Source organism: Pelobates fuscus, chromosome 7 (assembly GCF_036172605.1).
Source record: "Pelobates fuscus isolate aPelFus1 chromosome 7, aPelFus1.pri, whole genome shotgun sequence".
In the NCBI taxonomy this organism is placed as follows: Eukaryota; Metazoa; Chordata; class Amphibia; order Anura; family Pelobatidae; genus Pelobates; species Pelobates fuscus.
The window spans coordinates 11635318-11696265 of NC_086323.1; the positions used below are offsets into that span (position 1 = coordinate 11635318).

Genomic DNA, 60948 nt, shown 5'->3' on the forward strand with positions numbered 1-60948 from the left:
AAAAAATAATCTGTATATGCCTGGAAGATGGGAGGGCAATTCAGGATAACAAAACCCCACCCTGCCAGCCATTTATGATGTTTAAAAGACGAAGAGTTTAACCTAAAAGATGGGGTGAGAATCCAGCACTGCCTTCCACCCATGCATTGCATGGTCCGGTTACAGACGGATTGTATTCTTGCTAACAAATCATATGTGCGTTTGAGACATTTAAAAAAAAAAAAAAAAAAAAACTTACAGGGAGGCGCAGAACATTGAGGGAGGGGCATCTATGCTACTTCTTGCATGCACTGCCAGAGAAAATACTTGTTATGCAAAGAGGTCACGTGTACTTGGGGTGTAACCAAGCCATGACATAAATGCAGATTTTTCCTACCACCATGCCCACTTCAAGTCACTGGTGGTTAACTATTAAAGTGATTTTACTACACTTTACATCTAGTATACTAAATATAGTAGGGGGTGTATCAGCCAAGATAGGTACACATTCACTAGACCAAGGATTTTTATTTTTAATTAAACAAATGAGTAGGTTTATAATGCCTACATATTGAATCACAATTATAGGGCCTTCTCTGGGTAATCTTAAAAGTAACTACTTTCTGTTAAAGATCCTTTTCACCAAGTTTTGGAACTAGGCTCATTTGTGTGTTAATACTGGATATTTTAAGCGAGTTGTGCATTTAGTTTCAAACAAATTGGGATAAGTCTGAATTCTATAACTCAAAAGCACCATGGATACAAAAATGTAGTTATGAAATAAATTACAAAGTATCAGTTTCAATTTCCATGCTTTACCAGAGTTGCACACAGGGCTTTTGCTTATTGTATCAGTTATTAGTTGAGGGAACACCAATTCACCAGACCAACCTCAGCTTAATGAGGCAGTTTTTATGCATTGATCACTTGCACTTCCTGTAAAAAGATCCAATGTTTAGACTTCCTTTATAGTACACATTCTGTTTAACCCCTTAAGGACCCATGACATGAGGTGTGGCTAGAGCTGCATAAACAAATGTTTAACTTAATGGCAGAGAATTGAGCAGTGAGATTGCAGGGACGTGATCTATGCTCCAAAACAGCTTCGTTTGAGTTAAGTTTAATTACTTAGGACCCTTTTTCTCCTCATTCCATTTGAAGTCTTGGATGTCCATCAAACTGATTTAGCGATAATACATAGTTAGACTTTGTTTAGTATACTAGTTTCTAGTCAGCCTGAGGCACAAAATGATACAATTTTGTTATACATTTATAACTGAAGGCAATGATAATACGGCAAATGAATGGCAAAATAGTACAGAGGAAGAGTTTTGCACAACCTAAACCTCTATGTACACTTCAGATTTCGGATCGATTTCTTGCATTTAAGGACCACTATAGTGCCAGGAAAACAAACTAGTTTTCCTGCCACTATAAGGTTATGAACCCTAGTCACACCTCCCTGCATGTGACTTGCACAGCCTTCCATAAACACTTCCTGTAAAGAGAGCCCTATTTAGGCTTTTATTGCAAGTTCTGTTTAATTAAGATTTTCTTATCCCCTGCTATGTTAATAGCTTGCTAGACCCTGCAAGAGCCTCCTGTGTGTGATTAAAGTTCAATTTAGAGATTGAGATACAATTATTTAAGGTAAATTACATCTGTTTGAAAATGAAGCCAGTTTTTTTTTATGCAGGCTCTGTCAATCATAGCCAGGGGAGGTGTGGCTAGGGCTGCATAAACAGAAACAAAGTGATTTAACTCCTAAATGACAGTGAATTGAGCAGTGAAATAGCAGGGGAATGATCTATACACCAAAACTGCTTTATTTAGCTAAAGTAATTTAGGCGACTATAGTGCTCCATTAAGAGTGGTTTCTGGGTATGGCAAGGTTTTAATGGTAGCTTCCACATAGTTACAGGTATGCCCTCACAAAGGGACAATGTGTGACCAAGTTCAGCATTTGGATGAAACAAGGCGACTACAGTGGGTTCTACTGTGTTATGTAAACCATGTGGTTTGTTTGTTTTTAGCAGTCAAGGATTCACACTCATTCTGAAAGTGCCTGGTGGGTCAATGTTTATTAGAATTTCCAGCCATACAGCACTGGCAGACCAAGTACACCAACATGTCTAATATATTACAGATTAGAAGGAAGATTATAGAGCTTAGGTTTTATTAGTTAACTGCCCAAAGTTTCACTTTATTCCAGACATGCCAACATGCATGAACACGCCAAGAAAACTCAATGTTCGGTACTGACCCCCCCCCAGTCTGGCATACCACAGACCGACTCATGTACCAATAAGGAAAACACGATGTTAGTTTACCAACAGCCAGAGGAAAATCACAAATTAGGAGTTTACCCCCAGCATTTATTCTCACCGGGCCAGTTCAAGGAGACTAATTCCATACGAGAAGAAGGCATCAGCACATTCATCAGCTGTATCCCCATATTTCTTAGCTCTGAAAAAGATTGTTTATGGTGTCAACTTAACAGTAAGGCTCACTACTGAAATGCTAGAAAGTGAGACTGACAGATACTTACAATAGGCTGCTGGCTTCTTGAAAAGCAGCAACTGCTGACTTTATATCCTTCATCACCAAGTTTCTGTGACCTGCACCCATAAGCTTTTTGGCTTCACATTCCACATCCTCCCTAGGGTTATACAATATTAGCATCATGTAACATTTCACATTCAACACAGAACCTTACAAATTTGCTTTCAATCTGGAAGCCAGTTTCTTCCCCCAGGACAAAAATAAAGTTCTGGAACACTATATAGTTACCAGAACCACTACAGCTTAATGGAATGGCTCTGATGTATATAGTGTCCTAGCAGACTTCAGATAAAATGGCAGTTTTTACATTGCTTTCTAGTAACACCTTTAGTGGCTGTCTCAGATGGCCACTAAAGTGTCCCTATGTCAGTGCTGCACAATGTGCAGACCCTACATTCAGCATCACCACACTCTTTGGCATAGAGGCACTAAATGTTCCCCATAGCGATGCTTTTAATTGATTTAATTAATCTCAGCTATGGAGGCGGGCCAGCTCATGTGAGACTGGCATGGCACTGGAAAAAATTGTAAGTAACAGCATTCCTATGCGATCGGTCGTGGATGGTGACCTAAAGACATTAACTGACACCAGACAAACTCAAAGCATTACTTATTGATACACTCAAAACATACATAGAGACACAGAAAGAAAATTAAGAACAGCTTTATCCACCCTCCTGTTTCGTACCTTTTGGGCTCAGGAGGATGGCTTCCCTGGGGACTGGGCATCAGTAGGTGACATGTTAGTGGGACTGGCTGCCGCTGTTCAAGCAAGACTAACTTTGCCCCCAGCCTCTAGGGCCATGGAGCTCTGTGCACAAGGAGGAAGGGAGCTGTAACAACTTCCCACCTGACGCTGAAGTCATGCAGGGGTAAGGGCAACCAGGCGACTCTGCAGCATGGTCAGCTATGCGGCCTGGGGCAGAGCCATCTTTACCTGGTATCCTGACAGGTTAGCGTGCCATTACCCTGTGCAACATCTGCACCCGGCGGAAGTAATTACAGTTCCCTTCACTTCCTCCAGGCACACAGAGCTGCACGGGAATTGAGACAAGAGGAGGGAACAGGCTGACCAATCACTAGTGCCAGGGCAATATTTAGTCACCATTGCACCTAGGGTTGTCGAGCCCGAATTTAAACAATTTATAAAAATTATAAACTTACACAGCAACTTTGTCAGACGATGTTGAAGGAGCATCTACAGCTTCAGGCCTAAAATAAGAGTAAAAAAGTGTCAATACCGAGCAGCTACTGGCTCAGAATTGGAGGTAGTTATTGTACAAAGTATTTACATCTTTTGAAAGAGCAAATGGTAAAGAAGTCACTTCAAAGACTTCTCGTCACCCCCCCCCCCCCCCCCCCCACCAGACAAGGTGTGCATTGAGGGAGAAAATTACCCCCCACAAAACCCAGACACAGGGTGTGCATGGAGGGAGAAAATTACCCCCCCCCCCCACCAAAAACCCAGACACAAGGTGTGCATGGAGGGAGAAAATGACCCCCAAAAGACAGACACAAGGTGTGCATGGAGGGAGAAAATGACCCCCAAAAGACAGACACAAGGTGTGCGTGGAGGGAGAAAATTACCCCCCAAAAACACAAGGTGCAGGGAAGGATAAAATTAGAAAGACTGACACCCCCCCCCCAAATAAAGTGTGTGGGGGTTTGGGGGGGGGGGGGGTTATGGAATGCCACTAATATGGCAAGGCGGATGTACGAGGAGGCATTACCAAGAAGACCAGCGAGGTTTTGGGGTCTCTGCCGGGATAGGGGATTGCTATATCCCATACCCGGGGCTGCTGATGGGAAGGGTTATTAATAGAAGATAATTCTGATTGTTTACCCGGTGTGAGAGGACATTGCAAACTGGGGGCAAACGGCTGGGATATGGAGGGATAGTGCAGGGTACACACTGCCCCCCCCGGTCTCACTAACAGACATGCCGACGGGGGCCCAGTCTGAGGTAAAGCCGTTTTGGCGCCAAACCCGCTCTGTCACCGCTTGGCCGAGCACACAAAGCGCCACGCGCTGTCTCACGAAGCAGCCAATCAGAGCAAAGCTCGCGGGTCCTGTCCCCCGGCCAGCCAATCGGAGAGCAGAGCTCCCGGGTCCTGTCCCCCGGCCAGCCAATCGGAGAGCAGAGCTCCCGGGTCCTGTCCCCCGGCCAGCCAATCGGAGAACAAAGCTCGCGGGTCCTGTCTCCCAGCGCGCGCCGGTTGCTGCCAGTACCCCCCTCACAGGAGCCCCCAGGGGCCACACGACACGGGCCCCGTCCCCATGCAGCGCCTTACTTGGAGGACTCGGTAGGCACGGATACGGTCTCCTCGGCCATGGCACTCAGCTCGCTGACAGGATTCAGACAGGAAAGATGGCAGCAGCTCGTAAACCCCCGCGCTGGGAACCCCCTCTTATACCCGCCTACCGGCAACACGCCCCCTTCCTCGACAGACCACGCCCACCTGCTTCCTTTTACCCTCTGACCCCGCCCCGGCTTCCCGCGCTCGAGCTGCCATTGTCTGAGCGTGTACCACGTGACCAGACATTAACCCCTGCTGTGCCGGGGGCCACGACAGAGACTAAACCAGGGGCCACAGCAGGGACTGAACAAGGGGCCACAGCACAGTCTGAACAAGGGGCCACAGCAGGGAATGAACCAGGGGCCACAACAGAGACTAAACCAGTAGCCACAGCAGGGACTGACTGAGCATCCTGGACCTCCAAGCCCTGCGCTTTATAAACTTTTTACAAAAATAAACTACTGTGCTCTCTATAATATATTTATACGTTAAACTAGAAATAGGTTTTATTTTATGGATTTTTATATTTCCGTATTATATCGGTTTATATTACGCTCTCCCTATAGTTAGTGTTATATCGGTTTATATCCCGCTCTCCCTATAGTTAGTATTATATCGGTTTATATCCCGCTCTCCCTATAGTTAGTGTTATATCGGTTTATATCCCGCTCTCCCTATAATTAGTGTTATATCGGTTTATATTACGCTCTCCCTATAGTTAGTGTTATATCGGTTTATATCCCTCTCTCCCTATAGTTAGTATTATATCGGTTTATATTACGCTCTCCCTATAGTTAGTGTTATATCGGTTTATATTACGCTCTCCCTATAGTTAGTATTATATCGGTTTATATTACGCTCTCCCTATAGTTAGTATTATATCAGTTTATATTCAGCTCTCCCTATAGTTAGTATTATATCGGTTTATATTACGCTCTCCCTATAGTTAGTGTTATATCGGTTTATATTACGCTCTCCCTATAGTTAGTGTTATATCGGTTTATATTACGCTCTCCCTATAGTTAGTGTTATATCGGTTTATATCCCACTCTCCCTATAGTTAGTATTATATCAGTTTATATTACGCTCTCCCTATAGTTAGTGTTATATCGGTTTATATCCCACTCTCCCTATAGTTAGTATTATATCAGTTTATATTACGCTCTCCCTATAGTTAGTGTTATATCGGTTTATATCCCGCTCTCCCTATAGTTAGTATTATATTGGTTTATATTCGGCTCTCCCTATAGTTAGTGTTATATCGGTTTATATTACGCTCTCCCTATAGTTAGTGTTATATCGGTTTATATCCCGCTCTCCCTATAGTTAGTATTATATCGGTTTATATTACGCTCTCCCTATAGTTAGTATTATATCGGTTTATATCCCGCTCTCCCTATAGTTAGTGTTATATCGGTTTATATTACGCTCTCCCTATAGTTAGTATTATATCGGTTTATATTACGCTCTCCCTATAGTTAGTGTTATATCGGTTTATATCCCACTCTCCCTATAGTTAGTGTTATATCGGTTTATATTACGCTCTCCCTATAGTTAGTATTATATCGGTTTATATTACGCTCTCCCTATAGTTAGTGTTATATCTGTTTATATCCCGCTCTCCCTATAGTTAGTGTTATATCGGTTTATATCCCGCTCTCCCTATAGTTAGTGTTATATCGGTTTATATCCCGCTCTCCCTATAGTTAGTATTATATCGGTTTATATTACGCTCTCCCTATAGTTAGTGTTATATCGGTTTATATTACGCTCTCCCTATAGTTAGTGTTATATCGGTTTATATTACGCTCTCCCTATAGTTAGTATTATATCGGTTTATATTACGCTCTCCCTATAGTTAGTGTTATATCGGTTTATATCCCACTCTCCCTATAGTTAGTGTTATATCGGTTTATATTACGCTCTCCCTATAGTTAGTATTATATCGGTTTATATTACGCTCTCCCTATAGTTAGTGTTATATCGGTTTATATCCCGCTCTCCCTATAGTTAGTGTTATATCGGTTTATATCCCGCTCTCCCTATAGTTAGTGTTATATCGGTTTATATCCCGCTCTCCCTATAGTTAGTATTATATCGGTTTATATTACGCTCTCCCTATAGTTAGTGTTATATCGGTTTATATTACGCTCTCCCTATAGTTATTGTTATATCGGATTATATCCCGCTCTCCCTATAGTTAGTGTTATATCGGTTTATATTACGGTCTCCCTATAGTTATTGTTATATCGGATTATATCCCGCTCTCCCTATAGTTAGTATTATATCGGTTTATATTACGCTCTCCCTATAGTTAGTGTTATATCGGTTTATATCCCACTCTCCCTATAGTTAGTGTTATATCGGTTTATATTACGCTCTCCCTATAGTTAGTATTATATCGGTTTATATTACGCTCTCCCTATAGTTAGTGTTATATCGGTTTATATCCCGCTCTCCCTATAGTTAGTGTTATATCGGTTTATATCCCTCTCTCCCTATAGTTAGTATTATATCGGTTTATATTACGCTCTCCCTATAGTTAGTGTTATATCGGTTTATATTACGCTCTCCCTATAGTTAGTATTATATCGGTTTATATTACGCTCTCCCTATAGTTAGTATTATATCAGTTTATATTCAGCTCTCCCTATAGTTAGTATTATATCGGTTTATATTACGCTCTCCCTATAGTTAGTGTTATATCGGTTTATATTACGCTCTCCCTATAGTTAGTGTTATATCGGTTTATATTACGCTCTCCCTATAGTTAGTGTTATATCGGTTTATATCCCACTCTCCCTATAGTTAGTATTATATCAGTTTATATTACGCTCTCCCTATAGTTAGTGTTATATCGGTTTATATCCCACTCTCCCTATAGTTAGTATTATATCAGTTTATATTACGCTCTCCCTATAGTTAGTGTTATATCGGTTTATATCCCGCTCTCCCTATAGTTAGTATTATATTGGTTTATATTCGGCTCTCCCTATAGTTAGTGTTATATCGGTTTATATTACGCTCTCCCTATAGTTAGTGTTATATCGGTTTATATCCCGCTCTCCCTATAGTTAGTATTATATCGGTTTATATTACGCTCTCCCTATAGTTAGTGTTATATCGGTTTATATCCCACTCTCCCTATAGTTAGTATTATATCGGTTTATATCCCGCTCTCCCTATAGTTAGTGTTATATCGGTTTATATTACGCTCTCCCTATAGTTAGTATTATATCGGTTTATATTACGCTCTCCCTATAGTTAGTGTTATATCGGTTTATATCCCACTCTCCCTATAGTTAGTGTTATATCGGTTTATATTACGCTCTCCCTATAGTTAGTATTATATCGGTTTATATTACGCTCTCCCTATAGTTAGTGTTATATCTGTTTATATCCCGCTCTCCCTATAGTTAGTGTTATATCGGTTTATATCCCGCTCTCCCTATAGTTAGTGTTATATCGGTTTATATCCCGCTCTCCCTATAGTTAGTATTATATCGGTTTATATTACGCTCTCCCTATAGTTAGTGTTATATCGGTTTATATTACGCTCTCCCTATAGTTAGTGTTATATCGGTTTATATTACGCTCTCCCTATAGTTAGTATTATATCGGTTTATATTACGCTCTCCCTATAGTTAGTGTTATATCGGTTTATATCCCACTCTCCCTATAGTTAGTGTTATATCGGTTTATATTACGCTCTCCCTATAGTTAGTATTATATCGGTTTATATTACGCTCTCCCTATAGTTAGTGTTATATCGGTTTATATCCCGCTCTCCCTATAGTTAGTGTTATATCGGTTTATATCCCGCTCTCCCTATAGTTAGTGTTATATCGGTTTATATCCCGCTCTCCCTATAGTTAGTATTATATCGGTTTATATTACGCTCTCCCTATAGTTAGTGTTATATCGGTTTATATTACGCTCTCCCTATAGTTATTGTTATATCGGATTATATCCCGCTCTCCCTATAGTTAGTGTTATATCGGTTTATATTACGGTCTCCCTATAGTTATTGTTATATCGGATTATATCCCGCTCTCCCTATAGTTAGTATTATATCGGTTTATATTACGCTCTCCCTATAGTTAGTGTTATATCGGTTTATATCCCACTCTCCCTATAGTTAGTGTTATATCGGTTTATATTACGCTCTCCCTATAGTTAGTATTATATCGGTTTATATTACGCTCTCCCTATAGTTAGTGTTATATCGGTTTATATCCCGCTCTCCCTATAGTTAGTGTTATATCGGTTTATATCCCGCTCTCCCTATAGTTAGTGTTATATCGGTTTATATCCCGCTCTCCCTATAGTTAGTATTATATCGGTTTATATTACGCTCTCCCTATAGTTAGTGTTATATCGGTTTATATTACGCTCTCCCTATAGTTAGTGTTATATCGGTTTATATTACGCTCTCCCTATAGTTAGTATTATATCGGTTTATATTACGCTCTCCCTATAGTTAGTGTTATATCGGTTTATATCCCACTCTCCCTATAGTTAGTGTTATATCGGTTTATATTACGCTCTCCCTATAGTTAGTATTATATCGGTTTATATTACGCTCTCCCTATAGTTAGTGTTATATCGGTTTATATCCCGCTCTCCCTATAGTTAGTGTTATATCGGTTTATATCCCGCTCTCCCTATAGTTAGTGTTATATCGGTTTATATCCCGCTCTCCCTATAGTTAGTATTATATCGGTTTATATTACGCTCTCCCTATAGTTAGTGTTATATCGGTTTATATTACGCTCTCCCTATAGTTATTGTTATATCGGATTATATCCCGCTCTCCCTATAGTTAGTGTTATATCGGTTTATATTACGGTCTCCCTATAGTTATTGTTATATCGGATTATATCCCGCTCTCCCTATAGTTAGTATTATATCGGTTTATATTACACTCTCCCTATAGTTAGTATTATATCGGTCTATATTACACTCTCCCTATAGTTAGTATTATATCGGTTTATATTACGCTCTCCCTATAGTTAGTATTATCAGTTTATATTCCGCTCTCCCTATAGTTATTGTTATATCGGTTTATATCCCGCTCTCCCTATAGTTAGTGTTATATCGGTTTATATTCGGCTCTCCCTATAGTTAGTATTATATCGGTTTATATCCCGCTCTCCCTATAGTTAGTGTTATATCGGTTTATATTACGCTCTCCCTATAGTTAGTGTTATATCGGTTTATATCCCGCTCTCCCTATAGTTAGTATTATATCAGTTTATATTACGCTCTCCCTATAGTTAGTGTTATATCGGTTTATATCCCGCTCTCCCTATAGTTAGTATTATATTGGTTTATATTCGGCTCTCCCTATAGTTAGTGTTATATCGGTTTATATCCCGCTCTCCCTATAGTTAGTGTTATATCGGTTTATATTCGGCTCTCCCTATAGTTAGTATTATATCGGTTTATATCCCGCTCTCCCTATAGTTAGTGTTATATCGGTTTATATTACGCTCTCCCTATAGTTAGTGTTATATCGGTTTATATCCCGCTCTCCCTATAGTTAGTATTATATCAGTTTATATTACGCTCTCCCTATAGTTAGTGTTATATCGGTTTATATCCCGCTCTCCCTATAGTTAGTATTATATTGGTTTATATTCGGCTCTCCCTATAGTTAGTGTTATATCGGTTTATATTACGCTCTCCCTATAGTTAGTGTTATATCGGTTTATATCCCGCTCTCCCTATAGTTAGTATTATATCGGTCTATATTACGCTCTCCCTATAGTTAGTGTTATATCGGTTTATATCCCTCTCTCCCTATAGTTAGTATTATATCGGTTTATATTACGCTCTCCCTATAGTTAGTGTTATATCGGTTTATATTACGCTCTCCCTATAGTTAGTGTTATATCGGTTTATATTATGCTCTCCCTATAGTTAGTATTATATCGGTTTATATCCCACTCTCCCTATAGTTAGTATTATATCGGTTTATATTACACTCTCCCTATAGTTAGTGTTATATCGGTTTATATTACGCTCTCCCTATAGTTAGTGTTATATCGGTTTATATTACGCTCTCCCTATAGTTAGTGTTATATCGGTTTATATCCCGCTCTCCCTATAGTTAGTGTTATATCGGTTTATATTACGCTCTCCCTATAGTTAGTGTTATATCGGTTTATATTACGCTCTCCCTATAGTTAGTGTTATATCGGTTTATATCCCGCTCTCCCTATAGTTAGTATTATATCGGTCTATATTACGCTCTCCCTATAGTTAGTGTTATATCGGTTTATATCCCTCTCTCCCTATAGTTAGTATTATATCGGTTTATATTACGCTCTCCCTATAGTTAGTGTTATATCGGTTTATATCCCGCTCTCCCTATAGTTAGTGTTATATCGGTTTATATCTCGCTCTCCCTATAGTTAGTATTATATCGGTTTATATTACACTCTTCCTATAGTTAGTGTTATATCGGTTTATATCCCGCTCTCCCTATAGTTAGTGTTATATCGGTTTATATTACGCTCTCCCTATAGTTAGTGTTATATCGGTTTATATCCCGCTCTCCCTATAGTTAGTGTTATATCGGTTTATATTACGCTCTCCCTATAGTTAGTGTTATATCGGTTTATATTACGCTCTCCCTATAGTTAGTATTATATCGGTTTATCCCACTCTCCCTATAGTTAGTATTATATCGGTTTATATTACGCTCTCCCTATAGTTAGTGTTATATCGGTTTATATCCCGCTCTCCCTATAGTTAGTGTTATATCGGTTTATATCTCGCTCTCCCTATAGTTAGTATTATATCGGTTTATATCCCGCTCTCCCTATAGTTAGTGTTATATCGGTTTATATTACGCTCTCCCTATAGTTAGTGTTATATCGGTTTATATCCCACTCTCCCTATAGTTAGTATTATATCGGTTTATATCCCGCTCTCCCTATAGTTAGTGTTATATCGGTTTATATTACGCTCTCCCTATAGTTAGTATTATATCGGTTTATATTACGCTCTCCCTATAGTTAGTGTTATATCGGTTTATATCCCACTCTCCCTATAGTTAGTGTTATATCGGTTTATATTACGCTCTCCCTATAGTTAGTATTATATCGGTTTATATTACGCTCTCCCTATAGTTAGTGTTATATCTGTTTATATCCCGCTCTCCCTATAGTTAGTGTTATATCGGTTTATATCCCGCTCTCCCTATAGTTAGTGTTATATCGGTTTATATCCCGCTCTCCCTATAGTTAGTATTATATCGGTTTATATTACGCTCTCCCTATAGTTAGTGTTATATCGGTTTATATTACGCTCTCCCTATAGTTAGTGTTATATCGGTTTATATTACGCTCTCCCTATAGTTAGTATTATATCGGTTTATATTACGCTCTCCCTATAGTTAGTGTTATATCGGTTTATATCCCACTCTCCCTATAGTTAGTGTTATATCGGTTTATATTACGCTCTCCCTATAGTTAGTATTATATCGGTTTATATTACGCTCTCCCTATAGTTAGTGTTATATCGGTTTATATCCCGCTCTCCCTATAGTTAGTGTTATATCGGTTTATATCCCGCTCTCCCTATAGTTAGTGTTATATCGGTTTATATCCCGCTCTCCCTATAGTTAGTATTATATCGGTTTATATTACGCTCTCCCTATAGTTAGTGTTATATCGGTTTATATTACGCTCTCCCTATAGTTATTGTTATATCGGATTATATCCCGCTCTCCCTATAGTTAGTGTTATATCGGTTTATATTACGGTCTCCCTATAGTTATTGTTATATCGGATTATATCCCGCTCTCCCTATAGTTAGTATTATATCGGTTTATATTACGCTCTCCCTATAGTTAGTGTTATATCGGTTTATATCCCACTCTCCCTATAGTTAGTGTTATATCGGTTTATATTACGCTCTCCCTATAGTTAGTATTATATCGGTTTATATTACGCTCTCCCTATAGTTAGTGTTATATCGGTTTATATCCCGCTCTCCCTATAGTTAGTGTTATATCGGTTTATATCCCGCTCTCCCTATAGTTAGTGTTATATCGGTTTATATCCCGCTCTCCCTATAGTTAGTATTATATCGGTTTATATTACGCTCTCCCTATAGTTAGTGTTATATCGGTTTATATTACGCTCTCCCTATAGTTAGTGTTATATCGGTTTATATTACGCTCTCCCTATAGTTAGTATTATATCGGTTTATATTACGCTCTCCCTATAGTTAGTGTTATATCGGTTTATATCCCACTCTCCCTATAGTTAGTGTTATATCGGTTTATATTACGCTCTCCCTATAGTTAGTATTATATCGGTTTATATTACGCTCTCCCTATAGTTAGTGTTATATCGGTTTATATCCCGCTCTCCCTATAGTTAGTGTTATATCGGTTTATATCCCGCTCTCCCTATAGTTAGTGTTATATCGGTTTATATCCCGCTCTCCCTATAGTTAGTATTATATCGGTTTATATTACGCTCTCCCTATAGTTAGTGTTATATCGGTTTATATTACGCTCTCCCTATAGTTATTGTTATATCGGATTATATCCCGCTCTCCCTATAGTTAGTGTTATATCGGTTTATATTACGGTCTCCCTATAGTTATTGTTATATCGGATTATATCCCGCTCTCCCTATAGTTAGTATTATATCGGTTTATATTACACTCTCCCTATAGTTAGTATTATATCGGTCTATATTACACTCTCCCTATAGTTAGTATTATATCGGTTTATATTACGCTCTCCCTATAGTTAGTATTATCAGTTTATATTCCGCTCTCCCTATAGTTATTGTTATATCGGTTTATATCCCGCTCTCCCTATAGTTAGTGTTATATCGGTTTATATTCGGCTCTCCCTATAGTTAGTATTATATCGGTTTATATCCCGCTCTCCCTATAGTTAGTGTTATATCGGTTTATATTACGCTCTCCCTATAGTTAGTGTTATATCGGTTTATATCCCGCTCTCCCTATAGTTAGTATTATATCAGTTTATATTACGCTCTCCCTATAGTTAGTGTTATATCGGTTTATATCCCGCTCTCCCTATAGTTAGTATTATATTGGTTTATATTCGGCTCTCCCTATAGTTAGTGTTATATCGGTTTATATCCCGCTCTCCCTATAGTTAGTGTTATATCGGTTTATATTCGGCTCTCCCTATAGTTAGTATTATATCGGTTTATATCCCGCTCTCCCTATAGTTAGTGTTATATCGGTTTATATTACGCTCTCCCTATAGTTAGTGTTATATCGGTTTATATCCCGCTCTCCCTATAGTTAGTATTATATCAGTTTATATTACGCTCTCCCTATAGTTAGTGTTATATCGGTTTATATCCCGCTCTCCCTATAGTTAGTATTATATTGGTTTATATTCGGCTCTCCCTATAGTTAGTGTTATATCGGTTTATATTACGCTCTCCCTATAGTTAGTGTTATATCGGTTTATATCCCGCTCTCCCTATAGTTAGTATTATATCGGTCTATATTACGCTCTCCCTATAGTTAGTGTTATATCGGTTTATATCCCTCTCTCCCTATAGTTAGTATTATATCGGTTTATATTACGCTCTCCCTATAGTTAGTGTTATATCGGTTTATATTACGCTCTCCCTATAGTTAGTGTTATATCGGTTTATATTATGCTCTCCCTATAGTTAGTATTATATCGGTTTATATCCCACTCTCCCTATAGTTAGTATTATATCGGTTTATATTACACTCTCCCTATAGTTAGTGTTATATCGGTTTATATTACGCTCTCCCTATAGTTAGTGTTATATCGGTTTATATTACGCTCTCCCTATAGTTAGTGTTATATCGGTTTATATCCCGCTCTCCCTATAGTTAGTGTTATATCGGTTTATATTACGCTCTCCCTATAGTTAGTGTTATATCGGTTTATATTACGCTCTCCCTATAGTTAGTGTTATATCGGTTTATATCCCGCTCTCCCTATAGTTAGTATTATATCGGTCTATATTACGCTCTCCCTATAGTTAGTGTTATATCGGTTTATATCCCTCTCTCCCTATAGTTAGTATTATATCGGTTTATATTACGCTCTCCCTATAGTTAGTGTTATATCGGTTTATATCCCGCTCTCCCTATAGTTAGTGTTATATCGGTTTATATCTCGCTCTCCCTATAGTTAGTATTATATCGGTTTATATTACACTCTCCCTATAGTTAGTGTTATATCGGTTTATATCCCGCTCTCCCTATAGTTAGTGTTATATCGGTTTATATTACGCTCTCCCTATAGTTAGTGTTATATCGGTTTATATCCCGCTCTCCCTATAGTTAGTGTTATATCGGTTTATATTACGCTCTCCCTATAGTTAGTGTTATATCGGTTTATATTACGCTCTCCCTATAGTTAGTATTATATCGGTTTATCCCACTCTCCCTATAGTTAGTATTATATCGGTTTATATTACGCTCTCCCTATAGTTAGTGTTATATCGGTTTATATCCCGCTCTCCCTATAGTTAGTGTTATATCGGTTTATATCTCGCTCTCCCTATAGTTAGTATTATATCGGTTTATATCCCGCTCTCCCTATAGTTAGTGTTATATCGGTTTATATTACGCTCTCCCTATAGTTAGTGTTATATCGGTTTATATTACGCTCTCCCTATAGTTAGTGTTATATCGGTCTATATTACGCTCTCCCTATAGTTAGTATTATATCGGTTCATATTACGCTCTCCCTATAGTTAGTATTATATCGGTTTATATCCCTCTCTCCCTATAGTTAGTGTTATATCGGTTTATATTACGCTCTCCCTATAGTTAGTATTATATCGGTTCATATTACGCTCTCCCTATAGTTAGTATTATATCGGTTTATATCCCTCTCTCCCTATAGTTAGTGTTATATCGGTTTATATTACGCTCTCCCTATAGTTAGTATTCTATCGGTTTATATCCCGCTCTCCCTATAGTTAGTGTTATATCGGTTTATATCCCACTCTCCTTATAGTTAGTATTATATCGGTTTATATCCCGCTCTCCCTATAGTTAGTATTATATCGGTTTATATTACGCTCTCCCTATAGTTAGTGTTATATCGGTTTATATTACGCTCTCCCTATGGTTAGTGTTATATCGGTTTATATCCCACTCTCCCTATAGTTAGTATTATATCGGTTTATATCCCGCTCTCCCTATAGTTACTATTATATCGGTTTATATCCCGCTCTCCCTATAGTTAGTATTATATCGGTTCATATTACGCTCTCCCTATAGTTAGTATTATATCGGTTTATATCCCTCTCTCCCTATAGTTAGTGTTATATCAGTTTATATTACGCTCTCCCTATAGTTAGTATTATATCGGTTCATATTACGCTCTCCCTATAGTTAGTATTATATCGGTTTATATTACGCTCTCCCTATAGTTAGTATTATATCGGTTTATATCCCGCTCTCTCTATAGTTAGTATTATATCGGTCTATATTACGCTCTCCCTATAGTTAGTGTTATATCGGTTTATATCCCGCTCTCCCTATAGTTAGTATTATATCGGTTTATATTACGCTCTCCCTATAGTTAGTGTTATATCGGTTTATATTCCGCTCTCTCTATAGTTAGTGTTATATCGGTTTATATTATGCTCTCCCTATAGTTGGTGTTATATCGGTTTATATACCGCTCTCCCTATAGTTAGTGTTATATCGGTTTATATTATGCTCTCCCTATAGTTAGTGTTATATCCCGCTTTCCCTATAGTTAGTATTATATCGGTTTATATTCCGCTCTCCCTATAGTTAGTGTTATATCGGTTTATATCCCGCTCTCCCTATAGTTAGAATTATATCGGTTTATATCCCGCTCTCCCTATAGTTAGTATTATATCGGTTTATATCCCGCTCTCCCTATAGTTAGTGTTATATCGGTTTATATTTTCAAACATTAGTCACCTTTGATTGTCCACTGCCCCCTATCCCACAGTAATATATATTTGTCCCTACATGCCAGTATTATACTTGAATATACCTTGCCCAACGCATGTAGTATTCTCTACATGCCAGGATTATACTTCAGTTCGCCTTGTCCTGGTACTAACCAGCATGACGATAACACTCTCCTGGGCCAGCGCAGTCTCACCCTTTTTGACCGCGCGCGGCCACCGTAGCGGCTAATTACCGCGAACTATACCACGTGCTTGGTTGGCCCAATAAGGACTCTTGGCGGGCTATTTAAACTCACCTTGTTTGAAGAGCCGGTACCCCCTGATGAGCCTGTCTTCGGCGAAACGCGCGTCGGGGCTCGACATTCCTGGTCCGGTGTTTACTTACCTGTTACCCTTCTGCGTGCTATCGGACACGTTTATCTTGCAGTTAATTCTGCAACACCAAGGACCCTTTGATCTCCTTTAATAGTTCTATTACATTAGGCTATTACTCAGTTTTATTTTAACCAGTTTGTCAGCACGTGAGATATTCATCTGCTTTGATAGGTGCCCACGAAGGCACAGATTAGGATTGCTACAATTTATTAGACAGCTTCCTGATATCAGCAAATGCTAGATGCCCATGGAGGCACAGACTACTTAGTTTAGTAGCACGCTAGATTATCATCTGCACCACGTAGGTGCCCATGAAGGCCCAGTATCAGGATAGCTAATAGTTATTGGACAACTGCTTTATATCAGCTATGCTAGGCACCCACATAGACATAGATCACCAAGTCTGTGGTTAGCTTCCTGCTATTTACTATGCTAGGTGCCCACGAAGTCATATACTAAAGTCTAGCCCAGAGCAATTGCACAGTGGAGCCCATAAAAGCACAGATTTAGCTAGCCACCAACAATTTTCCAGTGGTTAGCTTTCTGTTATGGTTAGGTGCCCACGAAGGCACAGACCAGAGTCCAGCCTAGAGCGGAGCCCTTGTAGGCACTGATTCAGCTAGCCACCTATAATTGTACAGTGTCTGTCTCCTACAGTTCTAGTTGACCACTCGGCCATAGAACAAAACAGCTACGAGCAACTGTACTGTCGCACATCACTTCTGCCAGGTGCCTTTTAAGGCACAAGATTTAGTTAGCTACGAGTCAGTGCACAGTGTGTGACACCAATATTGCGAGGTGACCACGTAGGCACAAACTTAGATAGCCTAAGCTTATTATTTTTGCTTGGGTTATCAACACCGCTAAATGCCCACCAAGGCACCTTACTTGGATAACCACAAGCAAATGTACAGCTTGAGTCATATATAACCCTAAGGTGCCCATGCTGGCACAGACCTGCTATTAATGTTCAAGCCCTATTAATTAGATGCCCATCAAGGCACTAATTAGAGCTTTTACCTAAACAATCTTATTACTCCAGCGATTCAGTTGGGGATTGGTTAGACAGGTACCACTTTTGAGCAGCTACGTGCTGATTGACCGCTATACCCTCCCATACTCGGTCTGGGACCCCGCTGTCATTCTCTACGCGGTGTCGTTCCACAAGGGATATTAGCTTCTGGTCAACTATTTATGTCATGTTCACCGTCTTTTCGTTTGTATATCCACTCCATGTGTCGAGTTACAGTCACTTTCTTTGCCCTAGTTATCCATTATTGGAGCAATACTGACTAGTAACCGTGTCAATTATTGTGTGTATGTTTAGTTCTATCTAATAAATGTAATTTTTTTAGACTCTCTTTCTCTATGATTTTTGGACAGCTCTCTTTCCTCTCCTTTTTTGCATTTGTATACTTAGGGTTACCCCCTGTGCTGTCCTTCTATTTCCTCTATCATTCCCACAGGGCCAACTCTATAATTTATACTTCTTCTCAGGTTTCAATACCAATTTCTGGCCCTTCAGAGAAATACAGGCCTAGATCTCAATATCTTTGTAGAGCTTTAATTATAATTGTTTATTTCTCCCACCCAAGTGCTTGTGTCTCATGTCTGACCTATTGGATAAATTGGGTGATCCCAACTTAGGACAGGATGAGATCACCAATGTCTTTTCGATCAATCCACTTACTAACAATGACACCACAACTAATGACATTAACTCTTCCTTTTTTGCCATCCAAAAATTGTACCAGGAACAAATTCGAAGTTTCTGGGAATTGACAAGTCTGAAACAATACTCACAACAAAAACTGGTACCTAGGGGTTTACGCCCAGACATTCTCTTGCCCGACAAAATCCAAACCGAAACACAGCTCAATGAATGGAACACAATCTTATTGGACTGTTCATTTCGGTTGATGGATTTTTTGATCAAATTAGAAACCACCATCTTTGACGAAACTAATACTAAACTGCAAAATGAAATCATAACAATAAAAAACTTCAAGTCTGACAATCTGTATATACCGATGGAAAACAAATTGCAGACCAACATCACTAGCTTTAGACAACATCTAAAAATTAAAAAACACCAGAAATTCCAACGGGATTTTAAAGATTTTAACAACGGTGAGATCTTTAGACAAAAAAGAAAGAATAATAGAGGACCCAGTAACAACAGAGGTTCCTCCTCTGGGGAGACTGATTGGTCGGACCAAGATCAATCTTCTAGAACTAGACGTAAATCGTCATCTAGAAGTAGTGACCGCAAAAGGCATTTCAGTGCTCAATCGTATCAAAATAAAAGCATCCTTAGGAACATTGACAAGTCTGTATCCTTTCTGACATTCCGATCTCCTTAGAAACTAACAACACTTCGACACAGTCCACTGTACCATCTGCTACTTTTTTAGAGCAGGACCCTCCCCGACAACAACGGGGGAGACTCAGGGACAGGGACCGTTGGGCTTACAAAACCCAGGGTCGGACACAGCGGACTTGATAACTAACAGAATCATGAATTTGTCAAACATTCCATTACAAACACGTCACATCACCCTCCTCAACAAAGGACTTTCCTTTGTGCCTACGCCGACCTGCAATAACTTTAACTGGTCCAAAGACATACATTTATTTGGTAGGAAACTCGCCTTAAATATTATGCATGCAAAACAAGACCAACAATTGGCTAATGAGCTTGGTCTGTCCCTAAAGGACTTTGAGCTCTCCAAAATATTGACCAGTCTTCAAGACGAACAGGATCCTCTCAGACCCCTTACTAACTTCAAACCACCTAGCTGCTTCACACCCAACTTTAAGGACACACCTCATGTAGATCTATTTGTAGAGATGTCCCTCAACCAATTTGAAATGACGACCCATTATGCTCCAGTCCCTAATAATTTGAGCTCGCAAGAACGTCTAGCACTAAAATAACTAAAATCACTTGAGAACATAATCATCAAACCAGCAGATAAGGGGGGTAACATCGTCCTACTAAATAGGCAAGACTACATTGACATGTGTCTGGTCCATCTTAATGACAATTTATACTATAGGACTCTCCCCTCGGATCCAACTACCAAATTCTTGAGTGAACTAGACACCCTACTAACCGAAGCCAAGACACAGCAGGTTATTACCCCAGAGGAATTCAAATTCCTACTACCTCACAAGAACCCGACAATTGCCACGTTTTATTGTCTGCCCAAAGTACACAAAGGTACCCGCCCACCACCAGGGAGACCCATAGTATCAGGGAACAATTGCTTAACCGAACGTCTTAGTCAGTATATGGAGAAAATTTTACATCCAATTGTATTAACGTTACCATCATACCTCCAGGACACTAAGACCACCTTGCAACTGTTACAAGACATGACAGTTCCTCCATACACCATGCTGGCCAGTCTTGATGTTGTTGCCCTGTATACAAACATACCCCATCAGATGGGCCTTAGAGCCTGTAAATATTTCTTGGAAAACACTTCCTACAGCGACTCTCAAAATAAATTTTTCATCAATGCCTTGCACTTTATACTGACCCATAATTACTTTACCTTTAATGGACAGTATTATCTGCAAGTCTCAGGGACAGCTATGGGAACAACTTGCGCACCCACATATGCCAACCTGTTTTTAGGATGGTGGGAGCAACATGTCGTCACATCATCCAAATTCGACCGGTTTCGCAGCTACATTCTAAGCTGGCACAGGTACATTGATGACGTGCTGCTCCTGTGGACGGGTCCAATTCAGACCTTTGAGGAATTTGTACTGACCCTCAATGACAACCAAATCAATTTGAAGCTCACACATGTGATCGATGATCACGAATTGGTGTTCCTAGACCTCAAAATCATTCTCACAGAAGATGGAACCATTCAAACTGAATTGTTCCGCAAATCTACCTCGACTAACAGTCTTCTCCACTGGGGCAGCCATCACCCCTTCAAATTAAAAGCGTCTATCCCATTTAGTCAATACCTACGGGCGAGACGAAATTGTTCTGAAGACTCCACATATGATAGAGAATGCAAACTCCTTAGGTTTAGATTCAAAGAGCTAGGATATCCCAATCGTATTCTCAAGCAGGCCTTTCAAAGAGCCAGTGGTATCAATAGACATCTAAGCCTTACTTCAACCAAACCAATAGTGGATTCAAAGTCACCTAGGTGTATTGCCACTTTCGACCAGCACAAAAGGGACCTATAGGTGCGGCCACTGCAAAGCATGCCAGTGCATTACACCTTCCAAGACTGTTCATTCAACACAGTCGAATATCACCGTAGCCACTAAAGCATTGGTTAACTGCAGCACCACCCGTGTCATTTACTTAATAACATGTAGTTGTGGTAGACAATATATTGGAAAGACATTCCAGCAGCTGCGTAGGAGGATTCTACAGCACATTAACTCTATCAATAATACTATCACTCCTACACCAGTGGCTAGACACATTAACAATTTCCATGATGGCAAACCTGAAAACCTCAAATTCCAGGCAATAGAAAGAGTATTGCCTACTCCCAGAAAAGGAAATTTCAACTTAACCTTGTTACAAAAGGAATCGAAATGGATTTATCTTTTTAAGACTTTGGTCCCATCAGGATTGAATGAAGAATTCAACTACACTGCATTCATTCACCGATGACAAGCACTATACCATACTCTATATTCATCTTTCTTTGATTAGCATCTTTTGCATTTTCCATTGTTTTAACATTTTTAATTAATTGAACCACACACCTACTTATACATTGAATAACACTTCTGTCCGTACAGATAGATAACCATTGTGACACATTACTATTAGGCAATAGGTATCAAAGTATACTTCAGTCATTTCCTAATTCAAATTCTGGCTACAATCATAAAGATCATTTGTGGTATGCGCAATTTAACAGTGGCAATAAACCTTTATCCTCAAACATTAGTCACCTTTGATTGTCCACTGCCCCCTATCCCACAGTAATATATATTTGTCCCTACATGCCAGTATTATACTTGAATATACCTTGCCCAACGCATGTAGTATTCTCTACATGCCAGGATTATACTTCAGTTCGCCTTGTCCTGGTACTAACCAGCATGACGATAACACTCTCTTGGGCCAGCGCAGTCTCACCATTTTTGACCGCGCGCGGCCACCGTAGCGGCTAATTACCGCGGACTATACCACGTGCTTGGTTGGCCCAATAAGGACTCTTGGCGGGCTATTTAAACTCACCTTGTTTGAAGAGCCGGTACCCCCTGATGAGCCTGTCTTCGGAGAAACGCGCGTCGGGGCTCGACGTTCCTGGTCCGGTCTTTACTTACCTGTTACCCTTCTGCGTGCTATCGGACACGTTTATCTTGCAGTTAATTCTGCAACACCAAGGACCCTTTGATCTCCTTTAATAGTTCTATTACATTAGGCTATTACTCAGTTTTATTTTAACCAGTTTGTCAGCACGTGAGATATTCATCTGCCTTGATAGGTGCCCACGAAGGCACAGATTAGGATTGCTACAATTTATTAGACAGCTTCCTGATATCAGCAAATGCTAGATGCCCATGGAGGCACAGACTACTTAGTTTAGTAGCACGCTAGATTATCATCTGCACCACGTAGGTACCCATGAAGGCACAGTATCAGGATAGCTAATAGTTATTGGACAACTGCTTTATATCAGCTATGCTAGGCACCCACGTAGACATAGATCACCAAGTCTGTGGTTAGCTTCCTGCTATTTACTATGCTAGGTGCCCACGAACTCATATATCCCGCTCTCCCTATAGTTAGTATTATATCAGTTTTTATTCGGCTCTCCCTATAGTTAGTATTAGATCGGTTTATATTACGCTCTCCCTATAGTTAGTATTATATCGGTTTATATTACACTCTCCCTATAGTTAGTATTATATCGGTTTATATTACACTCTCCCTATAGTTAGTGTTATATCGGTTTATATTACGGTCTCCCTATAGTTAGTATTATATCGGTTTATATTACACTCTCCCTATAGTTAGCATTATATCGGTCTATATTACACTCTCCCTATAGTTAGTGTTATATCGGTTTATATTACGGTCTCCCTATAGTTAGTATTATATCGGTTTATATTACACTCTCCCTATAGTTAGTATTATATCGGTTTATATCCCTCTCTCCTTCTAGTTAGTATTATATCGGTTTATATCCCGCTCTCCCTATAGTTAGTGTTATATCGGTTTATATCCCACTCTCCCTATAGTTAGTATTCTATCGGTTTATATCCCGCTCTCCCTATAGTTAGTGTTATATCGGTTTATATCCCGCTCTCCCTATAGTTAGTATTATATTGGTTTATATTACACTCTCCCTATAGTTAGTATTATATCGGTTTATATCCCGCTCTCCCTATAGTTAGTATTATATCGGTCTATATTACACTCTCCCTATAGTTAGTGTTATATCGGTTTATATTACGCTCTCCCTATAGTTAGTATTATATCGGTTTATATTACACTCTCCCTATAGTTAGTATTATATCGGTTTATATCCCTCTCTCCTTATAGTTAGTATTATATCGGTTTATATCCCGCTCTCCCTATAGTTAGTATTATATCGGTTTATATCCCGCTCGCCTTATAGTTAGTATTATATCGGTTTATATCCCGCTCTCCCTATAGTTAGTATTATATCGGTTTATATTACGCTCTCCCTATAGTTAGTATTATATCGGTTTATATCCCGCTCTCCCTATAGTTAGTGTTATATCGGTTTATATTACGCTCTCCCTATAGTTAGTGTTATATCGGTTTATATTACGCTCTCCCTATAGTTAGTGTTATATCGGATTATATCCCGCTCTCCCTATAGTTATTGTTATATCGGATTATATCCCGCTCTCCCTATAGTTAGTTATATCGGATTATATCCCGCTCTCCCTATAGTTATTGTTATATCGGATTATATCCCGCTCTCCCTATAGTTATTGTTATATCGGATTATATCCCGCTCTCCCTATAGTTATTGTTATATCGGATTATATCCCGCTCTCCCTATAGTTAGTGTTATATTGGTTTATATCCCGCTCTCCCTATAGTTACTATTATATTGGTTTATATCCCGCTCTCCCTATAGTTAGTATTATATCGGTTTATATTACGCTCTCCCTATAGTTAGTATTATATCGGTTTATATCCCCCTCTCCCTTTAGTTAGTAATATATCGGTTTATATCCCGCTCTCCCTATAGTTAGTATTATATCTGTTTATATTACGCTCTCCCTATAGTTAGTATTATATCGGTTTATATCCCACTCTCCCTATAGTTAGTATTATCAGTTTCTATTACGCTCTCCCTATAGTTAGTATTATCAGTTTCTATTACGCTCTCCCTATAGTTAGTATTATCAGTTTATATTCCGCTCTCCCTATAGTTAGTATTATATCGGTCTATATTTCGCTCTCCGTATAGTTAGTATTATATCGGTTTATATCCCACTCTCCCTATAGTTAGTATTATCAGTTTCTATTACGCTCTCCCTATAGTTAGTATTATATCGGTTCATATTACGCTCTCCCTATAGTTAGTATTATATCGGTTTATATCCCACTCTCCCTATAGTTAGTATTATCAGTTTCTATTACGCTCTCCCTATAGTTAGTATTATATCAGTTTATATTCCGCTCTCCCTATAGTTAGTATTATATCGGTTTATATTACGCTCTCCCTATAGTTAGTATTATCAGTTTCTATTACGCTCTCCCTATAGTTAGTATTATATCGGTCTATATTTCGCTCTCCCTATAGTTAGTATTATATCGGTTTATATTACGCTCTCCCTATAGTTAGTAATATATCGGTTTATATTATGCTCTGCCTATAGTTAGTATTATATCTGTTTCTACACTATAAGTTTACAAATGTATGTTTTTCTAATGAAACTTGACTTTATAAAGTTATCTTTATAATACTCTTTGTATAGTATGTAATTTTATATTCACACCATCATCTGGTCTCCTGAAGTCCCATAACCTGAACACACGCTTATCACGACTTGACGCCTTTCCGTTATTGTATATTGTAACAATAGGTGCGGAAAGGTCAATGAGTCAATAGTGTAAGCCTGGCAAACTCCATTCATTGACCAAATATGTCTTTAAAGATGAAGACCCCATCTTACATTCTGCACTGCATATGGATATGAACACATGCCTATGCACTCTACACCTTCATACAACTTTGAATATGCACATATTTTAGTATTGTAGTTTTTTGTACAATATTAAGTTCATACAAAGTTTGACAAGATAAAAGAAATAAAGTTGCACAATGCCACATGTAAATTAAGGTGAAATATTTTTATACATTAGCCTTATACCAGAGAATAATTAATATTCTGCAAGCTGTTATATGTTCCCCAATCTCCAGAGCTCTTAATTTTTGTGCCCTCTTGTTTTATATCATTTGAGAAATTTTTCCAGTTTGACTGGATAGAGACCAATAAATCCCTGTGTAACGAGAGTTACCCCATTTGTAATATGTGTATGTACTCTAAACCATTAGATAGCCTTTTTAGCTTTCAGTACTCCAAATAGTTAGGTACCCTTGTAACGAACCTCGTGTACTTTGTATCATACGTTCATTATCTCCCGTAATCCCCCCAAGGTCGTGTGAATTATAGCTCTCAGACATTCGCAAATCCAAACATCAGTCGAGACTTGGAATGTCCCATTATGGCCAGATGGCCCACTTTTGTACACAGCCCCCCAGCATGAGGTCTCTAGCCAAAACATAGAAACAACACGCCCAGGCGTGTTAATTAAACTAATTATCTCCCAGGCACTCGAGGTACAATGCATAAAATATAAAACACCTCAAAACATACATAATATTAATAGGAACACCCACAAGTCTTATATCCCCAGATCCGAGCGCCCAAGTTATCAAAATAGCGCTTTTATCCGGTTGGCGGAACGAAATCGCCATCCGGGTAAAGTTTGGACCAACATTCAAAATCGAGCTGCCCCTCATATTTCCTCCAGATGGGCCACAAAGTCAAACTACAGGAGCCATATATCGTAAAATCTCAATTCCTTTACGTATAGATTAGCATTCCTTGCCTCCATTTTATTGTACACTTCCTACATGGAATATGATTGAATTTCATTATTTATTTTTTGCATTTTAGGTTTATATTTACTTGTCATACGCTCTTTATTGTGATATTTTGTTTTTATTTGTAGAGAATACCACTGGAGATCCCTATCTACGATGTTTATCTGTAGTTTAATTATCTTCTGTTCAAGTGCACAACAGTTATTTACCTGATCTTCCTGAGGAGGGTTTTTTGATACCTTTTTTTACTTCCTATAACAGACAGTGTGTGCATCTCACCTGGAGGTGCTATTCGGGGGCTTACACACATTGTTTAAGGCAGAAAATAACCAAACACGCAACTGCAATACAGGTTGCTTTTCAAATTAAAGTGTTTTATTAGTAGTATTCATCACTACAAGAATAGATATGACTTGACATAAGAGCAAAGGAACGTTGCATAATATGATGGAGGAATACAAAAATGTATAACAAAGTTCTATACATAAACATTCCCAAAAACTCCTGACCTGTTTGATCAGGGACTTCACAGAACAAGGAGAAGAGGTAAGGGCGGAAAGGAGAGAGAAGGAACGATAGGAGAGAAAGGAACTCTTTGCAGAATACACTGGCGCTATATACAATGCCCCAAAAAATAATTAGGAAATTGAAGAGAGGATAGAAGGAACGTGATCTGGAGGAGGAAAAAAAACCTTTTTTTCACCACCACACAAGGTAGAGCACTCCATTTTTTAACTTAGCCTCTAACCAGATTTTATATAAGGAGATGGATGAACCCAAGATTGAAGCCGCCATCTTTTCCATTGAGAAGAATGTGTGGAGTGTTTTTGTTTTACAGAACCACTTTTATAGTGACCAAGGTGCCATTCCATTAAGGTGATTGAGACAAGTGGGAAATGTGTACTGGCAGGAAAGGGACTTGTAACCTTTCTCCCATAGGGAGTGCAAACAACGATCTTCAGTGCATTTTCAACAATGGCAGAGTAATCTTCAGGATCTAGACATTTCCCAAGCCATTCTCCAATGTTAAAATAAGTGGTTGTGAGGGTAACCTCATGTATGTACAAAACAGAGCATTGAATCCATATAGAGGTCCTCGATGTCTTCTGCAAATGGGCTTCATATACAAAGGAGTATACAAGGAGGCTGGTAAATACTCCTCCAGAAAAAAAAACACACAAGGTGCAAGAGAGTATAGGAGAACAGACAACAGCTCAATTAGCCAGGCCTTCGGTGGGTCCCTGCTCAGATCTCAAGCTGGTTGTAGCTTATCTTGTGCCATTAAAAAAAAGAGCCAGGGCGATTGCATATCAGACGGATCCCACCCAAAAGGGCGGTCCAGATTTTCACTGATGATGCCTAACAAGGCTGAAACAATTGTCTGGGGTTGTTGTATCTCTTGTGCAGAGAGCCGGCCTGTGTTTCAGTCTGATAGGCAAACGGCCCTGATTCTTTTTGTAATTGCACAAGATGAGCTAGAACCAGCTTGAGATCTGAGTGGGGACCCACTGAAGGACAGGCTAATTTAGAGGTTGTCCTTTCTCAGTACTCTCTTATACACAGTTTTATTCTTATTTTTTTTCTCCTCCAAAAGAATCGCACAATCTACAAGCAACAGAATAACACGACCGACCAAAATCCCGACATGCCGCGCAGCAGGAATCGATTTTACTCACAGAACGTCGCCACGCAAGTACCGGTGCAGCAATGCCCACAGCAGAAGGTCAACATACCAGCAGCACCAAAGGCCTCAAAATGGCGACGTGGGGAAACACATCCACTGCCCCAACGACAGGCGACCCAGACACCTGGAACCGCAACAGGGCATGGGAGCACCCCAAGCAAGAACGCAATGCAAAGGGTCCACATGATGCTGACATTTCCCCAGCTGGGTATAGGCTGAGGGGGAATTCGGCGACGGGGAAGGCCCAGCAGACCATGCTCGCACCCCTTCCTCACCATTAAGGACGCTTTCCAGTTCCTTTTGCAGCCTCCACAAGACCCAACACAGGCCTGTGTACCCCTTTATGCCTGACATTTTTCTTCTCCTGCTACTACTATGCTAGTTATCTGCTATGTATATACAGATCATCCTCTAACCTAGCTTGTCTCACACTATGACTTAAGTTTTATTTTATAAGATGTGCCACTAAACATGTAGTTGCTTTCTGATTCTGTCAAGCATGACATATTAAGTCACCAACAATGTATTGCACCTCCTAGTATACACTGAACTACATCCTGCACTTACTGCTAATCTTAAACAACAAGAGGCACATCATAACGTACACTCCTTAACCTCAAGGACCCCACGCAGACCACACACAGGCACACAATGTCCAGCTTAATGTACCTGGATGGCTGAGGCCCTCTGTAGTACCATCCACCAGGGCTACTAATTTGCCTACAATACCTATGTATTTATGTTTTTTCAGCCACATTATTTTAATCTACTCAGGTCGCCTATATCTAAAATGACTGCTGGGTTTACTCAAAATTAATATGATATGTTTAACTGCTTGGCTAGGTACAATACCTCAAACATAACAAAAATGTGTGCTGCCTGTATCACTTGTTTACTTAAGCCTTATGCCTTAACTTTCCATGACCCGCTGCCACTCTTCTCATAACTCACACTATTACCTCTTGGTATAGACCTAGACTTTCCGCAGTAACACCCCTCACTTATCAGACGAACAACATAGCTACCACCACAAGCACTGTTTGCTCCCAGTGGTCTCGCATGTCAGTGAAGATCAGGGTAAAATCATATACAAGCCTGAACACTATATCATTAATCCACCTAACGCTTAAACATGAACCATCTATCGCTTAACCTTGAAACGTAATATGTAAGTTGAAACGTAATATGTAAGTTAGATCTCACTTGAGACTCGCATTATACAAAAAACTGTGCTATCTACTCAAATGCTTCTAATTGTCACGCTATGTCCATCCCAATGTTTGTCATTACCGTTGGGGCATTGACGAAACAATTGTAATTCACATGCACTAAAAAAATAAAGAATTAAAAAATAAATAAATAAATAAATGTAAAAAAACATTTAGAGTCAGAATATTGTTTTATTTTTTTTGGATAGAAAGGGAAATGCAATGAAAAGACGTTAATATCTGGTAGTATGAATTAGATTGATGGCTTATAACCTGCCCAAGTGGGACAATTTATATGTCCCCCACTGAGTCAACAGGATGGAAAGTTTATCATAGAATGGCGTGATCCCTACCATGGGATACAATGCTTTTTTCCACTGAAATTTAGAGTAGATTTTTTTTAATGTATTTATTTTAATTAAAAAAGTTTATTTAGTTCAATGAAAGTTAATAAATAGGAGAAGGAGCTTGCTTGCTGTATTACAAACATGGAGTCGTTTCAAAGTAAAAAAATTAAATTTAAAAAAAAAAGGGAATGGGAAGGATTTCTTATTTTTGTTGAATGAAATTTTGAAAATAATGCGCGCACACACACAGCACATGTGAAAGTGTTTATTGGATTACCTGAAATGTTAATGGCAAGAAGCGATTTAACTACAAAACCTAAAGTACTGAGCACTGCATACAACATGTAAAATCAGACTGCATCCATTTAGTAAGGATCATTAAATGGATAAAAAGGGTGTCCAGCGTCCCGAGCTACAGACTTCCCGTTCACCTAGAGAGAGAGAAATAAAAGAGGAAATATAGAATACACAGAAAGGGGAACTTTTTTAACAAGAATTAAGAAGAGAGAGATCGCGAGGCACAGAAAGAGAGAGATCGCGAGAGAGAGAGCACGAGGCACAGAAAGAGAGAGATCGCGAGAGAGAGAGAGAAATACAAGAGGGAATATAGAATACACAGAAAGGGGAACTTTTTTAACAAGAATTGAGAAGAGAGAGAGCACGAGGCACAGAAAGAGAGAGATCGCGAGAGAGAGAGAGCACGAGGCACAGAAAGAGAGAGATCGCGAGAGAGAGAGCACGAGGCACACAAAAGAGAGAGATCGCGAGAGAGAGAGCACGAGGTGCAGAAAGAGAGAGAGCGAACGCATGAGGCGCAGAAAGAGAGCGAGAGCGAGAAGCGCACAGAGCGAGAACGCGAGGCGCAGAGAGCGAGAACGCGAGGCGCAGAGAGCGAGAACGCGAGGCGCAGAGAGCGAGAACGCGAGGCGCAGAAAGCAATAGAGAGAACGCGCGAGAGAGAGAATGCGAGAGAGCAAGCGCGCGAGAGAGAACACGAGGCACAGCGCGCGCCGAGAGAGAACACGAGGCACAGCGCACGCGAGAGAGAACACGAGGCACAGAAAGAGAGAGATCGCGAGAGAGAGAGCACGAGGCGCAGAAAGAGAGCGAGAACGCGAGGCGCAGAGAGCGAGAACGCGAGGCGCAGAAAGCAAGAGAGAGAACGCGAGGCGCAGAAAGCAAGAGAGAGAACGCGAGGCGCAGAAAGCAAGAGAGAGAACGCGAGGCGCAGAAAGCAATAGAGAGAACGCGAGGCGCAGAAAGCAATAGAGAGAACGCGAGGCAGAGAGAGAACACGAGGCAGAGCGCTCGCGAGAGAGAGAACACGAGGCAGAGCGCGCGCGAGAGAGAGAACACGAGGCAGAGCGCGCGCGAGAGAGAGAACACGAGGCAGAGCGCGCGCGAGAGAGAGAACACGAGGCAGAGCGCGCGCGAGAGAGAGAACACGAGGCAGAGCGCGCGCGAGAGAGAGAACACGAGGCAGAGCGCGCGCGAGAGAGAGAACACGAGGCAGAGCGCGCGCGCGAGAGAGAGAACACGAGGCAGAGCGCGCGCGTGAGAGAGAGAACACGAGGCAGAGCGCGCGCGCGCGAGAGAGAGAACACGAGGCAGAGCGCGCGAGAGAGAGAACACGAGGCAGAGCGCGCGCGAGAGAGAGAACACGAGGCAGAGCGCGCGCGCGAGAGAGAACACGAGGCAGAGCGCGCGCGCGCGAGAGAGAACACGAGGCAGAGCGCGCGCGCGAGAGAGAACACGAGGCAGAGCGCGCGCGCGAGAGAGAACACGAGGCAGAGCGCGCGCGCGAGAGAGAACACGAGGCAGAGCGCGCGCGCGAGAGAGAGAACACGAGGCAGAGCGCGCGCGCGAGAGAGAGAACACGAGGCAGAGCGCGAGAGAGAGAACACGAGGCAGAGCGCGCGCGCGAGAGAGAGAACACGAGGCAGAGCGCGCGCGCGAGAGAGAGAACACGAGGCAGAGCGCGCGCGCGAGAGAGAGAACACGAGGCAGAGCGCGCGCGAGAGAGAGAACACGAGGCAGAGCGCGCGCGAGAGAGAGAACACGAGGCAGAGCGCGCGCGAGAGAGAGAACACGAGGCAGAGCGCGCGCGAGAGAGAGAACACGAGGCAGAGCGCGCGCGAGAGAGAGAACACGAGGCAGAGCGCGCGCGAGAGAGAGAACACGAGGCAGAGCGCGCGCGAGAGAGAGAACACGAGGCAGAGCGCGCGCGAGAGAGAGAACACGAGGCAGAGCGCGCGCGAGAGAGAGAACACGAGGCAGAGCGCGCGCGAGAGAGAGAACACGAGGCAGAGCGCGCGCGAGAGAGAGAACACGAGGCAGAACGCGAGAGAGCGAGAGAACACGAGGCAGAACGCGAGAGAGCGAGAGAACACGAGGCAGAACGCGAGAGAGCGAGAGAACATGAGAGAGCGAGAGAACATGAGAGAGCGAGAGAACATGAGAGAGCGAGAGAACACGAGGCAGAGTGCGAGAGACAAGACAGAAAGATAGGGAAAAATAAAAATGTCCTTACTGTTATCAATGGGATAATATATCTCCAGCCTTTATTAAGACCTCCAATTTCCTTCATCTCTTCCTCTGTGAGACAGAAATCAAACACCTGCACAGACAAAATACATTAAATGAATGAATAAGAGAGATGTCATGGTAGATAAGTGTAGAGGCAGGAAGGCAGTGCAGCTGGGGGCACACAATTCACACAAAACATCACACATAAAGTGTGAATTGTGGGAAATTCAAAGCAGATTTGAAATATTGGCCCAAATGGAAAAGGTCTTCATGTCAGCGATCTTTTATGTTGATTATTATACTTTATTTAGAAAAACTTTTTGCACATATGACAGGCTGCCACAAGGTTAGAATCTTATGTGGGTGGATTATTATTCTATGTATATAATTTAAGAGTATGCTATATGGAGTGGATGTGTCCGAGGACGGAGGTGATAATCTCACTTCCGGTTTCGGCTCTCCCCTCCATACTGATGGCCATCGGGTGATTTATTGCTATTTAAAGGGATTGTGGTGAATCCAGATATAATATACCCTTGATAAAGGCAACCAGGAGGTGCCGAAACGTTGGGGGGTTAGTTTTTGTGTCCTGTTTCTGCCCTATTAGGCTTGTGAGAACTTCTGGTAATTATTCTTGATTTTTTTATTTATGTTTTGTGCCTATTATGTCACTTCACTAATATTGTTTATTTTTGCCTGTAATTTGATATTGATTTATTAAACCAGGTTAAGTTACTATTGTGACTTTTTTGGGGTGCATTCTCTTTCTTATTATAATTTAGAAAAACTCTAACACATTCTGCTTCTGTATAAATGGTATATAGTTACATAAGCGGAAAAGAGACATGCGTCCATCAAGCTCAGCATTTCTCATATCTATTTTTGCTGTTGATCCAACAACACTGAATTTCTGAAATTCAACTTGAATTTGACAAGTCACACTGTAATAACTAGACGGTTTGCGTTAATACGTAGCGATGTGATAATCAGAATAAAGAGGAGAGTAAAGGCTGAAACCACCAACAATACTGCATCGGAGGGAGATATCACCATGTTCACTGACCCACAAGTCCCACAGCAGCAATATAAAATGTGAAAGGCTCCGTGAGGACATTAAGCTTTGTTCACACGTTTCACATTATATAAACGGAACGGGTTTAAAGCGACTCAGTCACCTTCTGAGGTCTTTGCATATTTTGAATTGACCCCCAATGGTGACATCTCCGTTTGGTGTGCGGTGGCTGAGGCGGGATGCTATGGGGAGTTCTATTTACCTACTCCTGTCCTCCACCATACTCTACCTTCAGCTCCTGGCGCGAATACAACGCTACGGTCTATGGAGGATCACTCCCAGTGACAGCTGTGGGAAGCGATGAACGCTGACGGAGGTTGCTTTGTCTTTTGTCAAGTTTCAAGGCGGACGTTTGTCTAATGAATTGCAATGAAATTCCAAAGCAGTGCTTATGAGAATTCCATGAAAAGTCTACATATTTTTGGCTTGTTTGTTTTTAGTTATAGTAGAAATGTAGGTTTATTTTCCCTATTATTCCCTATTCCCTAGTGAAGGAAAGAGTTCTGGAGTACCTGGAGGTTCTGTGAAATCCGGGAAGGCGTGACACTTTTTGGAATGGTGATGACATGTCTCTGAACTTGCCACCTGTTAAGAATATAATAACAACAACAATATATATTTTTTCCCCATAAAGTGCAAATTGCATTACACACAAAAAATAAAATAAAAATAATAATAATATAAAGCAGTGAGGGGCAGGAGGGGGCAAACCAACAGTAAAAATAAAACAAATTTATGGGGAGCCTGCATTTATTCCTGTAAATGCAGAGAAATGCCGCATGGCCAATATTAATAACAATCTTATTTCATAGAGAACTGCCAAGAAACAACAGGTTCTTTCAGTACACACCGGAGAAGGATCTGCGCCTCGGATTTGCCATATTTCTTTGCCATCGCTAGAATGCATGGTTCCTCCAGCAGAACCAGATCTTCAGGTTTTCTCCAGCTCCTGTCTGGGGATCCAAGTGGGCTGTAACCGGTGAATGCCAGGCCCTGGGCACGACAGTGGGCAATCAGCTCATTCTGAGCAAGGTACGGGTGGCACTCTGCCTGCAAGACCAGCAATACAGGAATTACGATCGATGTGAAGATGATACAGACTATATCTGGTCCTTGTATAACAACTAGAATTTCAAACCACCAACACGTCAGCAACGAGAAACAGAACATACTCAGAAAACGTGCGCCATGTGTAAAATCACTCCTTACCGCATTCTACATTTAACATTCTGCATTTTCAATAGATCTTGGAATTATTTAGAGGGGGGGGTGGTTATCCTCCAACTCTTTGTATGCAAGTCCCAAAATGTGTTGCCAAACCATTGGCTGGCAGGGAACCATGGTGAAATCATAATCCAGAAATACAGAGATTGAACGCTCCGATTTAAAGCATTAAATGTTAGAGTGTTAAGGTGTGCAAACCTGTAAGACGGCCGGCTTCACAGCGGCAATGCTGAGAATATCATCGATTTGTCTCTTATTAAAGTTCGACAGCCCGATAGCTTTGGTCAGACCCTTTTCCACCAGCTTCTCCATAGCCTTCCAGGTATCTCTGTAATCCGTGTCATCATATTGCACCGAGCCATCGGGATTTAGTGGGAAGATATCACCTCCTCTCCTAGAAAATTCAAAATATCACCGATATTACAGGGGCAGGAGCAGCTAAAATAATTAAACTGTACACTCTGAGTCTGAATCAGAAACCGTTCTCTTCTATTATGAGCCATCGCAGAACTTTTGATTTATTTGTTTAACTGGGGAGGGGGAACACAGGGGCAGAGGGACCCTATAGTGTTAGGATTACAGCTTTGTTTTCCTTTAATGGAATGATCTATTAGTGGAATAATAAGCGGCCATCCTTCCAGTGAAACACAAGTCCTATAACACTCAGCAATCATCTAGAATGAAAAGGGTGTGTGGCTGGCTGAGCATTAGCTACATAGTAATCTAGGTTGAAAATAAAGATACAAGTCCATCAAGCACAACCTTTACATGAGTTATAAATGAAGCACTGCAAGTTTATTGTGTTTACATTACAGTTTAAGCCAAATACGATTACAATCTATATGAAACAATGTGTTGGAAGAGTTAAGAGGATTGCACATTCAGCAATATATATTTAATATGAATAACAGTCTGAACAGCTTACATAGACTAATTACCCACAATAATTCCTCGATTTTTTAAATTATCCGAGAAGTTGATTAAAAGACTTAAATCACACATTATAATTTGAAAACGTCAACAGAAATGTTGCAATGCCAATATCGGACACTAGAGGGAGCAAGCAGGCAGATGCCTGAACGGCTTTCTGACTCAGCTCGGCCAAGAGCACGGCAGGTCTGGCCAAGGCAGAGGTCGTGTTATACAGTTCTATCCTGTGAGCACCAACATCAGCAAGAAAACCATCCGGGTCTTAGACAGACCAACGCGGAAATCAGAGTGCCACCGGCACCCATGCCTGGCTACACTGTACAGCTGGAGGGCATTCTCTGTATCAATATATAGTGTACGGCATTCTGTATGCAGCCTGCGAGCTGCTCGGCCCTCACACACTTACTTGAAGGCGTACGGCCAGTGCATGAGATATAAATCGATGTAATCGAGCTGTAAATCTTCTAGCGTTTTCCTTATACCAGATTCCACGTCCTCTGGATGATGTTTGTTATTCCATAGTTTGGACGTAACAAATATTTCTGCTCGCTTTAGACCCTTTAAAAACACAAGTATAAAAATACATCAATACAAGTTTTAGATTTCACATCCTATGCCTGAAATAAATCTATTTGACTCATTTCCAAGTTACTGTATGTTAAAGGGACACTACAGTCACCAGAATAACTACAGCTTATTGCATTTGTTGTGGTGAGTAGAATCATTACCTTCAGGCTTTTTGCTATAAACCAGGGCTTGACAAGTTTGCTTGGAATCTAGGAGCCAGCAAATAAAGTTAGGAGCCAGGTTTTTCAATGTAAAATATGCAATTCTTAAAGGGACTCTATAGTCACCAGAACAGCTTAATGTATAGTATACAGCTTAACGTATGATATATATAACTCAATGTACAGTATATAGCTTAATGTATAGTATACAGCTTAATGTACAGTATATAGCTTAATGTATAGTATATAGCTCAATGTACAGTATACAGCTTAATGTATAGTATACAGCTCAATGTACAGTATATAGCTCAATGTACAGTATACAGCTTAATGTATAGTATATACAGCTTAATGTATAGTATACAGCTCAATGTATAGTATACAGCTTAATGTATAGTATACAGCTTAATGTATAGTATATAGCTCAATGTATAGTATATAGCTCAATGTATAGTATACAGCTTAATGTATAGTATATACAGCTTAATGTATAGTATACAGCTCAATGTATAGTATATAGCTCAATGTATAGTATACAGTTCAATGTATAGTATATAGCTTAATGTATAGTATACAGCTTAATGTATAGTATACAGCTTAATGTATAGTATACAGCTCAATGTACAGTATATAGCTCAATGTATAGTATATAGCTCAATGTATAGTATACAGCTTAATGTATAATATACAGCTCAATGTATAGTATATCAGTTAATGTATAGCATGCAGCTTAATGTATAATATACAGCTCAATGTATAGTATATACAGCTTAATGTATAGTATATAGCTCAATGTATAGTATATAGCTTAATGTATAGTATATAGCTCAATGTACAGTATACAGCTCAATGTATAGTATACAGCTCAATGTATAGTATACAGCTCAATGTACAGTATATAGCTCAATGTATAGTATATAGCTCAATGTATAGTATATAGCTCAATGTATAGTATACAGCTCAATGTACAGTATATAGCTTAATGTATAGTATATAGCTCAATGTATAGTATATAGCTCAATGTATAGTATATAGCTCAATGTACAGTATACAGCTCAATGTATAGTATATACAGCTTAATGTATAGTATATAGCTCAATGTATAGTATATAGCTCAATGTATAGTATATAGCTCAATGTATAGTATACAGCTTAATGTATAGTATACAGCTTAATGTATAGTATACAGCTTAATGTATAGTATATAGCTTAATGTATAGTATATAGCTCAATGTATAGTATACAGCTCAATGTACAGTATATAGCTTAATGTATAGTATATAGCTCAATGTACAGTATATAGCTCAATGTACAGTATATAGCTCAATGTATAGTATACAGCTTAATGTATAGTATATAGCTTAATGTATAGTATACAGCTTAACGTATAGTATGCAGCTCAATGTACAGTACAGAGCTTAATGTATAGTATATAGCTCAATGTATAGTATACAGCTTAATGTATTTGTTCTTGTGTCTATAACCTGTCCCTGCACATTTTTCAATGTAAGCCCTGCCTTTTCAGAGAAAAGGCAGTATTTACATTGTTGCTTAGTGATACTTCTAGTGACAGTCACTCAGACGGCCCCCTAGAGTGCATCCTGGGTCAGTGCTGTACAGTGTGCAGCACCTACGTTTAGCGTCTCCATGCTCTGCATGGAGGTGCTGAATGATCCCCATAGAGATTCATTGATTCAATTCATCTCTATGAGGAGATGCTGATTGGTGCAGCACGGCGTTTTGCCACACATGCGCAATAGCCTCCCAATGCTTTCCTATGGGAAAGCATTCGATTAGCTGAGATCATCAAGATTGATGATCACAGACATGGAGGCAGGGCCACCTGCTGCGAGACCAACACAGCGTGGGGGAGAAAGGGGAGTAAAAACAGCTTTCCTTTTCGATTGGAGGGGTACCGGTCACCTAAACACACACACTCTCACTCACTGACAAACGCATGCACTGGGAGAGCTTGAGAGGTTCAGCTTTCTCTGTGGTCCACTGGGGCTTCAGTCATCTTCCTGGTCTGCTCCATAGAACGCTATTTAGTGATGCCGGGGGCCGGAATGACGTCATATTCCTGGCATCACTAGAGGGTGCGCGAGGGATCAGAGCACGGAGGATACAGCTCTTTTGCACGCCTGCCCGTTTGGCTCAATCTTCCAGGAGCCTCCTGCCCGTGTGCACGCCCACCCACCCTCTTCCTCAGCTGGCCTGCTAACCACCCGCACGGCAATGCTCTCCCTCAGCAGGCCGACAGACTGCATGCCCATGCTCTTCCTGAGCTGACTGGGCGACCGCACATAAGCCCATGCTCTTTATGGGCCGTCCGGCCGCCTGCACTCAGGCAGCCGACCACCTCGGGGGGCTAAAGGGGCCAGCAAATCCCTGGCGCCTGGGATTTGTCAAGCCCTGCTGTAAACATGATCTTTTCAGAGAAATAGCAGTGTTTACATTGCAGCCTAGGAATAACAACTGGCCACTCCACAGATGGCTGCTACAGGTGCTTCTTGGGGCAGTGCTGCACAGTGTGACTGACATTCAGTGTCTCCACCCTCTGCATGAAGACACTGAACTTTCCTCAGAGATGCATTGATTTAATTCATCTCTATGAGGAGATGCGGATTGGCCAGGTCTGTGTTTGAATCATGCTGGCTCTGCCCCTGATCTGCCTCCTTGAAAGTCTCAGCCAATCCTATGGGGAAGCATTGTGATTGGCTCAGACCACCACTTCTGATGATGTCAGCAGACAAAAGCAGTTCACAGGCAGACAGGGGCAGCATCTGCAGACTTTAATACAAGTAATATTTTACTATATTTATTTAGGGAGGCAAGGGGGAGGCTAATTCTAGACATTACACACACGTCTGGAAGAAAATTACTTTTCCCTATACTCTGCGATATTTCCTCACCTCTTTGCACAATATTATTATACTTGGGAAAGAACTGTGAAGACTGAGATTGACGACTGTGAGAGAAATCCTGCTATTAAAACCCAGAGAGTGGACACAAGTGAATAGCCAGAATATGAAGCAGATTCTTCCTGGATCCATTATAGCATCTTCAGAGACCAAGCCCCAGCCATTTCAAGCTTGTTAAAGAACTTTAATCACAGTTTAAAAAATAAATAAATAAAAAAAGCTGACATTTTGCTTATTTTGAGTTTTTCTTTACTTTTGGTCCCACAATGAAATTAACATCCACAGTTTGTGTGATCTAAGAAACCACAGATAAGCCAGATTGCTGAAATAAAACCACAGACCGGTTTACCTTTCCAGCTTCAATGCTTTCTTTAATGGCTTCTCCAACCTCTTTTTCATTGCCGTACACCGAGGCGCAATCAATGTGCCGATATCCTACTCCAAGGGCGTATTTCACAGCTTCCCTCACCTGGAAACAAGAAACAAAACAGACATGTTCGAAAAAAAAACTCCAGCCTGCATGGATCCAAAAAGGCATTGTTTTACAATTTATAGATTAAAGGGACACTATAGTCACCAAAACAACTTTATCTTAATGAAGCTGTTTTGATGTATAAATCATGTCCCCGAAGTTTCACTGCTCAATTCTCTGCAATGTGACTTGCACAGCCTTCCTAAACACTTCCTGTAAAGAGGCATCTAAAGTTCACACTTCCCTCATTGCAAATTCTGTTTGCTGCATCTCCTGTTCTGTTAATAGCTTGCTAGATCATGTAGGAGCCTCCTGTATGTAATTAAAGTTCAATTTACAGAACAGGAGATAAAAAGAGTAAATTACATCTGATTAAATATTAAACCATTTTGTTTTCATGCAGGCTGTGTCAGTCACAGCCAGGGAATATATTGCAAGCATATTTTTGTTTACTTGCAATTTACATTAAAACCACAAGATGTCATTGTTATGAGAGACCATGCCATTACCACCAACCAGTAAAATGTCATCTCTGCACTGAATAATTCTAAATTTGGAGGGATTTTTGTTTTTGTTGTTTATCACTAATTTGGCATTTATATAGCACCAACATATTCCGTAGCGCTGTAAAATATTATAAATGGGGGAAATTACTAGGTACCTCCGACAAAAACGGTCCTTAAGGATATCTAGTATGTCCGCGCCATTCCTGCTTACTTACCAGATCGCCGCCATTACCCCGCCGGCGATCGGTGTTGCTCGCAGTCTGGGGGGGCAGAGGGGGAAACTGCCTCACAGCCCAGACAATCCCCACCCTTGGCAAATTAGGCCCCCGCGGGCCATGTGATCGCTCTGAAAGAGTGGTCACATGGTTGCAATAGGCGTCCAGGCATCTGCCTGAACTTTCAGGTAGGCTCCCTGTATGTGTAAAAAAAAAAAAATTGGTTAATAAATAAAAAATATACATACATATAACGTCATACTAAGTGTATTTTATTATTAATATATACATATAATAAAAATACACTTAGAGTAAAGTGATGTATTTATATTGTGAAAAAATTAATTTAAAAAAGTAAATATTATATATAAAATGTATTTCTAACTGTATTTTGATATTAATATATACCAAAATACAATACAATATATATATATATATTTGGAAGAAGACCTGTGAGTGCAAAACCACACACACACACACGTTAATACAATGTTAACCCTTTAGTGACCAGACCACCAATTTTGTTACCGTTTGGGACCAGGGCTCTTTTTAAATTTCTGTGGTGTTGGTGTTTAGCTGTAATTTCTCTCTTACTTATTTACTGTACCCACACATTATATACAGTTTCTCACCATTAAATGGTACTTCTAAAGATACCATTTCCCCCCACCCATCATATAAATTTACGAATAATAAATAAAATTTAGAAAAAAAAAAAAAAAACTTTTTCGAACTTTGACCAACAAAAACCACCCATGCTAAATAGTTTCTACATTTTTTCTTGAGTTTAGAAATACCCAATGTTAACATGTTCTTAACTTTTTTTTGGAAAGTTATAGGGCTACAAGTACAAGTAGCACCATTTTTTTTCAAAAATAAACACAACTTACATTGTACCACTGATATCTGTCAGGAATCCCTGAATAACGCTTCACATGTGTATATTTTTTTTTTAAAAGAAGACAAACTAAGGTATTAAACTTGGGGTATTTTGACTTTTTTTCATGCAACCATTTTACCACCAATCTATGCCAAATTTTAAAAATAATAATAATACATTTCAGATTTTTTTGACACACGTAGTAATTTAAGAATACATGTACGGAGAACTTTATGGGTTTCTGCCAAACAACACCCCAATATGTTTTCAGCAACATCTCCTGAGTACAGCGATACCCCCATGTATAGGCTTGTTGGGTTCTCTGGGGGCTAAAAGACATTATTTGGAGGGTGCCCATTCCAGTTTTCCAACTTGGAATTTTCACAGCTGGTCTTTTGGGACATTTTTAAAGCCTTCCAATGTAAAACCCCCATCAAACCATAGATTTTTGAAAAGTAGACACCCTAGGGTATTTCAAATGGTGGTATTTTAAACCTTTCCATGCACTAATTCTACTATCAGTCTTTGTCAAACTTTTGGGTAGTCATTTTTTGTGTTATTTTTCTCTCACATTGTACTTTAGGCATGGATTCTTAGTTCCTGTTACATATTACTGACAAAGAACTCCCCGATATGTGTTCAGCAACATCTCCTGAGTACAACAGTGCCCCCAATGTACAGGTTTTATGGGCTTTTGCAAACTTACAGGGGTCAAATGTAGGGCTTTCCCCTTTTCCATGTTTGCACATTGAAATTTGCCAGATTGGTTTGCTGGGCTTATGATGCCCTTGAGACCGTATAGCAGTCCAGGAATGAAAATTAACCTCATCATGGCATGCCATTTGTAAAAGTAGACAACCCACGGTATTCAAAAGAGCACATGTCCAGTCTTTTGTAGTAGCCACTTCGTCACAAACGCTGGCCAAAGTTAGCGTTTGTTTTACACAAAAACTGCACTTTTACTGATGATTTCATAGTTTTGATAAGTTTTACTGTTTTAAACACTCATATTTGTGTTCAGCGAAGTCTCCCGAGTATAACAATACTTCCCCCCCCCCCCCATGTACAGGTTTTATGGTGTTTTGAAAAGGTACAGGGTCAATAGAGAGCTTGCCCAATTCAGTTTGCCAGATTGGGTTGCTGGGTCTGTGTTGCCTTTTGAGACCATAGGGTAGCCCAGGAATGTGAAAACCCCATCATGACATACCATGACCAGTAATGGGCCATGGCAGCACTACTCCAGGGCCTAGTGCTGCCATGGTCGTGAAATAAGCTATAATATATATTTATATTACTTGTGTATGTATTCAGGCAGACCCCCTCCTGGCAGCACTGTGGACACCTATTGCAGACATGCTTTTAGACTGTCATACACTATGGGGATAAAAGGTCCCAGACTGCCATACACTATGGGAATAAAAGGTCCCAGACTGTCATACACTATGGGGATAAGAGGTCCCAGACTGTCATACACTATGGGGATAAGAGGTCCCAGACTGTCATACACTATGGGGATAAGAGGTCCCAGACTGTCATACACTATGGGGATAAGAGGTCCCAGACTGTCATACACTATGGGAATAAAAGGTCCCAGACTGCCATACACTATGGGAATAAAAGGTCCCAGACTGCCATACACTATGGGGATAAAAGGTCCCAGACTGTCATACACTATGGGGATAAGAGGTCCCAGACTGTCATACACTATGGGGATAAGAGGTCCCAGACTGTCATACACTATGGGGATAAGAGGTCCCAGACTGTCATACACTATGGGGATAAGAGGTCCCAGACTGTCATACACTATGGGGATAAGAGGTCCCAGACTGCCATACACTATGGGGATAAAAGGTCCCAGACTGCCATACACTATGGGGATAAAAGGTCCCAGACTGTCATACACTATGGGGATAAGAGGTCCCAGACTGTCATACACTATGGGGATAAAAGGTCCCAGACTGCCATACACTATGGGAATAAAAGGTCCCAGACTGTCATACACTATGGGAATAAAAGGTCCCAGACTGTCATACACTATGGGAATAAAAGGTCCCAGACTGTCATACACTATGGGAATAAAAGGTCCCAGACTGCCATACACTATGGGGATAAAAGGTCCCAGACTGCCATACACTATGGGAATAAAAGGTCCCAGACTGTCATACACTATGGGAATAAAAGGTCCCAGACTGTCATACACTATGGGAATAAAAGGTCCCAGACGGTCATACACTATGGGAATAAAAGGTCCCAGACTGCCATACACTATGGGAATAAAAGGTCCCAGACTGCCATACACTATGGGAATAAAAGGTCCCAGACTGCCATACACTATGGGAATAGTGTATTCCCCCCCCCCCCTCCGATTTATAGAAGGCAGGGCACACCTCACACCTCCAGCGCAGGACGCCAGTAACAGGGCATTACAAACGAAGCTCATTAAGGTCTTTATAATGAGCTGTACAGTATTAGTCACTATTATTCATGTTAAACGAGCTGTGAGCTCATTATACCGTGTGTGAAGTGCCCTATTATTATACTCCGAGTCCACACAGCAAGTCTAGTCAATACAATTCATCACTTTAAAAAACATACAAATTGATCTAAATGCAGACAGACTCCTTTTATATACATATTTTTTTAAATACATTTCGCACTATTATATTAAAACAAACATTTGCACTTTAAATTTTTTTTCTATGAATTGTGTTTCTCACTTGTTTTACTTACAGTAATTGATGTGTAGCTTTAAATATGCATGTACGGTTTCTTTTAAACTTATAATCAAGTGTTCTGTGCAACATGATGAAATAAGGTTTTCATATTAGAGCAGAATTCTTGGATCCCTTAGTGTAACCGTTTGTGTATCCCCATTTATCTTTTCTTTTGGATATTATAGGGTTTTAATGTGAGTTGTTGTAACCTCTGGAGCGCACAGTTGTTTTCTCCTATTCAGGTAATCGCAAGAACATCCGCTAGGGCAGGAGGTAAGGGTTTATCCACTAAACTGAGAACAGCGAGGACTTATACAATTCAAGCCAAAAATGTCCAAACTGGAATAAAAGAGCTGCTTTAGTATATGTTTTTTTTTATATTCTAAGAATACACAGGGTTATTCACGAAGGTCAGAATTCTATGGATTTCCACAATTTCTGCTTTTTGTGAATCAGGCTCTGGATTTCAGCGATACCGAATGATGTCAGACAACTGAAATCCACACTAAAGGCATCATATCCAGGCATGGAAATATATATATATATATATATATATATATATATATATATATATATATATACACATATACATATATATATACACATATACACACACACACACACACTAGCAGGCAAATAGTTAGGAGACCATCCGTGGTGCAGGGGTGAAGATTGATTATGGATTGCGCCGCGGTTTGATTTCCTCTGGCGTTTTTTTTGTTTTTTTACATCTGGTTTTATTCTAAATTAGTGGCGTCTTCTATTCTAGACTTATTATTATAATTATTTGGCCTTTTTTGGGACTGAAGATAAAATGAATTAGAAGACAGAAGTATATATTTTTTCCAACGGGCATTAGTTTAATTGCCCCCTCTCTACTATTACGGCGAGAGTGTAGATAAAAGTAATTTAATTTTTATTGGGGGGGTGGCTTTTGGATTGGTGACCCCAAGCCTCCCTGGGAGGGCAGCGGGAATGCCCCTCCCATTTTATAATTAACACAAATTTTAAAAAAATTAAAAACAACTGTATGGGTGGGGGAGGACACTAGATCTTCATGAATAATAGAGTATTGCTGTCTGTGGGCAAATAGTGCTTCCTTTTATTAATTCAATTACAAAAAGTGTATAGAAACTTGATTGGATTTATTTGGTTTATCTTCGGTTGCCATGCGGTCATTGATAAATGTCAGATTCCTGTGATGTTTATTGGTTCGCATGCAGATATTACGGATTTCCAAAGGAATGATGCAGAATCAGTTGGACCAGACGAATCCTGGCTGCACTTGGATTTAATAAATCTGCAAATTGTCAATGCAGTCGAAATTTGGTCTCTATGACTTTGTGAATAACCCTGTATGAATAAACCCAATATTTAACCACCAGTCAGCAGAATGTTCTTATAGCCGATGACCAGTGTGCAATATCCCAGTTTGAACGGTGCGGATTTAATACTTTTAGGCAGAGAGACGTCATGGCCAAAAGATGCATTATAATGCCATGTGTAGGCACTAAAATACCAGTTTTTGGACAGATGTGTGAATTTCAGGAGATCCTCACCTGACCAGGAGCGCTCTTCCAGGTCCCGAGACCAATAAGCGGCATCTTCTGGCCTGTGCGCAGAGTCTCACATGGAACGGCAGTCGCCATATTTATTGAAAAAGCTGATAAAAGAGAAAAATATATAAATATATAAGAATGAAAAAATGCTGCAGATGCATTCACCAGACCAATACATGCTACACATTATCCCCTTCGTTTACACGTGTATAATATAGCACAATTTGGTCACAATAGGTTGCCACACATTTGTATAAGTGCCTCCACTTTATGGTCAGAGTGGCCTGAATACCACTGGACATAAGACATTTCTTTTTAAATATACACACACACACACACACACACCAATTCCTGCCCTAACACACGAGTTTATATAATGAGCACGTCTTTGGACAGTTGGGCGGAAGCCAATATATTTTACAAAGATGATGAATATACGTGGTGCTATGGGGTGTATTGTATCCATGTGCAGGTCAGTTTGCGTTACAGTTATAGTGCGCAGTCTGCCGTAACGCTCTGTGAGATAAACCCAGTCTCTCATTTCTCAGACAGCTGTTTGTTAGAAGCAGAACTTCCCCGATAGAAAGGCAAACGAACAACAGGAGTCTGCAAAATAAATCTGGGGCGTATTTCAATGCTGCATAGCAGAATTAATCAGAGCAAGATTTATTACACCAGACAGTGAACTGAAACCAGAACCACAATATTCAGGCTAGGAATAGCCAGTCTGTGACAAGCATTTCTCACACCAGCTTATTTGGCCCAAAGTCAATTTTCAAGTCACTACAATACATTAAATGTCAAATAAACCCCACACTTTATGTCCTCTTGGAGGCTTCGTTTTCCAGATCAAAACAGCAGAGAATTAAGAAGAAACTGCGGGTTTAAGGCTAAAACAACAAAAAAAATTAATTAAAAAAAAATTATAAAAAAGATATATTAGAATGAAAAGGGGGGACTGGAAATAATGGTTTGATTCAGCTTTTTGTTTTTTGTCCTAAAGTTTGCAGTTTCCTTCTTAGTTCTCCTAAATGCCGGTGAATGCACCCCTTGATTTTGCATTGGGAATAAATGGCAGCCCGAACACGGATCTCAGAATACTCTCAGGACGGCCTATCGATAACCTGGACTCGATGTCCTTAGATGACTGTGGGCCTTTAAGAAGCCATGCCTGCGTTATGTCTATAGATAAGCTGCCAATCTCCCCCCCACCGACTTTCAGTGAGTCAGTGAGCTACAGCACTCCGTCATGTTGGTACAAGAAGTTAGAACTGGAAAAGCGGCTTTTTATAATCCTGGGGAGTGGAATCAACAACTGTCGGATTGTCATACTGGGTGTGGCTGTCTGTTATACACAAAACACACTTAAATTTCCCCATATTTGTACCTTTTTCTGTGAGTTCTCAAACCAGGAAACGACTTGGCCAATCAGGATTCTCACTCGAGTTTCTATGGCAATGCCGAGGTTAGCCAATAATTAGCGCTTTATGGGCGTAGCAAATGTTTCTGTAAATTTTAGTTAATTGTCGACTTGGAAAACTCCCATCTCCCTTGTGCGCCTTTCATTCAAGAGGTCTAACAGAGGCGGGGCTAAGAAGCAGTGGGTGGAGTTGTGCAGCATGAAGGCGGGCTTATGCAGGCAGTGTTATGTCTCCAAAGTGGTTATGCAGCTCAGGCGGGGTTAGCCCAGGAAGGGGGCGTGTTGAATTATTTTGGGTGGGAGGGGGCGGGCACTAGCAGCTTGCGGCCCCCTTCCCTCACTTCCACAAGCGTGGGTCTGTTTGAGCTCCCTGCAGATAAAAAAGGGGCCCGGTCACACTGCTAAAGCGCAACAGTGCACGACCGGGCTCCTCATGGACTTTCACTGAATTGTACCCCTGGGGGCATGCGTACCACTGGGAACCCCTGCTTTAAAGGGACTCTATAAGCACCAAATAAAAAAATAATGAAGCAGTTTTGGTGTATAGAACATGCCCCTGCCATTTAGGAGTTAAATCCCTTTGTTTATGAATCCTAGTCACACCTCCCTGCATGTGACTTGCACAGCCTTCCTACACAATTTCCATAAAAAAAAAAAAAAAAAAAAATCTTTATTCCACATTCTTAATTTATAATGTTTTCTCTACTGCTCATAATAACCTGCTAGACCGTGCAGGGGCAGTTTAATGTGTGTGTGATTAAATGTCGATGAACAGAACATGAGATAAGAACTTCAAAAGTAAACACACTGTGCTGTGAGATCTGAGTGTGTTTAAAAATAAATTTCAAGCAGGCTGTGTTTTTCTGGATTTTTTTTTTTCTTGCAAGGAAGGACAACCTGGGTCAGGGTCATGGGTGCCAATGCTCCCTGATACACGTGGGGAGCAAAGGTTAGCTCGACTGGTCCAATCACACAGAAGAGCAACTGTAGCTCAAATTGATGAAAAAAAACGCAGACTGGTCAGAGTGCCCATGATGACCCCTGTCCACCGCTGAAAGTACCTGTAATGAGGATGTGAACATCAGAACTGGATCGTGGAGAAATGGATGAAAGTTGCCTGGTCTAAAGAATCACATTTTCTTTTAGATCAGGAAGATGGCCTGGTGCCTGGGTTGTTTACGCGAAGAGATGGCAGCAGGATGCACTATGTCAAGAAAGCAGGCCGGCAGAGACAGCATTATACTATGGAAAATGTTCTTCTAGGAATCCTTGGGTTCTGGCATTCTTGTGGATGTTACACTCACACGTACCATCTACCTAGAGATTGTTGCAGACCACATACACTCCTTCATGGCAATGCGGTTCCCTGATGGCCATTGCCCCATTCAGCAAGATAATGCACCCTGCAAAACGTGTTTAAAAATGGTTTGAGGAACATGAAGAAATTAAGTCTTTGGTCTCTAAATTCTTCAGATCTCAATTCGACCGAGCATCTGTGGGATGTGCTGGAACCACATATCTGATCAATGGAGGCCCCACCTCGCAACTTGTAGGATTTAATGTCTTGGTGCCGGATACAGCAGGACACGTTCAGAGGTCTTATGGAGTCCATGCCTCGATGCATCACAGCTGCATGAGGAGGGCCTACATCATGATACAAGGGAGATGGTTTTAAATGTTATGGCTGATCAGTGTATTTACCTTTGCTGGACATTTCTCCAACTCAAAGTCTAGATTAACAGGGTTAAAGTGAGAATTGCCGTCAATTCAAATAAAATTTCAAAAAAGGCCAAAATAGCAAGTTTACAAGACATTTCAAGTCCTTTCAGTTGTTTCTATTATGGCCTCCACTTTGAATTCCCACCAATTCTCACGTTGGTGAATAACTACCTGAATGGTAGAAGGTAATTTGAAGATTTTTGTTTTCAAAATTGTCTAATGCTAGTTGGAATTCCTGTTCATTTATATGAAATATAAAGTCCCAGATTCTGTTTCCACTTGATACAGGCACCCCCAATATTGCCAGTCAGTCAGCAATGACATGTCTGTAAAGCGAGTGTGTCTTGCGTCTGTGTGCCAGGATTCAGGTGGGGAGGTTGAGCAAGACTTGAAAACACTGAGTGTTTCAGAAACAAACCACAAATGTTTTATGTGAAGGCACGAGACTAAATTTCAAAATGAAGACTTATTTATGTTGAGTGCAAAGATTTGTACAGAGGAAGGTATAGCTTTAGCACACTTTCTGACCCTTTATTTTGTATTTACTATTTATCTAAGGGTTAAAATGCCCTCTCTCGTGCTTATTAAAAGCGCAACATAAGCATGTTAAAACACACTCTCGCTGCAGCACAACCCTGCTCCCTGTAACAGACAAACAGGGCCGGACTGGGAATTAAAAGCAGCCCTGGAAAAAAATTATTTACCAGCCCCATAATGCGTCACGCCAGCATAGTGTGCAAATACAGCGTTAGAAAAGATCATTTAAGATTAAAAATGATTACTCCAACGTGAAAAAAAGCACATATAGGCTTCCAAAAAAAACAAGAGTGCAGATTTATTTTAAGCAGACGTGCCTTTGCATATAACCAATGTTTCAGTCCAACTACCTTGACATGTATGAATGGTTGGGCAATGGTGAATGTATGTAGGGCACAACTGTAAAAAATGACGATATCTTGTTTATTTTGAAGTCCTGTATATATATATATATATATATATATATAACTAATACACACATTAATATACATGATATATATATATATATATATATACACACACACACGCACACCAGTGGCGGATCCAGAGCCTGATCTCGGGAGGGGCACTTATAGATTTAAAGAAATAATCCATGCACAATAACCACTACTGCTCTGTGTAGTGGTTATGGTGCCAGGAGTGCTGGGACCCGCTCCCAGAGTAAGTAGTCAAACCGTTTAAGAACAGTTTGACAACTTACCTGGGGTCTGCTGGGATATGGGCCTGTAGTAGGGTATAGGAGCATTGGTGCAGTGTGTGAGGAGTGCAGTTTGTGTGAAAGGTTCAGTGTGTAGGGTGTGTGGGGCAATGTGTGTTTGGGTGGGGCAATGTGTGTATGGGGGGTCTGGGTGTGTGTATGGGGCTAGAGGTCGCAGTGGTGAGAGTGAACTCTAGCCCGTAGCTCCAGCGCTAGAGTTCACTCTCGCGAGAGCTGGAGCGTTGCCACTGTAACGGCGGCAATGCTCTGTACTCGCACAAGAAGGACCCGGAGGAGCTGTAGGCTGAGCTCCCGGGTCCTCTCTTCCTCCCTCCCCTGCCGGCTGCCTGCATGGTGCCTCCAGAACAGGGAGGGAGATCTCTGATCTCCCCTCCGGTCCGTGAAGGCACATGGTGCTTGGACAGTGCCAGCCTTGCATTGGCCAGCAGGGGAGAGCATCTGGGGGGGAAAGGGCAATTGCCCGTTGCCCCCCCCTGGATCCACCAGTCATATTATATATATATTTCTTTCTCCCCCTCTCTGCTCCTCTGTGTCCATGTCACCCCTCTCCTTCCCAGTCACTCTCTTCCCCCTCTGCCTCTTTCTCCCCCTCCCCTTGTGTATCTCTCTCTTCCCCTCTGTCTCTTTTTCCCTCTTTTCCCTGTCTCTCTCTCCCTCTCTACCATCTCTCTATCCCCCTCTACCATCTCTCTATCCCCCTCTTTCTCCCCCTCTGTCTCTCTCTATTCTCCCACTGTCTCTTTCTTCCCTATCTCTGTTTTATTTCCCCCCCTCCCCTTGTGTCTCTATAATACCCCCCCCCCTTTGTGTCTCTATAATACCCCTCCCCCCTTTGTGTCTCTATAATACCCCTCCCCCCTTTGTGTCTCTATAATACCCCCCTTTGTGTCTCTATAATACCCCTCCCCTCCTTTGTGTCTCTATAATACCCCTCCCCCTTTGTGTCTCTATAATACCCCTCCCCTTTGTGTCTCTATAATACCCCTCCCCTTTGTGTCTCTATAATACCCCTCCCCTCCTTTGTGTCTCTATAATACCCCCCCCCATTTGTGTCTCTATAATACCCCCCCCCATTTGTGTCTCTATAATACCCCCCCTTTGTGTCTCTATAATACCCCCCCTTTGTGTCTCTATAATACCCCCTCCCCCCCTTTGTGTCTCTATAATACCCCCTCCCCCCCTTTGTGTCTCTATAATACCCCCTCCCCCCCTTTGTGTCTCTATAATACCCCCTCCCCCCCTTTGTGTCTCTATAATTCCCCCTCCCCCTTTGTGTCTCTATAATTCCCCCTCCCCCCTTTGTGTCTCTATAATTCCCCCTCCCCCCTTTGTGTCTCTATAATTCCCCCTCCCCCCTTTGTGTCTCTATAATTCCCCCTCCCCCCTTTGTGTCTCTATAATTCCCCCTCCCCCTTTGTGTCTCTATAATTCCCCCTCCCCCCTTTGTGTCTCTATAATTCCCCCTCCCCCCCTTTGTGTCTCTATAATTCCCCTCCATTTACCTGAGAGGAGTGAGTCAGAGGGGGCCGGCCGCTTTCCACGCTGGTGCTGCCGGGCCGGGTGGCAGCCCCCCGGTCCGGTGGCACTTCTAATGCTGGGGACGGAGCGAGGAGGAGGGAGGAGCATGTCTCTGTACCATGCTCCCTCGCGGTTCCCACAATTCACAGCACAGGAACCGCGAGGGAGCATGGTACAGAGACATGCTCCTCGCTCCTCCCTCCTCCTCGCTCCGTCCCCAGCATTAGAAGTGCCGCCGGACCGGCGAGGCTGCCACCCGGCCCGGCAGCACCAGCGTGGAAAGCGGCCGGCCCCCTCTGAGTGTGCGGACCGGCCACCCGGTGGCACATACCTCTGCAGCCCCCAGGTGCCGCAGTCCGGCCCTGCAGACAAACATGGGAGTCTCGGAACCGAAAGTATAATTTTTCAGACATTTTACCGAATAATGAGAGGATCATTGTGTCACAATAAAAAAAATATATATTTTAAAATAAATAAATATCGGGATTTCACACATCTGGTACTTTAGGGACTTGAAAACCAAATTACAAAAGTTTTGGCTAAATATTTCCAACTCATGATTTGGACACTGAAATTTTGCAATGAACTACAATTGAGTGTTTTGTGAAGAACGCACAGTTTGTAATTAGGGAGTTCCCATAAAATCATGGCACAGAAGCAATGTACACAGAGAGCTTCTCCTAGTCAAATAATCCTACTGGCTCAGGAAACAAAACATCACCTAGGACGAGTAAATTAAAGGACCACTATAGGCACCCAGACCACGTCAGCTCAATGAAGGTTCCTCTAGTTTTAACCCTGCAGCTGTAAACATAGCAGTTTCAGGGAATTCATTGACAGACGCTAGAGGCGCTTCCGCACTTCTCACTGTGAAAATCACAGTGAGAAGACGCTGGACGTCCATTGAGTAAGGCTTTCCTGTGGGCAATTTGAATGCGCTCGCGGCTCTTGCCGCGCATTCGGATCTGACGTTGAAGGGAGGAGGAGAGTTCCCCAGCACAGAGGGAGCCCGGCGCTGGAGACAGGTAAGTGGCTGAAGGGCTTTTAACCCCTTCAGCCCAGCGGGAGGGGACCTTTTTTCTGGCACTATAGTGGTCCTTTAACAACATCCAAACTTTCCGACTGTTTGTGTACAAGTCACAGAATTCTGGGAAATGTCGTCTCAAAGAGGCAGAAAGCCTGGATTAGACATTCCTGTTATAGACTGAGTATAAGGGCCTATTATAAACACGGCTTTGTTACGTCTGTTACCTCAGTCCTGTAGGTTTCTGTTCTTTAAAAATGTCTCGTTGTCGTCAAACAGAACACAGATTCCTCTGTTTATTTATTGGCAATTACACACAATATTTAGTGCGAGGGATTCAGAATGTTAGGATGTGGCAAAACATGGACTTCTGGTTATATGGTCTCTGTCACAAAGGCAGATATGAGATATTAAAAAAAAATTAAAAAAAAAATTATATATATATATATATATATATATATATATATATATATATATTGTCAGGATCGGGACAGGGATCCAACACGCAGAGTACAAACAGGTACAGGATACGTATACCGGACCTTAGAATGGCCGGACTAACGTACGGAGAATATAGAGAATGGTCAGAGACAAGCCGAGGTCGAGGGAACGAGAGGACAGGTAAGCGAGGAACAAGCCGGGTCAAGGATAACAGAGGTAAACAGAGTAAGTCAAACAAGCCGGGTCGGAACCAAAGGGATAACTGAAAATACCAGAGCACTGTGTGACTAGGCAGGCTAGAACCACGACAGGGCAATGAGCAAATGAGAGAAGCACTGTTAAATACCCTGGCTCAGAAGGGTAGACACGCCTCCGACGAGTCCTGATTAGTCTCCACACAATTGAGTGACAGGTCGTTCCGGGTTGGCGTCATGACGTCGACTTCCGGACGTCATGCTACAAAAGGAAGTGACTCCCTCGCGGCCGGCGTTTATGTGACCGGGTGGACCGCGAGGAACAGGGGAAACAGGCCGTCCGGATGGATAGACGTCTAAGTCTCTACCTCTCCCAGAGGTAGAGACTTCAGGTACCCTGACATATATATATATATATATATATATATATATATATATATATATATATATATATATATATATATATATATATATATATATATATATATATATATATATATATATATATATATATATATATATATATATATATTTTGGACAGACCGCTGACGAGGATCATGTAAAGTGAGATCTTACGTCAACAGCACAACTACAGTCGGGGCAGATGGTGCAGCTACCCAGGGTGCATATATGGGGAGGGGTGCAATGGCCACCTTAGGGTGCCCCCAGAGCAGGCACTTATTCCCTCAGGCAGAGAAGGGGTGGAGGCAGGATGCGGTGGCGAGGAAGCCCTGATCTTCCAGTTCCTCACACTGCGCCCTCGTGCACTCTCCATGGTAATGCTAGGAGCCGGATTAATACATCACTCCGGCCCAGGCATCAATAAACAGCGCATGGGGGTGCAGTGTGAGGACCTGGGAGATTGCAGAAGTCCCCTGGATCCCAGCTCTCCCAAAGGTAGGGAGACTGGATGGACCTACATTTCTTTTTGTTTTTTATCAATTGAGCCATTTTGTTCTGCCCTGGGCGACTGCAACTCTGATTACGCCACTGTCTTATGTACATATCAGCAGCCAGTCTATTAGCACAGGACTGTGCAGTCATTTATAACAGAACATATCGCAGGTGTGGTTAGGTGCTGGCAAAACCGCTCAGTTACATTTTAACCATTTTAGGGGCAGTTCATTCAAACAATATTAGACACATTTACACTGTAGATATTTATGAACATTTCCCATGATGCTCAACTAGCCAGAAAGGAAAATTTACTTTACAAACATCTGAATGGCCAAACTTAACCCTTTCCCTCCCAATCCCTTGCATACATGGCTTTGATTTCGTTTTGCCAAAACAGAAGCCAATAATCTGTTTAAACAAGTTATCATTTACTATTCAATGTGTTTCTAAGGTGTATTAATGTACCAAGAAAAATTCCTTCAATAAAATGTAAATATTTTTTTTTCCAAAATACATAAATGTTTATTTTCCTGATCTTTTTTATAGACATTTTAGTTCCTCATCTACTGTACCATACTGAAATGTCTGATTATACTTTGATTTTTATGATTAATGGATAGCAGAAAATCTGTCACTTTATAATCCCTTCCATTTCCTGCAAAGAATTAAAGAATACATGAACAATTATAATTATGTAAATGTCAAGGATTTAACATTTTTACGTTCTCTTGAGGGAACGCGCTTCTCTAGAATTTACACAACTCAATACCATTTTAAAATCACTTATAATGTGTGTTAATCTTTCTCAGGAGATACTCTGCGCTCTCTAAATATACAAGCTGTAGTGGTTATGGTGTTTGGAGTTTCAGCAAATTGTATTATCTAGTTCAACCATGGCAAACAAGAAAATGGAGAGGGGGGCGTTGTTTAATTTCTCCTCTCTGTATGCGCTCTCTGTGCTGACTACCAGGTGCAAAGGGCGGAGCTTATAACAATGACTGACAGAGAGCTAAGATGGAGGCGGCTCTCTCTATACTGACTGCCAGGTGTAAAGGGCGGGGCTTATAACAATGACTGACAGAGAGCTAAGATGGAGGCGGCTCTCTCTATGCTGACTGCCAGGTGTAAAGGGCGGAGCTTATAACAATGATTGACAGGGAGCTAAGATGGAGGTGGCTCTCTCTATACTGACTGCCAGGTGTAAAGGGTGGAGCTTATAACAATGACTGACAGGGAGCTAAGATGGAGGTGGCTCTCTCTATGCTGACTGCCAGGTGTAAAGGGCGGATCTTATAACAATGATTGACAGGGAGCTAAGATGGAGGCAGCTCTCTCTATACTGACTGCCAGGTGCAAAGGGCGGAGCTTATAACAATGATTGACAGGGAGCTAAGATGGAGGTGGCTCTCTCTATGCTGACTGTCAGGTGTAAAGGGTGGAGCTTATAACAATGACTGACAGGGAGCTAAGATGGAGGCGGCTCTCTCTATACTGACTGCCAGGTGTAAAGGGCGGAGCTTATAACAATGATTGACAGGGAGCTAAGATGGAGGTGGCTCTCTCTATACTGACTGCCAGGTGTAAAGGGTGGAGCTTATAACAATGACTGACAGAGAGCTAAGATGGAGGCGGCTCTCTCTATACTGACTGCCAGGTGTAAAGGGCGGAGCTTATAACAATGATTGACAGGGAGCTAAGATGGAGGCAGCTCTCTCTATACTGACTGCCAGGTGCAAAGGGCGGAGCTTATAACAATGATTGACAGGGAGCTAAGATGGAGGTGGCTCTCTCTATACTGACTGCCAGGTGTAAAGGGCGGAGATTATAACAATGATTGACAGGGAGCTAAGATGGAGGTGGCTCTCTCTATACTGACTGCCAGGTGTAAAGGGCGGAGCTTATAACAATGATTGACAGGGAGCTAAGATGGAGGTGGCTCTCTCTATACTGACTGCCAGGTGTAAAGGGCGGAGCTTATAACAATGATTGACATGGAGCTAAGATGGAGGTGGCTCTCTATACTGACTGCCAGGTGTAAAGGGCGGAGCTTATAACAATGATTGACAGGGAGCTAAGATGGAGGTGGCTCTCTCTATACTGACTGCCAGGTGTAAAGGGCGGAGCTTATAACAATGATTGACAGGGAGCTAAGATGGAGGTGGCTCACTCTATACTGACTGCCAGGTGTAAAGGGCGGAGCTTATAACAATGATTGACAGGGAGCTAAGATGGAGGTGCCCAGTTGTACGATAAAGAAGTACGAATTTCTACATTTAGTTTTACTTTTCACACCTCATAATACATATTTGTTAAACATGTAGACAACTCAATACAATATCTAAAATCATTGTAACTGACAGTTTTCCTTTAAATTTAGGTTAACGATGTATCCAGGTTTACAAGAGCCACCATGCTTCCATGGACAAAAATTAACTTCTAGGTGCTGATTAATGAAGAATTAGCAATGCTGACCTGTAGAATGCACCTCTGACATGCTGCAGGAAGAATGATTAGTTTATTAAAGGAACAATGCGTTAGCTATACTAAGATACGCAGCACAGACAGCTCAAAAGAACCTACCCTGCTGAACATGAGTGAGCCTGCAGTAGAGGGTAGGTACTATGTCAGTGGTTATTGACCTGAGTGAGCCTGCAGTAGAGGGTAGGTACTATGTCAGTGGTTATTTACCTGACTGAGCCAGCAGTAGAGGGTAGGTACTATGTCAGTGGTTATTTACCTGACTGAGCCAGCAGTAGAGGGTAGGTACTATGTCAGTGGTTATTGACCTGAGTGAGCCTGCAGTAGAGGGTAGGTACTATGTCAGTGGTTATTTACCTGAGTGAGCCTGCAGTAGAGGGTAGGTACTATGTCAGTGGTTATTGACCTGAGTGAGCCTGCAGTAGAGGGTAGGTACTATGTCAGTGGTTATTTACCTGAGTGAGCCTGCAGTAGAGGGTAGGTACTATGTCAGTGGTTATTGACCTGAGTGAGCCTGCAGTAGAGGGTAGGTACTATGTCAGTGGTTATTTACCTGACTGAGCCAGCAGTAGAGGGTAGGTACTATGTCAGTGGTTATTTACCTGAGTGACCTAGTATCAGCAGGCTCAATAATTAATTGGCAGTTATTCACATGAGTAAACCTACAGCAGAATCATATGACTAGACAAGAAAATACATTGAAATCAGCAACTCTAACAAAAACCAGTTACTATATCCAGTTATACAGCACTGCGGGAAACCGTAATATTTTTACTAGGTTACTAGGGACATGGAGGCAGTAAACCCACAGCAGCCCTGCACCATGCATAGAGAATAAATGATGAGGCAGGGCACAAAAAAGTCCTTTGCCACTAGCTGGGCTTTAACACTTGCTCATCACTGCGAGCCTGGAGGGCCACGGCACTCTCCCCGGGGCGTGAATGGTCACTTACCAATGGCTAGAGGCAAGTGGAGATTTTGAGATCAGTTTGAGGTATATTCAAGAGCGAGTTAAAAAGTTAAATGCTAAATGTAGGCTAGACCGGCCAAGGTGGAAAATTTCTCCCAACAAAACTATTTATGTAATTATTCCAAAATGAATTTAGTGGCCAAACTCCTTGATGTGAATATAATGGCGGGTTGATGAACTGGGGCCGACATCTTATCAATTCTCGCAGCATGACTGTCCCTAGTAGGGGCTGCCAATAACAAAACATTTAACCAAACTTTGAGCATTCCTTTAGTTTCCATGGTAACTGCACTACGTTTAGAACGTTGCCCCAGGTCTCCCACTCTGCGTGAAGCAATATCCCACCCAAATTGGAGATCCCCTCACAATCAGGCAATGAGAGTAAAGGAAAGGGTCTGAGACGCAGGTAAAATAGTCTCCAGCAGTATGAGATCTTGGTATTGTATCAAGCTGACGCTTACTAAATACTGTCAATAATAACAGGCCGTCAGCCGGATAATATCCATAATAACGTTACCCAGGTACTGTCTCTATAATAACAGGCCGTTACCCAGGTACTGTCTCTATAATAACAGGCCGCTACCCAGGTACTGTCTCTATAATAACAGGCCGTTACCCAGGTACTGTCTCTATAATAACAGGCCGTTACCCAGGTACTGTCTCTATAATAACAGGCGTTACCCAGGTACTGTCTCTATAATAACAGACCGTTACCCAGGTACTGTCTCTATAATAACAGACCGTTACCCAGGTACTGTCTCTATAATAACAGACCGTTACCCAGGTACTGTCTCTATAATAACAGACCGTTACCCAGGTACTGTCCATAAATAACAGGCCGTTACCCAGGTACTGTCTCTATAATAAACAGGCCTTTACCCAGGTACTGTCTATAATAAACAGGCCTTTACCCAGGTGCTGTCTCTATAATAAACAGGCCGTTACCCAGGTGCTGTCTCTATAATAAACAGGCCGCTACCCAGGTACTGTCTCTATAATAACAGGCCGTTACCCAGGTACTGTCTCTATAATAACAGGCCGTTACCCAGGTACTGTCTCTATAATAACAGGCCGTTACCCAGGTACTGTCTCTATAATAAACAGACCGTTACCCAGGTACTGTCTCTATAATAACAGGCCTTTACCCAGGTACTGTCTCTATAATAACAGGCCGTTACCCAGGTACTGTCTCTATAATAACAGGCCTTTACCCAGGTACTGTCTCTATAATAACAGGCCGTTACCCAGGTACTGTCTCTATAATAACAGGCCGTTACCCAGGTACTGTCTCTATAATAACAGGCCGTTACCCAGGTACTGTCTCTATAATAACAGGCCGTTACCCAGGTACTGTCTCTATAATAACAGGCCGTTACCCAGGTACTGTCTCTATAATAACAGGCCGTTACCCAGGTACTGTCTCTATAATAACAGGCCGTTACCCAGGTACTGTCTCTATAATAACAGGCCGTTACCCAGGTACTGTCTCTATAATAAACAGACCGTTACCCAGGTACTGTCTCTATAATAACAGGCCTTTACCCAGGTACTGTCTCTATAATAACAGGCCGTTACCCAGGTACTGTCTCTATAATAACAGGCGTTACCCAGGTACTGTCTCTATAATAACAGGCGTTACCCAGGTACTGTCTCTATAATAACAGACCGTTACCCAGGTACTGTCTCTATAATAACAGGCGTTACCCAGGTACTGTCTCTATAATAACAGGCCGTTACCCAGGTACTGTCTCTATAATAAACAGACCGTTACCCAGGTACTGTCTCTATAATAAACAGACCGTTACCCAGGTACTGTCTCTATAATAAACAGACCGTTACCCAGGTACTGTCTCTATAATAAACAGACCGTTACCCAGGTACTGTCTCTATAATAAACAGACCGTTACCCAGGTACTGTCTCTATAATAACAGGCGGTTACCCAGGTACTGTCTCTATAATAAACAGGCCTTTACCCAGGTACTGTCTCTATAATAAACAGGCCGTTACCCAGGTACTGTCTCCATAATAACAGGCCGTTACCCAGGTACTGTCTCTATAATAACAGGCCGTTACCCAGGTACTGTCTCTATAATAACAGGCCGTTACCCAGGTACTGTCTCTATAATAACAGGCCGTTACCCAGGTACTGTCTATAATAAGTTGTTACCCGGGGACTGTCCATAATAACAGACTGTTATGCAGACTGCCCCCTCCCCTCCTGCAGGACTCTGGTGCCCACAATCCCAGGATCCTCCCAGCAGACAGACAGCACTTACCTGTAGTGAGGGCACTCTCTGAGCAGGGCTTGAACTGGGAGCTCGTGCAATGGGCACTCTAGGCAGGCCTGGGAGCTCGTGCAGTGGGCACTCTCTGGGCAATTCACTGGGAGCTTGTGCAGTGGACACTCTCTGAGCAGGGCTGGCACTGGGAGCTCGTGCAGTGGACACTCTCTGAGCAGGCCTGGCACTGGGCACTCTGGGCAGGCCTGGCACTGGGAGCTCGTGCAGTGGGCACTGTGGGCAGGCCTGGCACTGGGAGCTCGTGCAGCGGGCACTGTGGGCAGGCCTGGCACTGGGAGCTCGTGCAGTGGACACTCTCTGAGCAGGGCTGGCAATGGGAGCTCGTGCAGTGGGCACTCTGGGCAAGCCTGGCACTGGGAGCTCGTGCAGTGGGCACTCTCTGGGCAATTCACAGAGAGTTCGAGCAGTGGGCACTCTCTGGGCAGGGCTGGCACTGGGAGCTCGTGCAGTGGGCACTCTCTGGGCAGGGCTGGCACTGGGAGCTCGTGCAGTGGACACTCTCTGAGCAGGGCTGGCAATGGGAGCTCGTGCAGTGGGCACTCTGGGCAGGGCTGGCACTGGGAGCTCGTGCAGTGGGCACTCTCTGGGCAGGGCTGGCACTGGGAGCTCGAGCAGTGGGCACTGGGTTTAATGCTGGGAGAGAGGGAGGGGGCAGGGAGTGGGCGGAATCAGAACTCTAATAACTGAGTTACTTTGTAACCCTCTCCCAGCCAAACCGCTCTGTCAGCTGGATAAAGGGAAGGAAACAGGATTTAACCCCATGTGCCCCCTGCCCTGACAGCAGAGGACAATCACAGATTACATTACAGGAGCCAAGGGCCCCATCCCATGACTCCAGGTCACTTCCTCATACTCACTGCCTGCTGAGCCATGTGGAAATCTGATTGCAGGTTTGGAGAAAAGAAAGTTTTTCACCATTTTGTGAGCCAATAAAATCACTCCAGCCTGGTTTCTCCCCATTGTCATGGGTCAGCAGAGATCCCAGGGAGCAGGAGGGGAGAAACACTTTAATAATTAATATGGGTGTTCAGTAATCAGAGCTTCTCCAGCAAGCTGTGCCAATATAGGGGCTGATTCACTAAATAGCAAATGGAAACATGAATTGCAATGCTTAACCCCTTCAGGACCGGACTGTTTTTGAGATGTTTGTACGTTAAGGACCAGAGCTATTTTAACACCTTTGTGGTGTTTGTGTTTAGCTGTAATTTTCCGCGCTCTCATTTACTGTTCCCATACAAATTATATATTGTTTTTTTCAGGACAAAAAGGGCTTTCTTTACATACTATTATTTTTATCATGTCATATAATTTAATTTGAAAAAAAATAAGAAAATATGGTGAAAAATTAAAAAAGAAAAAAAAAGTTTTTTGACTTCTAATTAAAAATTCTTTTACTGATCAGCAAAATCGAATGAAACAAACTGCTAGATAGATTCAAAATGTTGTCCTGAGTTTAAGGGCTATAAGTACAAGTAGGAAATTGCTGTTTCAAAATGTACAT

The 60948-nt window shown here is 41.5% G+C and overlaps 2 protein-coding genes across 4 annotated transcripts in view; both read right to left on the bottom strand.

Annotated features, from left to right (window-relative positions):
• NASP (nuclear autoantigenic sperm protein) overlaps nucleotides 1-4964 on the bottom strand; it is a 13565-nt gene extending 8601 nt beyond the window's left edge. The window contains exons 1-4 of the mRNA XM_063427692.1: nucleotides 4833-4964; nucleotides 3706-3753; nucleotides 2528-2638; nucleotides 2365-2445 (exon numbers count right to left, since the gene is read on the bottom strand). Coding sequence (XP_063283762.1) covers nucleotides 2365-2445; nucleotides 2528-2638; nucleotides 3706-3753; nucleotides 4833-4873 — 281 coding nt within the window. The 5' untranslated portion in view covers nucleotides 4874-4964. The remainder of the gene's footprint in view (nucleotides 1-2364; nucleotides 2446-2527; nucleotides 2639-3705; nucleotides 3754-4832) is intronic.
• Nucleotides 4965-29783: 24819 nt separating this feature from the next.
• On the bottom strand, nucleotides 29784-60434 carry AKR1A1 (aldo-keto reductase family 1 member A1). Of its 3 annotated transcripts, XM_063427699.1 has the most exons (10): nucleotides 59868-60172; nucleotides 59424-59443; nucleotides 45231-45334; nucleotides 39234-39353; nucleotides 35642-35793; nucleotides 34504-34699; nucleotides 33932-34131; nucleotides 33594-33666; nucleotides 32014-32100; nucleotides 29785-29914 (listed from the first exon to the last, which is right to left on the bottom strand). In XM_063427699.1, exons 3-10 carry the CDS (start codon nucleotides 45318-45320, stop codon nucleotides 29849-29851), a joined length of 984 nt encoding a protein of 327 aa, XP_063283769.1. In that variant the 5' UTR covers nucleotides 45321-45334; nucleotides 59424-59443; nucleotides 59868-60172; the 3' UTR covers nucleotides 29785-29848. The 3 variants fall into 3 exon arrangements, with proteins under 3 accessions (XP_063283767.1, XP_063283769.1, XP_063283770.1); XM_063427697.1 differs by lacking the exons at nucleotides 59424-59443; nucleotides 59868-60172 and adding an exon at nucleotides 60305-60434 and having other exon boundaries at nucleotides 29784-29914; XM_063427700.1 differs by lacking the exons at nucleotides 59424-59443; nucleotides 59868-60172 and adding an exon at nucleotides 46355-46465.
• Nucleotides 60435-60948: the final 514 nt, after the last annotated feature.

What these genes read in the sequence shown, in the direction of transcription:
- AKR1A1 (XM_063427697.1), bottom strand. Translation starts at nt 60,413, where the DNA reads ATGACAATGGGGAGAAACCAGGCTGGAGTGATTTTATTGGCTCACAAA. An exon ending in AAAGCATTGAAGCTGGAAAG is followed by an intron (nt 35,794 to 39,233) that starts GTAAACCGGTCT and finishes GTGTTTTTAAAG; the next exon opens with GGTCTAAAGCGAGCAGAAAT. An exon ending in GAGGCGCAGATCCTTCTCCG is followed by an intron (nt 33,667 to 33,931) that starts GTGTGTACTGAA and finishes TATTCTTAACAG; the next exon opens with GTGGCAAGTTCAGAGACATG.